Source organism: Carcharhinus amblyrhynchos, chromosome 4, assembly GCF_965287045.1.
Source record: "Carcharhinus amblyrhynchos chromosome 4, sCarAmb.v2.hapA, whole genome shotgun sequence".
Taxonomy (NCBI): domain Eukaryota; kingdom Metazoa; phylum Chordata; class Chondrichthyes; order Carcharhiniformes; family Carcharhinidae; genus Carcharhinus; species Carcharhinus amblyrhynchos.
Window position 1 is genome coordinate 41,977,010 of NC_137327.1, and position 60,948 is coordinate 42,037,957.

Sequence of the window (60,948 nt, forward strand, 5' to 3'; positions counted from 1 at the left end):
GAGGCTTCAGTATACCTTAGGAACTAGATTGATCTTGTGCAAAAATTAGCTTTGCCAATGGTTTGCATTCACACTAAATTATTGAATGAATAGGCTGTGCTGCAAAGAATTATGAATTGGCTGTCTATACTTACGGTTCCTAGAATTTGAGGCTCCGATTCTCCCATCACAACTAGTAACGTTTCTGGTGATTCAAGATAGGAGATTCGTGTCGTTGGCCTTGTACTGGGATTTGTACATGTGCTGGGAACGCAAGCACATCTCTCAGAGTCAGCGAACAGTCGCCGATCAGACCACGATGGAAATCGGCGGGAAGGCAAGTAAGTTATTTGAATCATTTTAAAATGTATTTCAAACAAATTTAATAGGTCATTATCAGGAGTACTTTGTTCTGGTGGGGTTCAGACTAGCTCCCCACATTTGAGGAACTAGCGGGAGATCCTGCCAGAATGAAGGGGAGCTATCAGGGCAAAGGGGCAAAGTGTCCATTCCCAGGGGCACCTTGGCACTGGCAACCAGGCATCTGGCAGTACCAAGGGGGTGGGGCCTGTTGTGGGCAGGGCTTAGAGGCAATCAGTGGGGATGGGAGGGTGGGGGGGTGGGTCCCGCTCCCACCCTGCAGACAGGATTAGTCTGGGATGGAGGGAGGGCAGCAATTGGGGGAGTGGTCCGCCAGGGGAGGGGGGGGCTGCCTCCGGGAGGGGTGGTCTGACCCCAGGGGGGTCAGCCGGAGGGGGGAGGTCTGCCGGGGGAGGAGAGTGGGGGAATCACCACTGCTGGGGAGGGGGCTAATGTCAGGGTGCTCCGGGATGGGACGGAAGGCGAGGGCTGGTCTGGGAATTGCATTTGGGGCCATGATCGGGCTGTGGTGGGGGGGCGGGGGGGTGCGCTGGAGGGGCAGCACTGTGAGGGGGGTCTGGGCTGACCAGTGATTGAGATGGCCAGCAAACAGGAGTTTGACAGTTTAGGACCACTGCGCACGAGCAGAGTTCTAGAACGGTTCAAACTCTGGCACGAATAGGCCCCACCCACTCTGGGTTGTTAATAAGATTCACGACTGGGACGTTGGCAGTGCACAAAGTGCAGAGATTCGGGTGAGAAGCTGAACTGACAAAACAGGACTTAGAACAGTTCTTCCGCCAATTCAGCATTTTTGGGATTATCGTGGCCTGAGTTTCAATGACAAAGGGCTGAATGTTAATGTCCAGGAGTATGTGAGTTTGGAAGCAGGGTGGGTGTTCAAACAGTCAGATTGGCAACACGCTGTCAAGCGGGATCCAACTCCATTCACTCCTGCTTTTAACTGCAGTAATTAGACCGTGTGCGGACAACACCTCTCAGGAGAGACAAGTTGTTAATTTCAAGTGGTCAGATTCTGCAGTTGTAACGAAGGGAAAATTGCCAGCATACACTGTCGTTATTCTGGCAGCCGCACATGCATAATTTAACACAGAAATCCACAAATGATTCCTTGTTCCTTCACAGGGTGTGCTGTTGAAAATCCAGATAGACTGCAACTGGGTTTTAACAGCATTGCAGGAATCAAACTGGTGTTTTCAAGTTTACAAAGAAAGAGACTTTTATACAGGTTTAAAATTTGTAATCACTGAATTACCAAGTTGAGCTTAATTCATAGAAACACTATTCACGGAATCCCTAAAGTGCAGAAGAAGGCCATTTGGCCCATCAAGTCTGCACCAACCACAATCCCACCCAGGCCCTATCTTCATAATTCATTTACTTTGTTAGTCCTCTGACATTTAGAGGCAACTTACTATGGCCAATCAACCTAACCGCACATCTTTGGACGGTGGGAGGAAACCAGAGCACCCAGAGGAAACACACGCAGACACTGGGAGAATGTGCAATCTCCACACAGACAGTGACCAAGGCCGGAATTGAACCCAGGTCTCTGGCGCTGTGAGGCAGCAGTGCTAATCACTGTGCCATGGTGCCGCTTATTCATTTCATGTAGGGCCACTGCCTGTGGATTTTTTGAATTTATATATATGTGGGAACAAACTAGGATATATTAATTGTCCATGGTGCAGATGTACAAAGAACAAAGAACAGTACAGCACAGGAACAGGCCCTTCAGCCCTCCAAGCCTGCACCAATCATGTGTTCCTAACTAGACCATCCATTTGCATCCCTCTATTCCCAGTCTGCTCATGTGGCTATCTAGATAAGCCTTAAATGACCCTAGTGTCATTTAAGACTAGGGTCATTAGTCTCAACCACCTTGCTTGGTAGTGCATTCCAGACCCACACTACCCTCTGTGTAAAATACATCCCCCGCATATCTGTACTGAGCCTTGCCCCCCTTACCTTGGACTTGTGACCCCTAGTGTTTGTCATTTCCGACTGGGGAAAAAGCTTCCAACTTTTCATCCAATCTATGCCCTTCATAATTTTATAAACTTTATTAGGTTTCCCCTCAACTTCCGTCTTTCCAGGGAGAACAACCCTATTTTACTCAATCTCAGCTCATAACTAAGACCCTCCATACCCAGGCAACATCCTGGAAAACCTTTTCTGCACTCTCTCCAAAGCCTCCACATCCTTCTGGTAGTGTGGCGACCAGAACTCTGTATTCCAAACATGGCCTAACCAACATTCTATATAACTGCAACATTATATGCCAGCTTTTATGCTCTATGCCCCTTCCAATAAAGGCAAGCATGCCACAGGCCTTCTTCACTATCTTTTCCACCTATGTCGTCAGCTTTAAGGAATCTGTGGACTTGCACACCCAGATCCCTCTGTATATCTACCCTTGATGGTTCTGCCATTTATTGTATAGTTCCCCCCTGCATTAGATCTACCAAAATGCATCACTTCGCATTTATCTGGATTAAATTCCATCTGCCATTTCTCTGCCCAATTTTTCAGCCTATCTATATCCTGCTGTATTCTCTGACAATGTTCATCACTATTCGCAACTCCAACAATGTTTGTGTCATCCACAGACTTACTAATCAGACCTTCCCATCTTCTACCAAATCATTTATATATATCACAATCAGCAGATGTCCCAGTACAGAGCACTGCAGAAATGTAGAAAATGTTATTCCAATTAATCAACATCCAGATAGACTTAAGCCATGGAAGTTGGCACAGGTTGAAAAGGAGATCGAAAGCATGCATAAGAATGATATAACTAAAGTGAGTTACAGCAATCAGAGCTCACCTAACGTGATGGTACCAAAACTAGATGGCATGCAACATGTATGTGTGGACTATAGAAAGATCAATGCAGTTACTAAGTCAGACTTATATCCTGTTCCTTGAAAGGGAGACTGTATTGAAAAGATGAGACAAGCAAATTTTATTACCCAACTTGATTTACTTGAAGGATACTGGCAAGTATCATTGTCAGAAAGAATGAAGGAAGTTTTGGCTTATATTAAGTCAAATGGTTTGTCTCAGTTTAAAGTCATGCCTATTGATATGAAGAATGCGCCAACAACATTCCAAAGGCTAACCAGCAAGGTCATTTCAGGACTGAAATAATTGTGCAGTATACATAAACAATCTGGTTTTCAGTCAGATGTAGAACGAGCATTAGGGATATTTAAAGGAATTGACTACAAAGGCCGTCTTGGTGGTAAACCTGGCCAAAAGTGGATTTGCAAAAGTCCAAGTCATGTATGTTCTTAAGTTATATATTTGGACAGGAGCAGATGGCTCAATGGAAACAGATGTTGATGGGGAATTCCCAATACCATCTACTGAAAGAGAGGTGCTGAGATTCCCAGACATGGATGGTTTCTGTAGGAAATTTGTGCCAAATTTTAGCAGTGTGTTTGCTCCACTGACTGAACTGCTGAAAAAGCACAGGAAATTTCAATGGACGTCTGAATGTCTGGAGGCATTTGCCAGTCTGAAAACTGTGTTAACCACTGAACCAGTTTTGGCAGCACCAAATTATGCAAAGCTATTCAGGGTGGCCATTAATGCAAGTGAAGTGGGCATTGGTGCTGTACTGTTACAAAAAGATGACAAAAGGATAAAAAGATGCATTGGTTAGTTTTCCAGAACATTAAATATTCATCAAAAGAAATACTTGTTCATCGAGAAGGAGACATTGGGTGAGATTTTCCAGCTGCGCTCGCCACAAGACCGGAACATCCCATACAAAGTCAACGGACCTTTGCATGGTCTGCGTCCCATGTGTTACGCTTCCCATGGCAAGCAGGATGGGAAAATTCAGCCCATTGAGTTTGGTTTTGGCATTGCAACACTTTAACATTAATAGTGCCAGCATATAAATGACCATAATCCAATGATGTTTCTGGAGAAGCTTAAGATAACAATGCAAGACTGTTTAATTGGAGCTTATTGTTACAGCCATTTAATTTGAAGGTTATACATGTGGCAGGAAGAAAGAATGTAATTGCAAATGCTTTATCTTGAGTTTTGGGCCATTACTATCACCTTGGGTTATTAGGAGTCACAAATAGCTGGCTTTTTCCACAGCAGGCTTCAATGGCTGGAATTCTGCCTTAGAAATACAAAAGGTTGGTGTATTTCTCTGGAATTTGATTGTCAGAAGTCACAGAGGGCATTAGCTGTTCTTTGTGACCTCGCTGTTCATCTTTTGAAAAATCGCTTTGCTAGGAGTCATAGCTAGTCATGGAAAGCAGTCTCCACTTTTCAAAAAAAGATCATTTTTATGGATTGCTCCGGGTGATGTAGATATGTACTTATTTTCCATCTCACCTCAACCAAGACAAACTCTACAAATAAACCCTTATAAAATGTCTAAAGATTGACACTAACTTTATCCTTCACCATGTGACTTTCTGGTGTATAACATCTGTGAAGGTGACCATATCCTTAATTTTCTTCACATTGACATTCTTGCAGACTGGAGCAGGTGACACCGGGGTGGCATAGTGGTTAGTACTGCTGCCTCACAGCGCCAGGGACCCAGATTCAATTCTGGCCTTGGGTCACTGTTTGTGTGGAGTTTGCACATTTTCCTCATGTCTGCGTGGATTTCTTCCAGGTGCTCTGTTTTCCTCCCACAGTCCAAAGATGTGCGGGTTAGGTTGATTGGCCATGCTAAATTACCCCTTAGCATCAGGGAAACTAGCTAAGGGAAATGCCTGGGGTTATGGAGATAAGGCCTGGGTGGGACTGTGGCCAGATTCGATGGACCAAATGGCCTCCTTCTGCACTATAATTCTATGACATGCATAACAGAAGCAGATAGCCCAGGTAAGTGGCTCCATCAAGGTAGCAAGTTTCCCCCGATGGTGCAAAATGCCAGTGAATGCAGACACATGGCTTTGCAGCTGCACCCATAGCATCTCCCAACCACCACCACCCTACCCCCGCCTGCTTCTGGTCACCCCTCCCTGTTCCTGTCTGCTTGAGGGTCACTTGCCCCCAGCTCCACGAGAATGAGGCCTCAAATCCAATATTAGATGCATCTTGTGCCTATCCATTCACACACATGCTTGGGCGTGCTTCCACATGCTTATCTATTTGAATCAAAAATATCCATTTTGATCTATTTCAGCAAACTCTGATGTTTCTCATACAAGAATGTAAGGAAGTCAGAAATAGAAGCAAAAGTAGGCCATTTGATCCTCCAAGTCTGCTCCAGCATTCAATAAGACCACAGCTGATCCTTGGCCTCAACACTACTGTCCTGTTAACTCCTCAGACAGGATTTTCCGGCCATGCTCACCCCAAAACCGGAAAATCCCGCCTGAGGTCTACAATTCCCGTGGCGAGCAGGATGGGAAAATTTCCCCCCCTCATATCTGTTGATTCCCTCAGAGTCCAAAGATGTATCAATTCCAGAATTATTGCCTGTTCTATAGTTTGCAAACTGCTTAATCCATCAAATTTTCAATGTTCCACAATAAACTGACATTGCTTGTTAAAAATATAACTTCGTATTGTTCCTTTGGTCCAAAAACCATCACTGCACTGCAGGAGTTCAAGAAAGCTACTGTAATTGAAAGTCATTAGCAAGGTAAATATAAGGGGTGAAGAGAGAACACCCGCAAAACTAATGAAAAAAAATGAACAGTCAGAACTGTGCTTACATGAGCGCTAAACTGGAATTAAATTACTGGCTGAGGTCATGCAGTGTGGGAGTAAAGTTACTTTGCCATGTGGAAAATAAACAAGGTAGCAGAATCAGACAGCACTTCTGAAAACGAAAAGCCACAAATGAGTATGTCTGTAAAAGTCAAGCATGGTGCTCCAGACTATACACAGAAGCTCTGTGTGTGTGATAAATAGCTGAAGACCAACATTACAGGCTATAGGTTAACTCTAACACTGGAATGGACTGGCAGGGAGGCAAACACCCACCTGTTCCTCTTGGCAGGATGCCTGGTGTATTTTGAGGATCGTGCTTTATTAGCATGCCAATGGTGAGCTGCACACTCTGAGTGAGTTCCCTGGGACAGCTCATAGGCTCTGTGCCAGTGGAATGTTGGGTGACATGGAGATCAAATTGGTCAGAGGGGAGAAACACACTATTGATGTGGTTCTTGAAAGAGAACTCCTGCCCCAACGGATAACTCTACTTGCATTTCAATGCTGTTACCTCTCCACTTCTTCTGGATGGACCAAGTTAAAATTGACCCTAACATCTCAGTGAAGGATGCAAATAAACTATCTCTTACCTTAAAAGGACACTTACATGGTCATGCATTTGATAAATCCTGTATTTGTTTAAGAGATAAAATGTGATGCAAATTTGCCAGAAATGTATCATGATGTGATTATCATTACTCCATGAAGGTGGCACCTTTTTAAAAAAATTTATTTATATAACGGCATGGTAGCACAATGGTTAGCACTGCTGCTTTACAGCACCAGGAACCCAGCTCGATTCCAGCCTTGGGTGACTGTGTGGAATTTGCACATTCGCCCCATATCTGGACTGGTTTCCTCCAGGTGCTCCAGTTTCCTCTCACAGTCCAAAGATTTGCAGGTTATGTTGATTGGCCTTCTAAGTTGCCCCTGAATGTCCCAAGATGTGGAGGTTAGGGGATTAGTGGGTTAAATGCTTGGGTTATGGGGGTGGGGGTAGAGGGTGGTGGGCCTAGATAAGATGCTTTTTCAGAGCATCAGTGCAAAATTGATGGGCCAAATGGCCTCCTCCTGCACTGTAGGGATTCCATGATTCAATAACGCCTTATTATCAAATCCGTCATGGATGATCAAAGAACTTCATATGCAATGAATAATCAGAAAAGTGCATCAAACTATCTGGTTCCTCTGACTTTGGTCTCATTTCATGACCTTTCATTTGCCCCCCCCATTGATGACTATGTCTTCAATTATTTAGACCCATGTCTATCATCACGGTGTCTCCTTCCCATTCCCCACTCCTTTAATATCCTCCACCTCTTTCTACTCAGTCATCCTCTTGATTCCTTCTTTGTTCCTCCTTTCATGTTTGTCTGACTTTGGGCCTTATTTTACCTTTTTGATTCTAAGTGTGGGGCGGACTTGAAACTGGGAATGTTTCAGACCCAACTTCTAGACCTGTTCTCCTGCGCCCCCGAACACACTCTGCCTGAAAAAAATATCAGTGATTCCAAATCACACTGCAGAAGCTTGTGGTCGGGGCTTAACTGCCCAAAATCCTGGAGCTCTAGTTGGTGCTTCCAACTGCGTACGTGAAGAAAAAAAATGATAAAATGCTGCTCCCCTGCCACATTGCTCATGGGCTGGATAATGCCTTCCCCTTGCCCGCTCAGACATTGCCCCACCCCCACAACATTACTGACCCCCTTATGGCCCCACCCCCTCCGCCACCCAGATTGATTGCGGGCCCCTCCTCCCCTTTCCCCTGACTGATCACAGGCAGAATGGCAGCGGGATCCCCCTTTCCCCTCACTGATCACAGGCAGAGTGGCAGTGGACCCCATTCTTGCCACCCTCCCCACTGATCTCAAGCAGAGAGCTGTTGGATGCTCGGCACTTACTTCTCACTAGCTGGAGTGCCCAAATCGGACTGTTGTAGAGCATGTCTGTTTAGCATCGATTCCGGATGAGTGAATGCGGTGGTAAAGGGGGAAGTGCCGCTAAGCTTGGACGTGAAGCCCATTAAGTCAATTTAAATTCATGCAAATACATTTAAATGGCCATCACAACCGTTTTGGGCATGGGCCCGATTGCTGCCATTTTCGAGCCTTGGTAAAGGAGGAACTGGCGCAGAGGCGGGCGCAGATAGCACTATTTGCCTAACACCCAACTTTACCAAGCTTTTGCGCCTGAAAACAGGCACAATTTGATGGTAAAATCAGACCTTGTGTCCCTTGTGATGGGATATTTTTCAATGTTTGAAAGGCTAATTGAATGCAAGTTCTTGTGATTGCTGAAAACCACTCTGGGTTTCTGCTTCTGTTATCCATGGGGCCTTGTTAAAAAATGAAGACATGTACATCCAGTGGCTGTGATTCAGAAATGGAATGATAGCCATTTTGGCACATAAGGAGAGCCATTAACCCAAAATGATATTGCAGTCTCTGCCTCAAGAGCATTATGCTCTTGTCAACCCATTTGGCTTCAAAATTCAGCTATTTCGCACCTGGTTTCTCAGTTCTATAAGTGCATGACTCTAAAATTGCATCTGTGGCATGCACGAAAACTTCTAATGTAAGCTACACCAGACACTATTTTTAGTAATGACATAAGCAACATACGTCCAGGGGCATCTACTGGAACTATGCAGAGTCGTTGGATTGTACCATCAATCAGCATAATGTTGACTTGAACCAATTCTGGAGATTAACACATCAGGTAATGGCTTTAACTTCACACAAGTGAGCTGGAGTGGCCTCCCACCAGCGCTATTTAAATGGATTGTCAATAATGTTCAGGTTAGATGTTGATTGATTTGTCCGAATATATCTCCCCAGGGTATTCAGGGAGAAACTTTCCAAGCTGAAGCTCGGCAACAAACAGTGCATTAGGTGTCTCTACTTCACTAATGATGTCCTCAGTGAAATTTGCCACTCACTGTAGCCACAACACAACAGGATGAAGATAGCAGCAGTCAGTGGCAGGCAAGATGACTGTGGCACTTAGCTGCTACCAGCAGGAGTAGAATATTTGCAACTTGCCCCAGTTTTCTGTTGTTTTGCGCAAGTCACAGACTCCGGTCAAAATTTTCCAGCCATTCCCACTGGTGTGATCCTCCATTCACGCCGACAATGACTCCCCCACCCATACCACTGCCACAGGTTTCCTGGCAGCATAGGATGTGAACAATGGAAAAACCCATTGACAACGGCGGGACTGGAAGATCCAGCTGCCAACAAATGGTGGGCCCCGCCGCAAAACACACTGCAGAGGGGGCAGAAAATTCCACATTCTGTATTTCAGGAGGACTGAATACATTTCATTTTCCCTTAGCATCCTACCAGAGAGAAACAGGCAGAGATAGCACAGAACTTTGCCAGATTCGCTGGTTTCACCATTTTGCAGGGTGCCATTTATTGCACACATGTTACCTTGGAAATGTACCATGAGTAAAAGGAGTTCTATTTCCTCAAATATGCAGCTGGTGTGGACCCATACACAGTATATCATACAGGTTAATGCCCAGTACCTGTGCAGCAGTGAAGATGTTTTTAGTCTGCAGCATACTGCCATTCCCTGCCAATCTGAGTCCCCATGGAAAATCAGTGGGTATGAACCAAATGACAAACGCTATCTTTTGAAGAGATTGGGTAAGGCTAGCGCAGTGCAGGAGAATTAAGACAGGCAAAGACAAAAAGAAAATGGAGACTAAGGGAATGTGCAAGGGTGACCAGTTGATGCTTGTGTGCAATATGGCATGGTTTAAGTTATGCATTTGGCTTGGAAAGGTTGTTTTGTGGCACCTTTTGTATTGTGGCAAAGCAAACACAGTGATTGTAAGATGGGTGGTAGAAACGAAACTGGGCTAGTAGTCCAAAGGCCTGAATGAATGTTCCAGAGACATGAGTTCAAATCCCACCAAGGCTGCTTAAGGAATTTAAATGAATTAATAAAAGAATTCTGGGCAAATTGTTAGTCTCACTAATAGTGTTCAGGAAACTACTGGACTGTCATAAAAACCCATCTGGTTCGCTAATGTCTTTTGGGAGGAACTTCTGCTGCTCTTACCTAGCCTAGTCTACGTATGACTCTAGACCTATGCCAGTATTGTTGACTTCTAACTGCTCTCTGAAATGGCCCAGCAAATAACTCACCAGCAGCCTTGCAAAGGCAATTAAGGATGGGCAGTGAATGTCAGCCTTGAACCTATGGATTTGTGTAGGTAAGGTTGCCAGGCAAGGGGGGGGCAAAGATTTCCAGGTCCAGTTAACCAATGAATTCCTAATTCAGCTGGAAGATAGAATGTTATTGGCCAAGGAAAATGATGTGTATTAATATAATTGGATCATCCGGTGAGGGTGGGAGAAACAAAACTTTGAAAAGGTACATCTGTTTTACATATGTAATGTAACATCAGAGAGAAGTTGGAATCCTCTGGCTGTCTCTCTCTCTATGCTTATTGGTCAAATAAAGAATGTATTTAACTGCACAAATCTTTGTATTAACTGGGTTCACCTCATTACATAGAACCAGAGAGAAGCCCACTGGAGAACCCCCTAACAATGGCCAGTCCACCTAACCTGCACACCTTCGGACTATGGGAGGAAACCACCCAAAGGAAACCCACACAGACACGGGGAGAACATACAAACTTCACACAGTCACCAAAGGCCAGAATCGAACCCAGATCTCTGGTGTTTTGAGGCAGTAGTGTTAACCTCTGTATCACCATGTCACCTCGTATTCCGCTAGCTTAGTGAAATGTGTTATATTCAGAGTATTTCAGAATTTACTTCAAGTCTGACAAATTTTAAAAACTGAATGTGAGCATTGCAATGCATGCAAAAGGTACTAACGAAAGAGTTGAACTTTATAGAGTTTGGAAAGGGAGCTAAAAGCAGACTGCAAAACAGGCTAAATATACTTCTGTACAAAACTTCAATTTGCGAACAAGCAGGGTGATCTCAGCCAAATGCAGCCACCCCAAACTCTATTCCAACACTTCAGTTATAAAACACCGCTGGTCCTCCCAGTGTAAACATCTGACAACATAGCTGCTTCAAATTAAACTGCCTCCGCTGAATAATAAGACATTCAGAAAAATCTTTAAGAGTTACAGTAGAGTCTTTATAACATTTCTCTATATGACATTGAGCACAAAAACCTAAGCATACTGGCTGAGAAACTGTCAAGTTCTTTAAATATTTACCCAGCACATACATCAATAATGGTACCTGGAGCTATGTATTTGAAGATCTTTCTTTCCCTTAAATAAAATCTTCACCTCAAAATTTAATCTGATGAAAATCCAAAGTAGTGTACAATTTTGTAGTAGGTACAGATATCCTATGAGGATTATTAAACAAAGAATTATGGATTCAGAGAAAAGAGCTGATGTTTCGAGTCCAGATGACTTGTTTCAAAGCCTTGGTCATGACCCTTGGTCAGCTGGACTCGAAACATCAGCTCTTTTCTCTCCTTGCCAGACCTGCTGAGATTTTCCAGCATTTTTTCTTTTGGTTTCAGATTCCAGCTTCCACAGTAATTTGCTTTTATAATTACAGGTTCATCTGCGGCCTGTTATTCTAATTTTATATCTCTCCAACTTAGATTTGCATATGTTAGGAATATCGTACTGTCCCACATTTAATTGTGTGAATTCTTGTGGGACATCCATTAGAAATCCTAGGATAGTCCCATTGCTCACTGTTTGTGTAAACATTTCCAGCTGTACAATCCTCTGATTTCATTACATTCCTCCAATTCTGTGTTCCTGTGTATCCCCAGTTTTCATTGCTCCCCTATCAACAAATAATGCCTCAAATGTTGAGCTCCTAAATTTTGGCATTGTGGAAAATTGTCCATGTCCTCTATAAAAATAGCAGGACAATTCTAACCCAGACAATTACAACTCCTCATTCTACTCTTGATCATCAGTAAAGTGATGGAAGGAGTCATCAACACAACTAGCAAGTGGAACTAGCTTAAAAATAACATGCTCACTGACACCCAGTCGGGTTCCGTCAGGGTCACTCAGCTGCTGATCTCATTACAGCTTTGTTTCAAACATGGACGAAAGAGTTGAACTCCAGAGACGAGGTGAGTGTGACTGCCCTTAACATCAAGGCAGCAATTGACCAAGTGTGGCATCAAGAAGCCCTAGCAAAGCTGGAATCAATGGAAATCAAGGGGAAACCCCTTCGCTGCTTTGAGTTATACATACAACAAAGGAGGATGGTTGTAGTAGTTGGAGGTCAAGCAGCTTCATTCTAGGATATGACTATAGGGGTTCCTAGGCCCAACCATCTTCAGCTGTTTCATCAATGACCTTCCTCCCATCATAAGGTCAGAAGTGGGGTTGTTCACACAATATCCAACATCATTTGCCACACCTCACATACTGAAGCAGTTTATGTCTGAATGCAGCAAGATGTGGACATATCCAGGCTTGGACTGACAAATGGCAAGTAACATACATGCCACCAAGCAATCACCATCTCCAATAAAGGAGAGTCTACCCATCACCTCTTGACATTCAATGGCATTGCCATCACTGAATCCTCCATTACCAACATCCTGTGCGTTACCACTGACCAGAAACTAAACTGGAGGAATCATATAAATACTATGGCTACAAGAGCAGGTCAGAGGCTAGGAATCCTGCGGTGAGTAACTCCCATTCTAACCCCCCAAAGCCTGCGCACCATCTCCAACACAAAAGTCAAGAGTATGATGGAATACTTTCCCTTAGATTAGTGCAGCTCCAACAACACTCAAGAAGCTTGACACCATCCAGGAAAAAGCAGCCCACTTGCTTGGCACCCTTCCACAAACATTCACTCCCTTCACCGCTGATGCACAGTAGCAGCAGTGTGTACCATGTAAGCATGCACTGCAGGAACTCACCAAGCTTCCTCAGGCAGCAGTTTCCAAACCCACAACTACTACCAGTGAAAAGACCAGGGCAGCAGACAACTGGGAACACCACTACCTGGATGTTTCCTTCCAAGTCCATTACCATTTTGACTTGGAAATATATCACCATCACTTCACCGTTGCTGCGTCAAAATCCTGGAACTCGCTCCCTAACAGCAATGTGGCTGTACCTAGTCTACAGGGACTGCAAAGGTTCAAGACGGTAGCACACCACCAACTTCTCAAGGGCAGTTAGGGATGGGCAAAAATGCTGGCCTTGCCAATGATGTCCACACCTTGTGAATGAATTTTTAAAAATCTTCCCTCAGCCTCTCCACCTCCCTGTCTCCCTCTCTACTCTCTTTCTCTCTCTCTCCCTTCTCCTATAATATGCTCTTTAAAGTCTATTTATTTCACTAAGCTTTGTAAAGCTCTGGTTAGGCCACAACTGGCGTATTGCATCTAGTTGTGATCACCGCAATTTAAAAAGAATGTGAGAGCACTTGGGAGCATGTAGTCATTTCCTGGAAACGATCCCAGGATGAGGGATTTTAGTTCCAAAGTTGCTTAGCTGCTCCTTGAATCAAAGGAGATTGAGAGAAGATTTGACACAATTACGGCAGGTTTAGATGTTAGATAGACAAAAATGATTCCTATTAGCTGGTACGAGGACCTGGAAACACTGATTTAGCATGGACAAGATACGCAGGGGATATGTGAGGGAGAACTTTCTCAGGGCGCAAGTAGTAATAGCCTCAAATTCAGTGTCTACAAGGGTGGAGAAAAGAGGGATTGGTGATTTCAAAAGGTATTTCTGATGGACATTTGGGTGGATAAGACTTACAGTGCTACAGGGATAGAGTGGGACAATAGAACTGATTGGAATACTCTACAAAGAGCTGACATTGCCTCGATGGGCCGACCGGAGTCCCTCTGTGCATAATGTCTTTGACAGTAAGTATTTGATCACTGTCCCACTATCTATTTCTGTAATATGACAGGCAGAATTGTCCTGAATTGTACCAATAAATCAGCATTTTTTCCATTGACTGCAAAGGCAGATTACCGCACTATATCGTCCCAATCCCATCTCATTAATTATGTATTCACTTGAAACCCGCTGGATCACGGGCAGCCTCTGGTTCACCCAGCCTGACATGACTTCACAACTTCATCACTCCAGGTGCCATATTTAAATTGCCATATGCAGAGAGTTTTTAATGCTTGCAGCGCAAGACAGCTCCATTGAAGTGATGGCCCCAAACCAATGAAGAATGCTGCCTTTGTTGAGTGCTTTCTGGCTTCTTTCAACTGTACCTCCCAAATCTATGAGCTCTACCACCTAGATTTGAGGTCTGAGAAGGACAAGGGTGGCTCCTCTGCAAATCACACACCAGCCTGACATTTTCCACTGGTTTTTCACTATCACTGGGTCAAAAACATAAAACTCCCTTCCAAAACAGCACTGTGGGTGCACCCACACCTATTAAACTGCAGAAATTCAAGCTCTCCACCACGTTGTCAATGGGCAATTAGGATTGACAATAAATGATGCCCACTAAAAAAATATGAAGCTTAAACCAAACATTCGGTAGGCAAAATGTGGAGGTATCGGCATTGGGCTAGGGTGGGCACAGTAAGATGTCTCACTACACCAGGTTAAAGTCCAACAGATTTATTCAGTACCATGAGCTTTCAGAGCACTGCCCCTTCCTCAGGTGAGTGACTCACCTGATGAAAGAGCAGCACTCTGAAAGCTCATGATACCAAATAAACCTGTCGGACTTTAAACTGGTGTTGTGAGATTTCTTTCAATAGGCATAGTGATGGCAGATGATAGTAGGAAGAATACCTCAATATAATTGTTCTTGATTTTATAATAGATTTTATAATTGATTTATATTAATATATATAATAATTATATAATAATCAATTATAATAATATAATTGATTTACTATTATTGCCAGTGTGATTGGCAATGTGATGATATGAAGAAATGGACAAAAAAGGTGAAGAATACTCAGTGGACCAGGCACCATCTGTGAAGAAAGACAGAGGTTTCATACTTCAGGTTGAGTAAAGCAACCATTTGCTAATCAAAGTACAGAAGCCTCTTTGAATGAACATATGATCATCATCTTGCAAAGTGTTTTAATGTAATGTGCCTTTAAGATAAACACCAAATAAAATACATTCTGTTTAGAGTTGTGCTTTGAGACTGGTTGGGCAACAGTGGCATTCAAGGTCTGACAATAAAAATTGAACGCTGAGGAAATGACTGCGATTCACAATTGCCTTCAAAATCGGACCGTTGGAGTCTCAGCACTTCAAGTACTGATTTCTTTTTCTTTGATAACTATTCCAGCTTAATTGCGTCTGTCATAAACTGTACAATGCTCAGTCTCCAGTGTCATTAATTGAACCTCTCAATGGTTGCAAAATTTTAATGAGTAATTAAGTCCAAAGTGCCTGTCAGTGAAAATAACAACAAGACAAGTAGAACTATTAGTCTGCGGCAGTGTTTCTCAATGATAATGTACCCCTCTGACTTGTTAAAGGAACTGCATCTCCAGAATTTCAATTGCCAAATGTGGAAGAAAATCTGACCGAAGAAAAAACTGTGGGCTTCTTTAGATTTGTTCCAACATACTAGCAAAATGTCACTCATCTCTCCATCACCGCCTTCCAGCCGACACCCAATTGAACTGTGCATCCCACAGTTTTAATAGAAATCAGACACTTGCTGTATATTTTAATCACTTGCCTCACGTTTTGAAAGATTTGTGAAAGTAATGGTATATTTAGGCACTCTGCATTATATGCAAAATAGTCTAGCACATGAGTTCATTTGATTTTTGTTGACATCTTGTGGCAGAACAATATGCTATCTAGATGGAGATACCGCACAAGTTGGACCTGAACTGTTATTCAAAGCTACTAATTTGAGAAATTGTACTGAGATATAAAGAAGCAAAAAGCATTGCTTGACACTCCAGTGATCCTAATTCATGTGATGGCTCACCCCATTTGACTTAACACGCATCAGAGGAATGGGGTCTTGTGGTCATAGTGGGCAGCATCCCTGCCTCTGAGCCAGAAGCTTTGGGATCAAGTCCCTCCTCAGGGCTTGATGGCCATGGAAGGTGCGTTCATAACGCAGTCAAACAATTGAATGTGTCAGCCGGCAAATCCCTCCAAACGTGCCAATAACTGGCGGTAAGTGAATCATAGAATCATAGAATCACTGCAGTGCAGAAGGAGACCATTCAGCCCATTGGGCCTGTACCGACAATAATTCCACCCAGACCCTAACCCCATAACCCCAAGTATTTCCCCCCTGGACCCCCTGACACTAAGGGGCAATTTAGCATGGCTAAGCCATCTAACCCGCACATATTTGGATTGTGGAAGAAAACTGGAACACTCGAAGGAAACCCACGCGGACACAGGGAGAATGCGTAAACCAGGAGACCCCTAATCAGACAAGCTTCATGTGGAGTGGCACCCCTCAAGCTGTAAGCCCCTGACAACAGATTAGCAACCTGTTCCAGGAATAACTAGCCATGGAAACAGATGAAAGTCTGCCTTAGCCATCATTAAGTTAGAGAATTGGAAAATTAGGGGAAAATTCTATGTTCTGTGAGAATTTTCAAAATTAGGGAAAGTGAAGTATGAAATTTTGCCACTGATTCTCTGCATCGTCTAATCTATGAATAGTTTGTTTATAAATAGTGTATCAGTGTAAGTTCCTCCCACTCAACCTTGATCATTTCAGACATCCACCACATTTAGAGATTCAACTTCATATGTTTTCTGATCTTACCCACCTCAAAACTTGAATGTTGGAAGAGGCTGCACCAAACCTAATGCAAATAAAGTGAATCAGATGTATTTCTCTGGAAGCAATATATCTTGAAAGGTTTCAGCCAGCACAGGGAGAGGTTTCACCAAACTCATCCCAGTCTAAGTGGCTGCCATTGATACACTGTAAAGATGCACAGCAGTCAGACTGGAGATTAGCTGTAGGCTTGTCATAACTGAGTTTATTGACAGCTTCTCCACCGTTTCTCCTTTTTTTCTCTTATTTAATTAAAAACTCTGACAACAGTTCACTGTTAACTTGCTCTCATCCTCACAAGCAGTATAGATATTGGCATAGTCCACGGAGTAGACGGGTCTGAGGGACTTCACCAGGAAACACATCAATCATAAATAAGCAGGGAAAAGTGGAGTATAAGGGAGATTAAAGGGAAGGGCTAACTGCAGGACAGGTTTGCATCCTAGTTCAACTGAAGAAGGAGAAGATTGATACAAACTTGAAAGATGAGTATTTAAACCATTGTAAAAATTGTATCAGTAATTATATCTTTCAGGAACATCCATATAGCAGCCATTCAGGCTCTCTGCTTAAACAACTCTTCCATTTGGTTCAACTGAGAGATTCAATGAATGAGGGTTTCACTTAGATCAGTGAAGTCCAAAGAGGTGATCTTACCTTCTCGTCCCACCAGTTAATGGGCGGGGTGAGCCGGTAAGGTCGTGCAAGAGGTGAAAAGTCATGTTCGTGCCCAATTTTCTGCCTCTCATGATCTTAGTGGGCCCAGATATCCATCCAGATCAGCCTCAGGCATGCGTCTCTTTATAATATTTAAAACCATGTTAATGTGGGTTTAAATATCATTAGGCGATTCTGTCCCAGGCTCACTTAGCGGCCTTGCTGGTGAAGGCCATCATCATCAACGATCAGATGTAGCTCCCATCAACAGGAACCTGTTGTGATGGCCTTTCCTGTAGGACAGGAGGCCATTGAGGCCACCCATGAGGTCAGGGGCAAGGGTACAGTGCCCCTTAGGCAGTTCCAGCCTGGCACTGCCAGACTGCAACTCTGGCACTCCCAACCTGGCACCTTGGCACTGCCCAGCAGGCATCCTGGAACTGCCAGCTTGGCACACAGGCAGTGCCTGCAGGGTATCGGGTAGTATCAAGGGGCCAGGGCCAGGGCCTGAGGGGCATGGGGCCTAAGGAAAGGGGCGTAGTATGGATGGGTGGGGCCTAAGAGAGTGAGTGGGGGGACCCTATACATTCTGAAACTGTTGATTTATTGGGGGACAATCAACTGGCTGAATGAATAATTGGGCTTTGGAGGCGGTGGTGATCAGCCAGATTGGGCTGGGCGGTAATGGCAATTGATCAGGCCAGCTGTGAGGATCAACCAGACCAGAAGGGTGGCGATTGACCAAGTCTCAGGGGGAAGGCAACAATCGGCCAGGGAGGCCAGTGATCACAGAGGGAAGGCGGGTGATACACAGCGGGTGGAGGTGACTGACATCTCTGGTCTGTTGCACAGAGCAAAGAGGTCTGTGCATGCACAATTGTGCTCTCTACTGTCAACTGCCAGATTTCATGTGAGTTTATGCCCAGCCCCCTCCCCCTACTAGCAGGAAACAGATTGTGCTTCATTTTTTGCATGTAGTGGCATAAGCTTAGATTTGTGGCCTTGTCAAAAAAACGGAACTGAAACTCTTCCATTTCCATGCTTGTTTGGGACTTAGAATCTTTCTGGTAATATCCCCCCCACCCCTGCCCCCCACACCCCCCCAACCCCCCGCCAACCCAAGCAAGAGTTTTCTCTCATACAGGTATGACCTATACCAAGTAGAGTCGACTTGCCAACCAATCAGCGCCCTTTTTTTCTGTATTAAAATTGGTTGTTTGAAATGTGCCATTTTGTGTTTGTCTTGATGAATGCAAAATGAAAAGCTTCAGAAACTCATGCAGGCACAGGGAGAATGTGCAAACTCCACACTGATAGTGACCCAAGCCGGGAATCAAAACCTGGTCCCTGGCACTGTGAGGCAGCAGTGCTAACCACTCTGCCACCTTGCCGCCCTCGTGGCACTATCAGCAACCCCATCGATCTTCATGCTACCTGCCAATTTATTAATCAGGCCAACCACATTTTCTTCCAGATCATTTATATATACTCCAAACAACAGAGGTCCCAGCACTAATCCCTGCGGAACACCACTAGCTACAGATACACCCTCCCAATGCTACTTTTTGTCTTCTATTACCAAGATGTGGAGATGCTGGCGTTGGACTGGGGTAAGAACAGTAATAAGTTTCACAACACCAGGTTAAAGTCCAAAGGTTGTATTTGCAGCATAAGCTTTCATAGTGTTGCTTCTTCTTCAGGTGAGTCTAACCTGAAGAAGGAGCGACACTCTGAAAGCTTGTGCTACCAACAAACCTGTTGGACTTTAACATGGTGTTGTGAGACTTCTTACTGTTCTGCCAGTTTTGATTCCATCTAGCCAGCCCACCCCAAATCCCATGTGATTTTAATTTTTGTACCAATCTGCCATGTGGGACTTTGTCAAACACCTTACTAAAGTCCATATAAACTACATTCACAGCCCTTTCCTCATCAATTATCTTTGTCACCTCTTCAAAAAATTCAGTCAAGCTGGTGAGACATGATCTTTCCCATAAAAAACCATGCTGCCTGTCACTAACTACTCCAGCTTCTTCCAAATGTGCATTTATCTTGTCCTTCAGTATCTTCTCCAAAAGTTTCCCCACTACTGATGCCAGGCTCACCGGCCTATAATGTCCTGGATTATCCCCGCATTCTTTCTTAAACAAGGAAACATCATTAGCTGTTCTCCAGTCATCTGGAACTTCGCCGGTGGTCAAAATGGAGGAAAATTAGATGGACCTTTTTAAGGATTTACCTGATAGTCGCTCTTCTGATTCCTTGTCGCCATAGTAGCTATTTTATCTTTAGCTGTGTCTGCCACAAAATTTAGTTAAAGACCTAAATACACTCAAAGGGGTTGCCTTGTTCTTCATCATGGTATCTGCCTCTGATTTTGGTTAGACCAACAGACTATAATAAAGACAAGAAACAGATTGCTAAGGTAATTAATTGTTTTAAGCTGATGTACATGTAGTGTTGAAGGAAATATAATGAAATCACAAATCTCCTCATCAAAACTGAAATTTTGAAATGCAATTCAGCTTGAAAGCTGAGTTGTATATCTATTAATACCATTTGACCCATACTATAGAAGCTGGGAGTACTTATTGTTGAATATACTTCAGAGCAATCTCCTTAACTGACCCATTATAAGTGAGTTAGAGGATTTTGATATCAGACTGAAATATATTTTTTCATTTTTGATCTTTGCTGCCTTGACACGTGTCCAAGGCACACATGACACAGCACAATCTAAATCAATGCCAACACATTTTCATAAAATTCCTACAGTGTGGAAGGATGCCATTCAGTCCATTGAGTCTGCACCAACCACTATCCCATCCAGGTAGTATCTCCGTAGCCTCATGTATTTACCCCGCTAGTCTCTCTGACACTAGGGGGCAATTTACTATGACCAATCAACCTAATTTGCACATCTTTGGAGTGTGGGAGGAATCTGGGATACCTGAAGGAAATCCACACAGACATGGGGAGAACATGCAAACTTCACACAGTCACCCAAGGCCAGAACTGAACCGGGGTCCAAACCACTGTGCCAGTGCTGCCTCATTGTTATCTTTAAAAACATTTGATCACCAGAATAACTATTTTCACCAGGATCATTTAAAATTCTGTCCAAGAATAGCAATTTCTCATTCTGTCACTGAAGTATCCATCTATCAATTAAAAGATTGACAGATATACCTTGTTGTACAACAATTCTGATAACTCTCTGACCAAAGTTTCCAGTGGCAGGGCATACATCGGAAGAGAGGGAAACAGGGGGCCCTATTTTACCATTTTAATTCCAAGTTCTGGATGGAATTTGAAACTGGGAGCATTTCAGATCCAACTTTTAGACCCGTTCTCAGGTACTCCCATGCACATTCTGCCTGAAAAATATCAGCAATTCTGAATCGCGCTGCTGAAGCCTGTGGACGGGGCTTATCGCACCCAAAAATCTGCTGCTCCGATCGGCGCCTCCAACTGCGCATGCATAGAAAAAAAATAGAGAAACGCTCCCCAGTCACATCGTCAAACCTGATAATGCCTCTCCCGTGGCCCCCACGGTCATTGCCCCACCCCCACAACATAACTGATCCCCTTATACCTCCCAGCCCCCACCACCCAGACCAATCGTGGGCCCCTCCCCCCATCCCCCCATGATCATACGCTGAGTGGTAGCAAACCCCCTACTTGATGAAGCTGATAGATGTGACTCTTAGTGTGGGCTATTCAACAGGAATGATTGTGTCACACAGATCATCTAAACAAATGCCATAGTTGGCAAAAGGATAATTGCAGATCTCTCTGCAATGAAATTTAACCTTTTTTTTAAACTCCCATGACATCTGGTAATTGGTTGCACAAATTATTTTTTTGAAAAAACACAGGGTCTCAAGTCATTAACTTTCTGAATGGTATTTCAGAAAGAGAGCAAAGTAATTTGAAATGGCAAGGCAGCAGATCATTAGAGAAGTCTGGGGACCAAAAGGGCATCACAGAATTTGTGGTTGCTGTTTGGGTTTTAAAAAGATTTACTTGAAAGTAATTGTCAGGATTGTTTAAAATGTTATGTATCTAATTATCTCAGGACTGGCACAGAGGCACAGTGGTTAGCATTGCTGTCGCATAGCGCCAGGGGCTCAGATTCAATCTGGCCTCGTGTCACTGTCTGTGCAGAGTTTGCACTTTCTCCCCGTATCTGGGTGGGATTGTGGTCTACACAGACTTGATGGGCCAAATGGCTTCCTTCTGTACTGTTGGGATTCAATAATTTTTAGTTTTTCTTTCTTTTGCCTGTCTTCTCCCTTCCTTCTGAAAATTTTGCAGTCTAATTGAGAAATGCTTCAATAGACATTGACAAGTTTCACTTCCCACCCAGGAAATCATTCTGCATATATGTCAACTTAGACACCAAATGTGGACAAGTTATTCAACTGCATCATAAAAAAGTAAATCATTGGGAATTCTGTGAGCAGCCTTCTACAAGCCCTTTAATGAACATTGCTTCAGTAGCAATGGGCAGAGGTACATAGCATAACTCCACCCAACTGCATCTCTCGATTACAAATGGAAACTAGGAGTTGTACCATTCCAATCTGTACGTTACAAATAGCTCCCTGCTTGAAACAAGTGGACACTCCAGACATTTGCCTGATGGCTATACACAAGATGCTTGTAGCTGGAACACCCAGAGAACCAGACAGTAAGTAACAGAGTGTTAAGTGACCTAATACTTTCTGGGCCATTAATACCCCTTCTACACCCACCTGAGCAACTTAACATTGATCCTAGCAGTTTAACATGTTATTCCGAAGTAAACAAAAACTAAATACATGAACCATCATCTTTGGCTCAATTACAATACTTCCACCATAGGGTCAGATTGTTATGGAATCAAGCCCCAAACGAGAGATTTGCTCATAATTAGCACATTGGAAGCTGCTAAATAAGTATAAGTGCTTTCTTTACTTAAAAACAGTAAATACTGATGGAAAGGTAGAGCTCAAATAGGTTAACACGAGAAAAGAAAGAGTCTAAAGCAGTAATATTTTGCATTACATTACACAGTATGTGAAACATATTTGGCTAGATTTGGCTGGGGAAGGGCATCTTGTGGTATATCCTTTTTAATTAGATGTTTCCTCTCATCTTTCAGCTCAAGATATTTTTGCTCTGTAAATTTCTGGAAATGCAATAATAACATTGGAAGGTGAAGGGAGTAAAAAGTCTATATACTTTACTAGTGAGATTTGATTAAGAAAGGTGTATGTTTATTCAGAGACAAGGTGGATACATAAAGAGAAATAAAAAGAGTGGAAAAGAAGACTGTTTTAAAAAGAGACAGGAATGAAAAGTAATAAAGAAACTTAAATTTTAAGTTTAAATAATCCCGAACAACAATTTTCTACTTGTCGAACTGAGACTCCACAGTTAAAAAATTAAAACTGTTCCATTACTGGGCTAATTCATTTTCCTTTAGGAGACCAATGCAGGAATTTTACCACCTCACCCACCCGAAGCCCGTAAGGTCTGTCAAAACAATGTGGGCAGCTGATAGGAAAGTAAATGTCTCCTTCAATGGGAAGAGTTGTTCCCCATTTATTCTCATGATTTTGAAACACCACTAATCAAATCACCTCTCAACTGTCTCCAAGTAGAACAGCTCGAGGCTCTCCAATCTATTCTCATACCTAAAGCCCCATATTCCTGCAACCTCTTCAATACCTTCACATCTTTCCTCAATCACGGCACTGAGCGTGGTATTCCAACTGAGGCCAGATCAGTGTTCCAAAGTTCTAAAATGGAGAAATTGGAGGGTGACATGGTGGCACAGCAGTTAGCACTGCTGCCTCACAGTGCTAGGGACCCAGATTCAATTCCTGGCTTGGGTCACTGTCTGTGCAGAATCTGCACATTCTCCACATGCCAGCCTGGGTTTCCTCCAGGTGCTCTGGTTTCCTTCCACAGTCTGAAAGATATCCTGGTTAGGTGCCACGGTCTTGCTGAATTCTCCCTCAGTGTACACAGATAGACACCACAGCGTGGTGACTAGAGATTTTTCACAATAACTTCATTGCAGTGTTAACGTAAGCCTACTTGTGACACTGATAAATAAACTTGAAACATAAATTGTTTCCAGTGGTGGAAGGGTTGGTAACTCAAAGGCAAAGATTTGAGGTAATTGGCAACATGAGGAACCTTTTTTTTACATGGCAAATGGCAAATGGTTGTGATTATAATGTATTAACTGATGGAAGCAGATTCACCAATGCCATTCCAACGGGAACTGGGTAAATAATTTAAAGAAAAAATAATTACACACAAAACAGGGGAATGGGATGAACTGAGTAGTTTAGTTGCACACTGTAGTGATAAATGGCCTCCTGTGCTGTATCATTCTATCATTGTATGGTGCTTTATGTCTTGCACAGGCCATGGATAAGGAAGAAGTTGGAGGGGAGGGCCATAGAGGCTGAGGTAGACAAATTTTTAATCAGCCAGGGAATCCAGGGTTGTGGGGATAAGGCAGGTAGCCTGGAGTTGAGGATTTTTTTTTTCATTTGTGGGACATGGATGTCACTGGCTGGCCAACATGTATTGTCCATCCCTACTTGGCCTTGAGAAGGTGGTGGTGAGCTGCCTTCTTGAGTCGATGCCGTCCACATGCTAATATCAGGCCAGTCATGAACTTATGAATATGGAGCCGACTTGATGGGCCGAAGGTCCCACTTATGCTCCTATGCCTTTTGGAGAGGAAAGGTGGTCGTCTCTCTTTAAAGTCCCTCCCAGTAATATAACGGGGGAAATCACCTGCTTGAGTTGGGAGACAACTTCACTTTGATTTCAAATCGTAGCACTATAGTCAAATGGTGTCTATGCCCAAATCTCAGATGTTTTCAATGAAGTGCTGACAAGTGGACCAGTTCGAAACGTGTAGGAAGAAACTCTGAGCGCTATCACTTCTGGAATGCAGCACAAAGGAAGCGCCCCCGGGAAGCATCCCACTTACTCCTTTCAAACCGTCTGAATGAACGTCCCTTGAGTATAGAACATAAACAGCACATCTTCAATGAACGGCAATTGAAACTGATTAGAATTGTGACCCCGATTCTGCAGAGACAGAGTGGGTACCTGCAACACCACCACATCCCCCCCCCCCCCCACCCCGCCAGCATGTGAGTCGGAGGATGCTGGCCAGCGTGAGCCATTCATTGCTGCAACATCTGGCTGCAGAATAGAGTCTTGTCTGGCACCAAAAAAACCCTAAAGACTAGCTGGCGCCTCCAGGGCTTGCGATTGCTCCAGTCATGCAGCAAGTTTACAGCACGCCCTTCAAATTAAAAGTTGTCAAGATTTTTTCTCTCTGTGTTTGATTCTTCGAAAGTGCACATCGCTTTAAAGGGATTTATACCATTAACCATTAAGTTTTGAGTATTCTAACGTGGACGATGCTATCCGCCATATGGCTTGAATTAGTTATTAATCGCTTTCTGCTGACTGTTCTCCCACTGCTGTTTCTCGTGCCTCGCATTCTTTGTTTTTATTTAAAGGAAAATGCATGTCTGTCGTCCCCTTTCACAGACAGAAGGTCGCCCAAAGTGCTCAATTGTTAATGTAGCAAAGGAAATATCTATAGAGAAGGAAAATGTCAATGAAGTGAGTGGAGTCAACCCCTTTTGCAACCAAGAGAGATCCAACATTTGAGTTTGTAAAGTGAAATTCACACCACATTGCAGTGTTGTTTAATGTTCGTGCACACGATTTTAGCCAATGTAGTTGTAGCTATTTCACTGACTTTTTTGGTACATTTACCAAGTAGCTTTATCTCAAAAGCGCCTTCATCTTTCACAACAGTCTGATTTCCACATCTATAAACTTATGGAAGCTTGCGCCCCTGTTGCCAGAGGATGCATTTCCTTCGGTGGGGTTTTTTTTCCCAACTTCCGCCAAGTGCTCTGCCTCAGCAGATTGAACGCGACTGCGCGTTTGGAAAGTACAAAAGGATTTTGGAGTCGACAAGGAGCAAGTTTGACAACAACACATTGTTTACCTGTGCCGGCAAAGCAGAGAAGAAGGGGGAAGAGGAAAAAACCCAGCACTAATGCCTGTGCATTGAAGGACACCAAAGAGACAGACAGCGAGATTTTTTTTACTGATTATATAGGTGCCTTTCTGCTGGGAGAAAATGACTTTCACAACAAGCAGCAACTTTTGTCGCTTAGTCTTAAAAGTAGCCTTGCTGTACATCATCGGGGTCCAGCAGACTCTAGAGGCACCGACTGGCATAGTGGCGTTTCCAGGGGATAACAGCACGAAAACAGACAAGGAAATAGCCACTGTAAGTTGGGTAGTCGTTAACTTTCTAACACCCGAGTGCCTTGCAAATGGCGTTTTATGTTACTGGGCTGATCATTTTCTGCAGCTTCGACTAGCTGCCAAAACGAAGGAAACGAGTATTCCCCCTTCCCCCCAGACAGAGATCAAAGTTTCTTGAAGATGGAAACCACAACGGACCTTGATAACATCTGTTCGTTTTGGCAATGCACGGTCCTTACTAGTAGAGAAAACAACATTAACAGATAAACGGAACCTTATCCCATACTTACAACAAGAGCTAAAGTCTGTAATTTCAACAACTGTGCGGTCAAAACATTAAATATTGTTTTCGTGCGGTTTGACACATTAAATGAAGAAGTTGGAACAGAACAAATGTTGTGTCCCAATCTGCTTAGCGTGTCCGAGGCGTGCAGCGCAAAACAATAATACTCGTCAGTTTCACAACTTGTGTGCTTCAGATAAATAAACATCTATTCAAAGTCACTCAAGTTTGCAGATAGAGTTCTTGCTGTTGAGGGAATGTTGGGAAAAGTCCAACTCCACTCACTTTCCGATTGCAGAGTGAATAGATTGCAAAATTGTTACTTTCTGCAGATTATTTAACATTGGGGAATTTTGGAGTGGCTTTGACATAGTTAACGATGTCAGTCTGAATAGTCCAAGTTTTTTTTTAATTACATAAAAGTCAACCTTGAAGAGAAAGTGTAAGTGAGAATTGTAACCCATTTAAAATGGCCAGTCCCAGTCTTTCCAAAATGTATAGTCATTCTTTACAGTTTGCAATCACACACTGATGCACAGCGTCTGCAACTAACCCAGTAACTAACTCAGTCTCAAATTCCATGCTGTCCTTCCCACGCACTGAACGTATCCACTTGTGTTTTGAATCAGTTATACTTGAATAAATTCTATGGCTGCCCGAAGGAAAGGTGTGACCTTGTGGTGCTATCCGACACGCTGAAGAAGATGCAGAAGTTTTTTGGCTTGCCGCAAACCGGAGAACTGGACAGCGAGACAGTAAACGTGATGAAAAAGCCGCGATGTGGAGTTCCGGACGTGGCCAATTACAACTTCTTCCCACAAAAGCCCAAATGGGAGAATAATCATATCACTTACAGGTAAGCGTCCGTCTGTGGTTTAATGTTTCTGATTGGTAAAGGGTTTGAAATGGGATTGCTTATTCTGAGTTTGCCGTGATCTCTCAATATGCTACAGGGAAACACATTGTTCCTGATAGAATCAGAGAATCCCTATAGTGCAGAAAGAGACCATTCGGCCCATCGAGTCTGCACTGACCTCTCCCCTAACAGAGCATCTTACCCAGGCCAACCCCACCCTCCCTCCCCATGCCTGTAATCCTATTCCACTAATCTCCCTAACCTACACACCAATTGGTGGAGATGCAGGCATTGGACTGGGTGGGCTTTAACCTGGTGTTGTGAGACTTCTTACTGTATACACCAAGTGGCAATTTAGCATGGCTAATCCCCCTAACCTGGACATCTTTGGATTGTGGGAGGAAACTGGAGCACCTGGAAGAAGCCCAAGCAGACACGGAAAGAATGTGCAAACTCCACACAGTCACCCGAGGCTGGAATCGAACCCAGGTTCCTGGCAATGGGAGCAGCCGTGCTAACCATTGCACCACCGTGCTGCCCAAAATCTCCATGAGCCTGATGCGATATGAATATGCAGTCTTCTGATTTCTAGATGCTATTGCCTGTTTATCAGGGTGAGATACTATTTGACTATAATCAAATGTTGGATCAAGCCCAAGATAGGATGCAAGATAAGATATCTTGTCAGCTTGGATCTTGTTGTCTCTCTTGTGGGGACCATGAATTCAATTTGCATTTGGTCTTTTGAACAAGCAAGGAGGTGGATTCAGGTCTGCCCAGTCCACTCTGCACATTGGCTTTGTTATTTTAAAAATGGACTAAAAAGTTTTTAAAAAGAGGTACCCTGAATGAACTAACTTCAAGATGTTTAGTTCACCAGCTCAGTGAATGAGTTGCTGTCATCTCTGGTGCTGAGGAGTATTGGTTTTATTTTTTAAAAAATAGGTCACTTTGTAAGCATGTTATTGTGGTTTACATTGTTGTCCTACATTTCAAACTCTTCATGTCAAGTTCAGCTTTTGCTGATTTTTGCTCCCAGGATTTTGGGATACACTTATGACCTGGACTCAGAGACGGTGGATGATGCTTTTGCCCGAGCTTTTCAGGTGTGGGCTGCCGTCACCCCACTGACATTTACAAGGATCCACGATGGAGAAGCGGACATCATGATCAACTTTGGCCGCTGGGGTAATAATTGCTTTCTTCTGCTCCTCTTGAAACCTGAACTATTCTTGGGGACGATAACTCCCTGCTGGATTATTAATATTGTTGGGTAATGTCTAGAAGGGAGGTTTAATCAATGCTTTTCATTCAAGGGCACTTCAAATGAATGCAGTTTTAATGAGAGCATGTGCCAAACACTTTGGGCAGGATTTTCCAGCTGCGCTCGCCCCAAAACCGGAGATTTTGGGTAGCACAGTGGCGCAATGGTTAGCACTGCTGCTCCCGTCGCCAGGGACCAAAACCGGAAAGTCCCACCCGAGGTCAACTTAGCTTTGCATGGTCCTGTCACATGGCAGTTGGGATTGGAAAATTCCATCCTTTATGTTTGGCAGATATTTTCAACCCACACTTCTCAGAGCAGAATTCTGGTGTGAGCACTGGAATTGCCCCTGGTCAGCTCCACCAACACTACAAATTGCAGGATAACAGGAGATCTTAAAAGAATGGCTGTCAGCACCACTCTGGCTATATAAGTAGCTATATTTGCTGTTGACAACCTTACTGCCAGTCCATCAACACCATTTAATTCTTGATTCCAAATTGTCATAACTCCATTCAAACTCTTTTTACGCAGGTATTTTATAGCACTGTTTTTATGTCTGGTGTGGATATTTTTTGGAGGAGGACTTCAAAATCAAAAGACAATGTCATTTTTATAATAAAAGTAAATTTGTGTATCAATGTGTGAAAATGACAGACAGGAAAAGTCCATTCAGCTTGTTCGCTATAATTGTGCTGCCATGTGGATCCTCGTAGACCCTCCTTACCAACCTGGACCCACGTCATTTCCTGGGAGAGGCAAACAAAGTCTAGAGCAAAGTTCAAGCCAATTAGGAGAGAAACCTGGAAAACTCCTTCCTTGCCCTTTTAGTCAATCTAATATTGATCATATTGACCACGATTTATGTTCCAGGGTCTCCATCTCTTGTTTGCCATTGTCATTCCTTACACATTTTACTTATTCTATGTATTACGGTGGCAGAGGAAAATTGCAAAGAAAAAACTATGTAGCTTGTGAGGTGAAGATGCTGGTGTTGGACTGGGGTGGGCACAGTAAGAAGTCTCACAACACAAAGTTAAAATCCAACAGGTTTATTTGGAATCACGAGCTTTCAGAGCACTGTACTTTCATCAGGTGATCAGGTCACTCACCTGATGAAGGAGCAGCACTCCAAAAGCTTGATTCCAAGGAAACCTGTTGGACTTTAACCTCGTGTTGTCAGATCCCTTACCATGTAGCTTGTGGAACAAACCACCAATGAAGATTTAGTGTGTTCTGATTAGAGACTATGGTAGCAACAAACATAGTAAAATGTTTTATTAAATCTATTCTAAAGGTGAAAGTTGTTACTTTAACTTAAGATAATGATGTATATGGAACATAATCATGCAGTACAATTTTAACTTTGTCAAGAACATGGTGATGGATACCCATTTGATGGGAAGGATGGACTGCTGGCACACGCCTTTGCCCCAGCAAAAGGAATTGGCGGGGATTCTCATTTTGATGATGATGAGTTCTGGACATTAGGTGAAGGACGAGGTACGCTAACATATTTTAAAATATGGTGCGTTCATTTTAGCATCATGTTTGTTGTTCGTATTTGACTTGAATCCAGTCATGAAATGTTAAAGTTTTCAATAGACACCGGCCAGAATTCTCCAGCAGTGAGCGGAGATTTGGCTGAGTACCAAAGTGCAAGTATCCTCACTTGCAGCAGTGATGAGGCATGAATAACCGAGAAATTCCAGTCAGTGTTTTACAGATTGTCTGAGATTACACTGTAATTACTGGCCGTAACAAAACCAGTTATTGGAGATGACTTAATGTTGTTCAGTTTTCAAGCATTGTTTCTTGACCTCCAGCTGCCCTCAAATTCCAAGTCGGATTAACTATACATTTATATGAATTTCGAAGCAGGAGTGGGACACCCGACCCCTCAAGCCTGCTCCATCGTTCAATAAGATCATAACTAATCTGACTGTAACCTCAACCCCACATTCCTACTTGTCCCCAATAACCTTTCAGCCCCTTGTTGATCAAAGATCTATCTGGTCTTAGGGTCTTAAGGGTATTTAAAGATTCTGCTTCCACTGTCTTTTGAGGAAGAAGTTCTAAAGCCTCACAGCCCTCTGAGAGAAAGAATTCTTCTCATCTCTGTCATAAGTTGTCTTATTTTTAAGAAGTGACTCCTAGTTGTAGATTCTCTGACAAGAGGAAACGTCCTCTTCACATCCATCCTGTCAAGACCACCCAGGATCTTAAAGGTCTCGATCATAGAACATAGAACACTACAGCACAAACAGGCCCTTTGGCCCACGAGTTGCGCCGATCACATCAACACCTACCAATCTATAGACCTATCTATAACCCCCAATCCCATTAAATCCCATATACTCATCCAGAAGTCTTTTAAAAGACCCCAGCGAGTTCGCCTCCACCATCGGAATGGAATCGGCAGCCGATTCCATTCACTCACCACCCTCTGAGTGAAAAACTTACCCCTAACATTACTTCTGTACTTGCCTCCCTGCACCTTAAATCTGTGTCCATCTACCATCTGTGATCATCTACCATCTACATATTTAATCCGTACAAAAACAATTACTACAGCTAATATTATTATCTATTATTTGATTAATACAGCACTGGCTAATATTAACCTCATGATACTAAACGTATTACATTTTATAACCAACGTTTTACAATTCAGCAGATTGCAATTGCTGAGTTGAAATTCAGTCAGTCTACATTTGTATTTTACAGTTGTTAAGGCAACATATGGAAATGCAGAAGGTGAATTTTGCAAGTTTCCCTTTCTGTTTAATGGGAAAGAGTACAGGAGCTGCACTACTGAAGGCCGTAGTGATGGCTTCCCCTGGTGTTCCACAACTTATAATTTCGATGAAGATGCAAAATACGGATTCTGTCCTCATGAGTGTAAGTTTTCTGTTTCAACCAATGGTTTCCATCTATTAACACAAAATTTCATTTATATAGGTTCTTTAATGTATAAAATTAGCCATAGTGCTCCTCATTAGAATTACTACAGAGCAGAGGAAGGCCATTCAGCTCATTGAGCCTGTACCAACAACAATTCCACCCAGGCCCGATCCCCATAACATATTTACCCTGCTAATCCCTTGATACTAAGGGACAATTTAGATTGGCCAATCCACCTAAGCTGCACATCTTTGGACTGTGGAAGGAAACTGGAGGAAACCCACGCAGACACGGGGAGAATGTGCAAAATCCACACAGACACTCACCCGAGGCTGAAATTGAATCTGGGTCCCTGGCGCTGTGAGGCAGCAGTGCTGACGACTGTGCCACTTTGCCACCCACACATAGATGCATAGCTAGACAAAAGTAAATGCTGACTAAAAGGAGGAGATTCTATGAAAGGTGATCAAAAACTTTAGTTAAGGTGATTGGGTTTATGGTGGACTTGAAATAAGATGGAGAGGCAGAGAAGTTTAAGAAGTGGCTCCCGTACCTGGGGCCCAGAGAGCAGGAGTTCTGGCTACCAATGGTGGGGTGTAAGAAAGGATGGATGCACAAAAAGCCACAGTTGGAGAAACAGAGAATTGGGCAGATGAGTTGTTAGGCTGGAAGAGATTACTGAGTTAGGGTGGGTTAAGGCCACAATGGAAGTTAAGCACAAGAGTGGAAAAGGTGCAGAACAGGGAATCAATTCTGGGCATAAATTATGAATGAGTAAAGCTATGGGCAGCAGAGAATTCTGGACACGCTTAGCAGATCGAGCAACATCTGTTGTGTGGAGGGAGAAGTAGTGTTAAAGTTTGCAGGCTCTTTCACTATAATCAGGAACTTCTGCTGAAGTACATTTCCACACACCTGTGACACTCTAGTCAATATTGCAAATTGGCTGGCTTCATTCATAATTTACTCCTTAATTATTGAGGCAAGTTGGAACAACTATACTGGCAGCCTTCTGAGATCATCAACCTCAACATCATATATAAAAACAGAAAATGCTGGATAAATTCAGCAGGTCTGGCAGCATCTATGGAGAGAGAAATCAGAGTTAATGTTTTGAATCTGAATGTATTTTGCTTGAACTCAGCCTCTTGATTGAATTTAGAACCTTTAAGGCTCCTTACCAGACTGGGTGGTGCTTTTATCCACTGAAGTATCAGGTTCTAATTCATAAGATTGGACTTTACCACCTCTTTGGGAATGGGCTGGCAGGGGACATCGGCTGGAAAAATGATGCAGGAAGGTGAGGGGTAATGTGCCTGGTGTCTTTCAATGCTTTGCCCTCATACCAGCTGTGAAAAAGGTATAGATGGCTTGCCCACCCTCAGCCCAATTTATAGAGTTGAGGGCCCCTTTGTGCCTTTGCTGGCATATTATCAGCATTTTAAGGAGGGTGCAAGGGGTGTTGATATATCACATGGAAAAACTGCTAGATAAATCTTGGTGGCCTCCCATTAGACTCCAGCACTGAGCCACATTTTTGGGCCCTCTTTGACATAGAGGCCTTTGGCCTTGACAGCACCTCTCTGGCTGTCCTTGTTCCTGACGTTGAGGATACATGGTCATCCTTGGTTTGAGACCTGGCAGTAGTGATGGTGGACCGCCATCCTTAATTGGTTGGGGCAGCAACCCTAGTGGCAACTCTTGATTGGCTGCCACTGACAAGACAGAGCTTCGGGTGCCAGTGACCGCTGAAGTGAGTTCAGCTTTCAGCCCTGGTGGGTTAGTGTATCTCTTCATAAAATCCAGCCCTAGGTTACTAACAATTATGGATCAGTGAATTTAGTGAAATGCACTACATGGTCTTGAATATCACAGAAGTAAATGCTACCAAAACAGAAAGGCACTTTTGACATTAATATGAATATTTTTGGCAGTTGTACCGATGTTTGAATGCTTCGTAGTGACACTCAGCCTACTGCACTGGGGAAGAAAAAAGTGATGCAACTTGTTTTTAGCTGAGAACAGCACTTTCATCAACCTGAACATTTCCATTTATGGTGCTATTATTCTGCTGATGTTTTTATGCTTTTGTCTAGCCCTGTGGACATATGATTTCACTCAGGCCCAGAAGAAGTGTTTTTGTACATTTTGTTGCTGCATATTCATATGAGTCAGCAGCAAGTTAAAATCTATTCTAGCCATAATTGATCTTAAGTTGCAATGTTAACCGACAGGCAAAACCTACAATTCAACCAACTTGCTGCAGCTGGAGCAGAGTAGTGTTCAAAATGAGTCATCGAAACAGATGTTCATATTATTCAACAGCAACGACATAGAAATAAGGCTGTTTTTTTAAAAACTCATTGACGTAGACCATTAAAATAGATTTAAGCACTAACTTCTGCACTGTGTACACAACATATCAAATATGCTATGGTATGGGCGGCACAGTGGCACAATGGTTAGCAGTGCTGCCCCGTTGCTCCAGGGACCCGGTTTGATTCCTAGCTTGGGTCACTGTCTGTGTGGAATTTGCACATTCTCCCTGTGTCTGTGTGGGTTTCCTCCAGTTGCTCCGGTTTCCTCCCACACTCCAAATGTGCGGGTTAGGTGGATTAGCCATGCTAAATTGACCCTAAGTGCCAGGGGGATTAGCAGGGTAAATAAATGGGATTACGGGGATAGGACCTGGGTGGGATTTTTGGTCGGTGCAGACTCGATGGGCTAAATGGCCTCCTTCAGCACCTTAGGGATTCTATGGTTCCATGTTTCTAATATGAATTGAAACAGGAATTAATAGGATATACGTACAGTATCCAGAGCTGGTGGCCATGTTTGGAATAAAGGTGGGAAGAAAACAGTATATGGTCAGTTTATTCTTGTTCTAAATTGGATGTTTCTTCGGCCTCCGATATATATTGAGCTTTGTCACGAGGGGAAACCCATCCCCTTTTTTGTTTGCTGCCTACAATTTATAATTTTGTTTGCCATTTGGCATGAGATGGTTATTGTGGATGACTCTTGTATATACTACATTGAAATATTTGAAGCACAAATGTAATACTGTTTCATTGTGTTAACATTGGCGCTCATTGCTTTATTTCCAGAGACTGTTGCATTTAGTGTTCAGATTTATTGCATAATTAATAATGCTTTCTGTTTTCTATTGACTATTTTAACTGAGCTGTAACTTTCTATTAAAAGGTAATCTAAATAAAAAACAAGGCAGGAATATTCTTCTCCATTTCTGCACAATCTCCTTTGGAACTAAACTGTAGAAAGATAAAAGCTGACCTGTTGTTTTCTCTAAAAGCGAAAGTCTAATAACATCCAAATGTTTTGCTTCCTTCCAGCACTCTTTACGATGGGAGGAAATGGTGGCGGAGAGCCATGCTCATTTCCTTTTACCTTTGAAAACAGACAGTATGATAGTTGCACAACAGAGGGAAGATCAGATGGCTACCGGTGGTGTAGCACAACCAGTAATTATGACACAGACAGAAAATATGGGTTCTGTCCAGACTCAGGTATGAACAATTTAAGTGTGATACATAATTTAAAAGTGGGTTTCACCATTTGTGTAAGAGTCTTCATTTTTTTTTAACCATGTCATTCCTTGAAAGCACAATGTCCAATAATGTGATCCCAGGCAGCCCTGTAGCACTGCCACACATTGGGCATTGACTCACTGTATTATGGGGATGCCAAAATCTGAAGTCTGTGGAATTCCTGCTGCATGCATTGCTAGGTGAAGAGAAATACCTTAAGCATTGAAAACCTCAAGGCCAGTTTTGTATTAGTTGTCTGAGAATTGAGGCATTAACTTCACCCATAGTGCCAGGGACCCGGGTTTAATTCCAGCCTTGGGTGACTATCTACGTGGAGTTTGCATATTCTCCCTATGTCTGCGTGGGTTTTTTCCAGGTGCTCCAGTTTCCTCCCACAGTCCAAATATGTGGGGTGGGCCTGATGGGGAGGAAAGGTGTTGCTATGTCACATGGAAAGACTGCTAGGTAAATCTTGGTGGTCTCCCATTAGACTCCAGGGCTGAGCCATATTTCTGGGCCCTCATTGGCATTAGGTTAGGTTAACTCACCAAGCTAAATTGCTCGTTTATGACGGGAGATTAACAGGGTAAATATGTGGGTTTATGGGGATTGGGCCTGGGTGGGATTGTTTTCAGTGAAGGCTCAATGGGCCAAATTGCCTCCTTCAGCATTATATGATTCTATAATTCAATCGAGGGACAGTTTCCATAACGCAAGAGCAGCAACTGAACAGTTCATGGGCTAAGAAAATGTTTAAAATTGATCTTGAAAAGAAGGGTTCTGGAATTTAGAGCAGGTCAATGATCCTACCCTCCCCTATCCACTGTAATGCCTCCATGTTCAGAATCGCTGCAGGTCTTTTCTCCTGAGGAGTTAAGAGTCAGGACTTGAGCATTTGTACATCGGTTTCCTATCGGCCTGCGCAGCTTCTTAATATGAGCAATAATAAAACAGCTTATGTTGGACTGAGGATTGAAGTACCCAGACATCGATGTGTGGACAGAGGATATTCTGCTTCATTGCATTTAAATCCAACTGGCTATTTTTGCTACTACATTTGATGGGCTGTGCAGTTAATGTTATAATATAACAATTTTCCACAGTGCCCAGGAATAAATGGAGGATATTGAAAGATCAGCAGTTTGCAAAATGCTCCCTTTATGATGATGCACTGAGTTTAGACTGAAGTATACTAAGATGCATCTTATACTGAGATTTCAAATGATGCCACGCATTACTGTAACTTGCCTCCTTGTTTGGGCCACAGCTGAGAGAACACTCATTCAAACTGACACTTCTTTCCTTGCCATTCAGCGTTGTTCTTTAATATAGGGTGCCCTTAACATAAAAAGAAGCTTCTCCTCTCTGCCAGATGCACCGCAACAGAACAGGCAAACTGTGTCAGAGAATGGCACAGTTCTGTTCCCTTGTCCGTTTCCAGTCATGCCCCCTCACCCCCAACTGCAGGCCAATTTTAAGGATGGCCACTAGTCCTTTGACAGCTGCCATCACCAACTAACCTACCTCTGAGCCTGGAGTTCACTCAGGCTGAGATGCTGAGCACTAAGGATGCTAAATATTTAATAAAGTGTAAGGCCAACATTGCTGACAATCACATTCCAGAATGGGTACAACTTGTGACTGTTGACAGTTTATGGATTGATCTTGAGAAGAACAATCATACTCGCCAAGCACTGCATTTCTCTTTACCTTCCTAGTGCAGTAGCAATAGGGAATAAACCAATTGAATCGAGTCAGATCTATGGTGGTTTGTATCTGTTTTCAAGATACTTCTGTTATGCAACATAACAAATTCTGTTCCTTTCTGTTGCATTTACCATTGGCAAAAAACACTTTGTTTTAAAAAAAGAAACCAACTTGTGCAAAATGATCAACTCCAGAATGATTACCAGCACTGCACTTTCATATAACTGTTATACAAGGTGCCTGGAGTATTGTGCACAGTTTTAGTCCCCTTAGTTAAGGAAAGATGTAGCAGCATTGGAGGCAGTCCAGAGGAGGCTCACTCAATTGATTCCAGAAATGAGGGGTATGTTATATTAAGAGAGATTGAACACCTTAGGCCTATACTCTCTGGAATTTAGAAAAAAATGAGGGAGATCGAATTGAGGTATACAAGATGATAAAAGGTATAGATAAAGTAGACATAAAGCAGTTGCTTCCTCATGTAGGGCATTCTAGAATAAGGGGTCATAGTTCTGGATAAGGGATAGCAAATTTAAAATAGAGTTGAGGAGTAACTATTCCTTCCAAAGGGCTGTGAATCTGTGGAATTCACTGTCCCCAAAGTGTGTTGGATGTTGGGACAGTGAGTAAATTTAAGGAGGACTTCAACAGACTTTTAATTGGTAATGGGTTGAACGGTTATGGGGAGAAGATAGGGAAATGGGGAAGAGGGGCATATCAGCCATGATTGAATGGCTGAGCAAACTTGATGGGCCGAATGGCCTAATTCTGCTCCTTTATCTTATGAATTGTTCAGCATCCAAAAGTGCACCACATTCTAAAAAGGATGGTCCTCCACTCGTGAAAACATATCAGTATCCGTCAGGAACCATGCTGCCCATGATATTTCAGAATGGGATGAGGGAAAAATTATGTGACAAGATTAATGTTAACAACATGAACACAATGAGCATTTCTGCACCGTGCTGTGATTACTCTGAATCAAGCAAGCTCTACAACTGATTGAAAGATCATAATTTTCATCGTCCCGTGGAGACGAGGTTGGAGATAGGGAGGCTGAGAAAATAATGGGTGGGGGAGCCTTGTCATGACAGCTTGCCAAATGATTTGCACTTCCAGTGGATTTTGCCAGAGGTGGGCTAGAAGCTGGGTTGGCTGCCTGTTCCACAGTGCAGTGTTATGATGCACGCTCACAGACTTGGTCAGAAACACAAAAGGTATTAACAGTAAAAACTGTGCAGAGAGTTCGGCCTCACAGCTGGCCTAGCACAGCCCGCCAACTGTCCCAGAGCAATCCACCAACAATCCCCAATCCCTATATGTCTTTTACATGCCTTCTCAATGTCTTCTGCAAAGAGAGGACTTCACATCCTTGTTTGATTACCCTTATTGGGCCCCTAAGTCAGGTGACCTTTTTCTGCTTTGTTACCCTTAAAGGGACAGTCACCACAGGCGGGTAACCAACTGAAGAACTTAGAGGCCATGCTGCGATGGTACTTGTATTTTCAACCTGTCAAAGTGGAAACACCCTGGTCAACCACTTGAGTGAGACAGTTGCCAGCTTAATTGAGGCAGCTATAGGGTAGAAGGCTAGATGGCCATCAGAGCCAGAAGCACCTTGCTGCAATGACAGCCAGTATGAAAAGGCGCATTGTTTCCATCACTACCCCCGGGGGGCGGGGGGGGGGCGGGAGGGTGCCTTTTCACCCCAGTGGAGCAGTTGGTTTCAGGCCTCTTAGAACTTCGCAAGCTGGCAACCCAATCACACTCCCCTGTCTTTTCCTGTGGGACTGCCAGTCTCTCACACATCACTGTGGACCCTCTGATCAGGCCACCAGCCTCAGGTCCTCCATGCAGTCCTTAATAGGGCAATGAGGTTGGAGGAGGCATTTAGGAGATACTTTTCTGGAAGATTGAACAAGTAAGCACATTGATAACAGGGCCCTCATAAAGACCTAATATTGGATCTTGACATCCACTGGAAAATTCAGCTCAGAGTATCTGATGACAAAAAATGTGGGGTAGAGTCTCCTTTCATAAACTTTAAATAAACCAACCTGATTTTTTGTTCCAATAGTGGATCAACTAATAACTATAGTTCAGGTTACAGGCTAACATTTTAACCGCATTCACAGAGCATTACACCTTTTAGTGTTTTAGTTAACACAGGTGTACATTTTTATAATTGTGTGGCAAATTTCAATGAATGGACCTTTACCAAATGTATTTTTTTACAGCAGTACTCCAAAAGCTATCACCTCTCTAACTGAATATTTTTCCTAGTATCTAGGTTATTGGTGTGTAATTTTTTTTAAAAAATGGTGATTATCTGTCTGATTTCTTCATTTCAGCAATGTCAACAACTGGTGGAAACTCAAATGGTGAACCTTGTGTATTTCCGTTCACTTTTCTTGGTTCAACATATGATTCCTGCACGACTAGCGGACGTACTGATGGCCAGCTGTGGTGTGCGACCACTGGAAATTATGACACAGACAACAAGTGGGGATTCTGCCCCGACAGTGGTAAATTGTAGATGGAAGTTGAATAATAGTCGGACATTTCCAATGCTCACAACAATATGGGAAGTCATGGATTTGGTTGAGGGGGGGTGGTGTTGGTGGGCTGCAGTGCAGTGGGTGGCCTTCTGAGTCAGAAACTCCCACCCCCAGACTTGAAGGTAAAGGAAGTTATCTACATAATTCTGCCAAACCTGTAATTTTTTCCAACATATGCCAATATCAGGCAGTGAAGGCAGGAGAGGTTTCTGGTCAACCATGTGATGGAAAGAAAGTTAAAGCCCCTACTTTCACTTATCCGTAATTCCAGGGTGCAACATGCATGTGAAAGTGCACGGTGCTTCCTGAGTGATGTGCAACTCATCTTTGCTCAAAACCATAAACATCGTTAGGAAACGTTAAAAGCTGTTTTTATATTTGAAGAAATTCACACTTTTTGAAAATGGAAGTAGAATCCTCTGAATTTCCTGTCTGGAGGAGTGCCAATTAATTCCTAATTTGTGTCAGGGGAACTAGTTAGAGTAAATGCATTGAGTTATGAGGATAGGGCCTGGATGGGATTGTGGTCAGTGCAGACTCGATGGGCCAAATGGGCTTCTTCTGCACTGTGAGTTCTATGGTTCTATGAATTAGGTGTCTGCTTCTTCAAGCAGACGGTCATCCATTGAACAGTCTTTCCAGAGCTTTGTTGCTGGTCTCTCGAACCTTTATAATTAAAAAGTTTAGGAGAAGTGATGTGTCTGATGTGACGCCCAGTGAAGAGTTTCCTCTTTGAATGACCAAGCAACGTAAAGTTGGGCCAAACTTGTAAGAAACGTTTTGTATTCTGCCACGTGAAAGGTGAAACTACTTGTAGCTGAGTGGGTGGTTGACTTTATTTGATTTGCAATGCAATGTCCAGAAAATCATAGAAGTAGCAAGTGGAAAATGTTGACTTCTTCATAATTACTGTGAAATGAAACAATGAAACTGTCCAACTCATGAGTGAGAGAGTAAGAGGGGTAGCATGACCTACACACAGACTAGTGTAGTAATGGCCTGAGGTCTGTCTGATGTTACTCTGGCAATTCTATGAGAGCGCTAGATACTTGAAAGATTGTGCAGTAAAGGGTGCTGCTCAGAGAAATGATCTTTACACAACCCGAGCCTTAGGAAAGTAAACTACTGTCTCTAAAGCACTTTGAAGTGGCTTGAGACCATGAAAAGTGTCACATATACAGACCTTCTTTCCAGAGGGGCTGTCAGTTAGCTGATCTCAACCACACCAATGTTTGGCCTCCACACCCCTAGAGCTCTCAGAATTTCCATTCCACCCTTCTTCAGTTGTTAGCACCGTTGCCTCACAGCGCAAGGAACCCGGCTTTAATTCCAGCCTCAGGTCACTATCTGTGTGGAGTTTGCACATTCTCCCCATGTCTGCATGGGTTTCCTCCGGGCGCTCTGGTTTTCCCCCCATAGTCCAAAGATGTGCGGGCTAGGTTGATTGACAATGCTAAATTGACCCTAGTGTCAGGGCAATTAGCAGGGTAAATATGTGGGGTTACAGGAATAGGTCCTGGGCGGAATTGTGGTCGGGCAAACTCAATGGGATGAATGGCTTCCTTCTGCACTGTAGGGATTCCGTAAAGGTATCCCACTTGAATTTTGAATGAAGATAGGAGGTCAGTTGTAAAACACTCTTCATTATATGGGGAGTGCAAGCATCCCTCCAATTCTTAACTATTTTTGAAATAAGTCGCAAGTCAATGGATCAATTTAGAGTGATGTCTGATAGCAATGGCTTCAAATGCACAGAAGAAAATGACAACGGAATAGGAATTATGGGGCTTGAGTTACACTATTTGGAGTTGGTACATGGGCAAATGAGTTATACTGTCCTAGCCAACAGAGTTAGTATGGTCCACCAAATGACTCATCATTGAAGACTGACCCTTGACAAAATTCAACTGCAGAAGCTGGCTTGGCAATTACTACTTAAAAAAAACAAGCAAGTCTAGTAGCTGGACAAATAAAGAAGGCAAGTGCAATCTTGGCCTTTATTGCAAGGAGAGTGGAGCATAAAAGTAGGGAAGCCTTGCTACAAGTCTGCAGCGCAATAGGTTGAGACCTCACCTGGAGCATTGTGTACAGCTTTAGGCTGCTTATTTAGTGAGGGATTGGAAGTAATTTAGAGAAGGTTGACTATGGAGTGGTTATCTAATGAGTCTGTGCACAATCAGGACCCTGACCTTCTCGTTGCTTGCCATTTTAACACACCATCCTGCTGCCATGCTCACATGGCCTGCTGCAATGTTCTAGTGAAGCTCAACACAAACTGGAGGAATAGCATCTTATCTTCCGGCTGGGCACTTTACAGCCTTCCAGCCTCAACATCAACTTCAACAACTTCAGATGATTTGCTCTACCCCATCTCAGCCCCTTCGTTTTCGGTTTATTTTATCTTTTACTGTTCTCTACCTTTTATTTCTTCATTGGCTTCATTTTCCTTCCATCCACTCTTTCCCCCTGCTTTATCCCCCTTTCCTTACCTTTTCTCCTCCTTGCTTCCCCTTTTCTAAATTTTACCTCTCTCCCACCCATCCCCCCCATCTTCATCTGTCTCAGCTTACCCTCTGATTTCAGTTTCTCTGCTGTTTGGTCATTCACATCCATTATCTTCTCTATGGGTTGCCATTAGCAGCCTTTTCCCCTGGTTTCTGTGGTTATAACTCATCTTTCATTCCCTCACTCTGCAGTATGCCTTTTAGCTTTGACAGATGGTCATCTGGACTCCAAACATCAGCTCTTTTCACTCCTTACAGATGCTGCCAGACCTGCTGAGATTTTCCAGCATTTTCTCTTTAGGTGTCCAGTGAGAAATAGTTGAGCAGAGTAGGCCTATACTTATTGGAATTTAGAAGAGCAAGAGATGATCTTGTTGAAACAGATTCTAATGGAATTTGACAGAGCAGGTGCTGAGAGAATGTTCTTTCTCTCATAAACTAGGCAGCACAGTTTCAGAATAAAAGGTGTCCCATTTAACTCAGAGGTGAGGGGCAATTCTATCTCGAAGAGAGTTATTCTGTTCCCCAATGAACAGAGCAGGCTAGGCCATTAAATATATTCAAGGCTGAGTTAGACAGAGTTCACATCTAAAAGGAAGTCAGGAATTTTGAGAGACAGGCAGGAAAGTGAAGTTAAAGTCACATTCAGATCAGCCACGATCTTACTGAATGGCAGAGCAAGCTTGCCCGAATGGCCCATTCCTGCTCCTATTTCTTATAATTGCATGGGTCACATTTAGGGTGAATACAGATTCCGTGGAGCCCCTATGCATTCGCTTGGACACTCACAGATGAGGCTGAGTCCCACTGCATCTAGTTCCCAGCCTAAATCCTAGGTATTTTCCTGCACACTGGGCAAACTTGTTCCAGAAATGGACCTGACAGGCAAATAGATGGTCATGGCCAATGTATCGACAGGTGTGGGTTTTGTGCATATCTACAGCTGAAAAGCATTTATAGTCATCATATGGACATGGGAAGATCTGATGTGTCTTTCCTCTAAGGAATTTTGCAAAAAGGTGATTTTTCTTCTTGACTCTTGCAGGTTACAGTCTTTTCCTTGTTGCTGCCCATGAGTTTGGTCATGCACTTGGTTTGGAGCATTCCCAAGACCCTGGAGCACTCATGGCCCCAATCTACACCTACAGCAGAAACTTCAGACTCCCACAAGATGATATTCTCGGCATTCAGAAGCTTTATGGTACAGCAACAGCAGATTAAATTAATAATAGGAATGCTAAAGTTTGTTTGGTATGCTGCAATCCCAATAGAGCTTAAACTCCTGCAGCTATTAAGGACATAGTCACTAACTTGACTCCAAGCCATAGTGATGTTCTAAGGAGATATGTCATGAGAGGAGTGGTTAAGAATAGATTTGACACCTCACATTTTGATGATGTGAAACGCACAGTGTCAAGCAGTTTCCTTTCTTGCAGTTTTACTACTGCTCTCCTTCAGAAAACTAATTCTGGAATGCAGTTTGCAGTATTGTGAGGAAATAGCTGCACTAAGCTCTGAACCAATACACAGGGGCTAGCCTGGTTCTCGATCCAAAGGAACAGTGTTTGTTTTCACATGTATGTTGACAACGCGCAGCTGTACCTCGCCACCACATCTATAAGCACAGCTAAGATGGGAAAGCTGCCACACTGTTGAGTTATATATCGTTATGATATAATATTCAACTGATTCATTAACATGGGTGGCACAGTGGTTAGCACTGCTGACTCACAATGCCAGGGACCTGGATTCAATTCCAGCCTGCGTGGCGACTGCACATTTCCGTCGTGTCTGTGTGGGTTTCCTCCCAGTGATCCAGTTTCCTCCCACAGTCCAAAGATGTGCACGTTAATTTGATTGCCAAGTTGCCCCTTTGTGTGGCAAGATGTGTGGGTTGGGGGTGGTTAGCGGGGTAAATACCTGGAGTTACGGGGTTAAGGCCTGGGTGAAATGCTCTGTTGGAGATTCGGTGCAGACTCGATGGGCCGAATGGCATGCTTTGGCACTGTAGGATCCGATGATCGATGATGTCATCTTACTGAAACAATGGGCAGGATTTTACAGCTCCACTTGAGCGAGACTGAAAATTCCCACCCGAGGTCAACTGACATTTCCGTTGTCTGCCCCTTGCCTGCTCCGATTCCGTGATGGGCGAGGTGGTAGAATTCCGGCGATAATCATTGCTTTGTTGAAGGAGCTGAAAAATCAACAATATTATTGTTGACCTAACCTTTGTTTTTTTTGTATCCTATCAACTGAAAATAAATCTTGTATATTCTGGGTTCACTTCAGGAGTACCAACTGATAGACCCTTGCCACCGACACAGGGCCCAGTCACTCCTATGGATCTTTGTGCAGAGACCTTGGTCTTTGACGCAATTACAATAATCAGAGGAGAGGTTTTCTTCTTTAAAAATCGGTAAGGACTTTTTCCATTTTATTTCTAAGTTTCTGATTGCATGAATCAATAGGAGTAAAAAAATAAATAAGGGCCAGGATTCTCCCAAAATAATTCTAAGTCCCCAATTCGCATGAGAACAGGAGTAACTCTCTTGCTGGTTTTTCAGCAGGGTTTTCAGAACGAATCTCTGATACTCTGCATCACAGAGTACCCTAGCATGATTCACTGTGGAAATCAGGGGGCATGGCCTATTCCTACTGGAGAGGCTGGCAGCATAGTACTGAGTGGGCCATTGTGCCTGCACCAATCTGTCACACTGAAATCGGTGCATGTGCAGTGGCCCCATGCTGCCGGCCTCTTGATCACTGGCCAACATTGCAATCCCTTATCACTGCCCCTCCAACTCCACACACCTCCCCCCCCCCCCCACCGCCCCCCATCCACCACCACCAAATCGCTGGTGTCCTGGGCCTCCCCCGGCCAGTGTCTATGTCTCCCCCTCACCCAGCCAGCCTCAGTCTTCCCTACCCACCCTCCCCCCGCCCCCCCCAGCCCAATGGCCAACCATGATCACCGCCCTCCCTCTCCCTGCCCACAATCCCAATGCAGAGGGGCAGCAGGACCCCTCCACTCCCACTGATCATCTCCGATAAGAAGAAGAACAAAGAACAAAATCGGCCCGGGAAACAGGCCCTTCGGCCCAACGAGCCCGCGCCGCCATCTCAACACCACCAGACCCCCTCTCCACCCACGACCCCTGTCTAATGTTTTATGGCCATCCAGATTGAGGGAACCTGATTTAGGGACAATTTATTCCTGCCAATCAGCCTAACAGCACACCTTTGGGGTGTGGGAGGAAACCGGAGCACCCGGAGAAAACCCACGCAAGCACAGGGAGAATGCGCAAACTCCCACAGACACCGGCCCAAATCCATGTGTCTGCACAGCAATCAGCGATAGTCACTGAGCTGTCGTCTTGCCCAGTATCTGGTCCAGTTTAGGCACACACTAATGGCATGAAGCACTAGGCCAATCTCGAACAACCAAGAGCAGCCCCAGTACGACCCATCACGTGTATGCCCCTCATTGGACACGAGGCGGACCGACTTAAAACCTGTGAATGAAAAGAGAAAGAACATTATTATCATACCATATCCATTTACCTTACCAGGGACGCCCCAATGCTAATGACCCTTATTTAAAATAATCTCCTATATCCACCCATCTCCAACCCAGTCATGTGCCTGTCTAAGTTACTCTTAAATGACTCTAGCGTGTTTGCCTCCACCACCTTACTTGGCAGAGCATTCCATACCCCCACTACCCTCTGTGTGATAGGTCCTCTCCCATCAGGCCCCACCCCCTTGGCACCACCCAATGCCCAATGAGCAGTGCCAAGGGGCCCCTTGGGCATTGTCAGTTTGCCTGTTAAGTAGTGCCAGGGGCCAGGCTGGTACTGCCCAAGGAGCACTCCTCTTACCTACGACCTCCTGGAAGGGCCTGTATGGCCTTTATTTCTTCCAGGGTCGGCTGCCTATTGCCCGTTCAATCCTGAGTCTGTTGATCATATTAAAATGAGGATTATAATACAGAAATCAGCTCCACAGTGATTTCTAGCATGGAGCTGATGACACTACAAATCTTTGCCTGGGAGATTAGCCGAGGCTGTGGTGCCCAACGGGAAGCCCACGAAATGGCCTCCGCTGATGTCTCCTGGCCCGTTGCACTATGGGGCAGCACAGCTGGCTTGGAGAATTGCCCCCCAGGGTGTTAAATGGCCTCTTCATTCTCTGTTCACTACCACACAGAGGCAAGCTTCCCTCCCTTGAGATTTCCAGAGTGCTTTGAACTAATCTAAGCTCAGAAACTACAACTGGATGAGCATCTGTGTTATTCCTGTTTTTCATTTCTGATAGAGATAGTGTAAAATTTGATGTATGAGGTGTTGCCTTCATTGTGAGAGAGGTCAAGACAATAATTTGGAATTAGTTGGACTGTAAGCTGCTCAGAACTTGATTGCTTTGTACTTCATAAGCAGTGAAACCTCACTTCCTGTTCTGATATTCAGCACAGCTCAAAGTCAAACTGATTGGAGGAGCCAATGAGGCTACTCCATCGTGCACTACGTCATATCTGATATGTGGCTGAACTGACAGCACTTTTACAGAATTATGACTAAGGTAGCAGCAAAAGAATTGCTAGTGATTAAAACAGAATGGCTGCCCATGCCACATTACAGAAACAGTTCTTAACAAAGTCATGAATGCCATCCCCTTTCACTATGACACACAATCTCTGCTCATCCTTCTTGGCCTGCTTGCAGCCTTTTACATGGTTAACCACAGCCTCCCCTCTAATGCCTGTCCATCACTGTCCAACAGGCTGGCACCTCACTCACCTGCTCCATTTTTACTTATCCAGTCTTAGCCAGAGAATCACATGCACCATCTTCTCTTCTCACTCCCACTCTCCTTCCTCCTTCAAGATGTTACTCAAAACCTGCCTTTTAGACCAAGCTTTTGGTTATCTCCTTTTCTAATATCTCCTTTTGTAGCTACGTGTCAACGATTGAAAATGTTCTTGTGAAGTTCTCTGGGATGGTTATTAATTGAAGGCAGTATATAAATGTTGCAGCTAGGTAACAGCTTTCGGTACCAACCCAAAAAGTCTGTATGGAATGCTAGTGTGAAGAGTGCACCTAAGGCATTCCAAAAATCCTCATCCCTATTTACATTCTTGGAGATCTTAATAATGCTGATTCAAACACTATGCACGGCTGTGCAATTTATTATTATGCATGGGAATTGGGAAGTACTCAGAATGCAGCTTACTGCCCATGCTGACGGGAAAGCACCAAATCTGCAGCCATATAGTTTAGTTAAGTTTACTTATTCGTGTCACAAGTAGGCTTACATTAACACTGCAATGAAGTTACTGTGAAAATCCCCCAGTCGTTACACTCTGGCGCCTGTTCAGGTACACAGAGGGGGAATTTAGCACAGCCAATGCACCTAACTAGCACGTCTTTCCGACTGTGGGAGGAAAGCTGAGCACCCAAAGGAAACCCACGCAGACACAGGGAGAACATGCGTGTTCCACACAGGCAGTGACACAAGCTAGGAATTGAACCGGGACCCTGGCACTGTGAGGCAGCAGTGCTAACCACTGTGCTGCCCTTGTGGCACATGTGGCCTCTACTCATCACCCCACAGTTTAATAATAAACCCAAATCCAAAGGCCTGTTTTCTTAGCTTATACCTGAAATTGAAGACATACTGTAATGCAGATTGAAACATTGACGTTTTGGTAATGCTTTATAATCCCTGCTAGATTTCAACATTCAGGATCGAAAGTTCTATTGCAAGCTTAGTTGTTCAGTAAGTTTGTGGAAAAGAACAGATTGGAAATTGCCTGACCTTGATAGGTTGTAAAGGGATCTATAATCATCCTGGAAATTTTACCAAGGAAAACCAGTCCCAAATCTCAGGAATTCAGACACCTACCATCATGATTTCTTTTTTCTCCATGTCTGCCTAACTTTCTAATAGGCACTGAAGGCAAAACAAAGCAAATTCTTTTTAAGGGGAGCAATTTTATTTTAAATCATTAAATGCAGATTTACAACAACAACTTATATTTATACAGCACCTTTAATGCAATGCATCGCAAGGTTCATCACAGGAGCATTACAAAACGAAACATGAGCCACATAGCAGATTGTCACAGTAACTTCACTGCAGTGTTAATGTAAGCCTACTTGTGACACTAATAAATAAACTTTAAACATAAGAAGATAATAAGTCGGATGACAAAAAGCTTGGCCAAAGAATTAGGTTTGAGGTGTGCCTTAAAGGAGGAAAATGAGTGTATTCCAGAACTCCGTGCCCAGCCAATTGAAGACATAGCCTCCAACGGTAGAGCAATTAAAACTGTGGATGCACAAGAAGCCAGAAATAGAGGAGCGCAGTTCTGGAATACACTCTGAGGATTGTGAGCCAGAGAGGATTCCAGAGAGAGGGAGGGGCAAGGCCAAAGGGGGATTTGAAAACAAGGATACAAATTTTAAAATCAGAAAACTGCATGACTAGGACAAAATGTAGGTCAAAGAGCACAGGGCTGATGGGGAACAGGATGTTTTGCAAATGAAGATACAGACAGCAGAGTTTAGGATGACATTGAGTTTACAGAGGGTAGAATGTTGGACAATCAAAAGAGCTTTGCAATAATTGAGTTAAGAGGTAACAACAGCATGGATGAGTGTTCCAGCAGCAGATGAACTTAGACAATATTACTAAAAATAATTGATAGAAATTTCCACTCATGCAGTAGTACATGAATAAGCAATCTGATAATTTTGCAACAGTGGAAGAATCAAGAGAGATGCTGGCAAGGTAGAGCAATCACTGCACCTTCTGATGTTGTCTCTGAGGGGCAATAAGTAGGTGAGAAATAAGAAGGGACCGAGGATTGATCTTTGGGGGGGACACCTGAGGTTTTGATGCATGAGCAGGAAGATAATCCATTGCAAGTGATTCTCTGGCTATGATTAGATAAATAAGAATGGAACCAAGTGAAAGCAGTCTCAGCCAGCTGAATAACACTGGAGGAGTGATGGAAGATGACAGAGGAATGTAGTCAACCGTGTGAAGCAGCTTAAGGAGGGAACTTTTACCTTTGTCACACTCATACAGGATGTAATTCGTGACTTTGATAAGAGCTGTTTCGATTCTGATTGGAGGGATTCAAACATGGGGATCTGCATTGGAACAGACTTGCGAGATGGCAATATGTTCAAGAAACTTGGAAAGGAAAGAGAGGCTGGAGATCCAGGGTAGCAAGGATAGTAGGATGAAAAGCTTATTTTTTTGAGGAGTGGTTGATGCCGGAGGTTTAAAGGAGAAAGGGACAACAGCTGAAGAGAGAGAACAGTCGCAAGCAAATGTCTTCAGTGAATTAATGAGTTAAACTTGAAACTTAACAGAGACAATAACTCTAGTACAAATAATCTCTTACCATTGACATGATAACTGTTGTTCTAAAATATTTGCATATTCTAATATAATTTTCCTTATTAACATTACTTATGTCTTACAATGTTGTAATCAGTTTGTTCTATTTTAATCAATTATCTTCATTATAAATTCATTATTACTTCATTTCTTTATCACTGCTTTGGACAAGTTTGGTCAACTGCAGTCTTTTGTTTGTAATTAGCTCACTTACATTAAATTGGTAGAACCACTAGCTTAAAGATGAGCATGGTATCCTCCCAAAGAAGTCAAATCGTTTTTTGCGTATCTTTTTATTGAATGTGCTGGAACATCTTGTTAAATGTTTTACAAAAACACTGTTTTGTTTTAAATGAGCAATCACTGGCAGACATAGAGGATCATGAGCCTCTGCTGTGTATATTCACTTTGCTTATAGTGATTAGAAGCAGATGTGCTGGTGAATAAATCCTTTGTACATTCCTTAAAATCTTTGGTGCTGTTTAGATTCATTTGGAGAACCACAAATCCCCGGAACAAACCCACGGGACCTTTGCTAGTAGCTGCATACTGGAGTGAACTGCCTGACAAAGTTGATGCTGTCTATCAGGACCCTATACGTGAAAGGGCTGTGTTCTTCGCAGGTATCAATTTCGATATTCATTACTATGATTTAGGGATGAATTTCCCAGCTCATTCTGCCAGCGGGATCTTCTGTTCCTGCTGACGACAAAACCCCTTGCCCTCACCCCTTACCTCCTCCTGCCTCTGCAGCAGGTTCCCCAGCAGTGGAGAGTGCAAAATGCTGTAACATCAGCGGGACTGGAAAATCCCACTAGTGGCAATGGCTGGCAAATTTCATCGCCTGAAAACACACTGCAGGAGGGCAGGGAATCTAGTCAATGTCACACAATGCAAATGTTATTTTGTCAAAAACAACTTCCGAACACAGATCCAAATCCTGGTCCATTTTTGGATAAATTTCTAAAAATGTACAGACATGTTGATTAAAATGATATGTTCCATCACATAGTTTACCTTGTAAGACTATTTGTTGCTTCCAAAAGCAAAACAGTAATTGATTATCTAAGTGGTAAACAATGCACAGCAATCATGCTAACAATATTTTTGTAAAACTGCTAGACAAATCCTGAGCCAAGCATTTTTTTGGAGGAAGTGAAAGGAAATTTCAAAAGGAAACAATTTCTGCAGTTTGACCTATCATTGCTATTGGGTCACACATGGAAACAATAATGATCAAGAATGATGTTAAATATGAAATGGAATAACACAGTAATATTGTATGAAGCAATAGCCTGGGATTAAATCGTAAATCACATTTCCTCACTAATGTTAGATAAATCTACTTATCAATCTTTTAGCCAGAACTTGAATCCAGCTGTTATGAGATGAAAATGTAACTTTCCTCAGATTCACTGTGGCTGATAATTGACGTCTTTTGCAGAGCATATGTATGCTATCACTAAGAATATTTAATCAGTGTACTTTACTAGTAAACAATGGTTCTCTTTATTCAGGAGATCAATACTGGGTTTATACTGCCAGTGACCTGGAGAATGGCTATCCCAAGAAAATCTCCACACTTGGGCTACCAAGTGACTTGCCACGTGTTGATGCCGTTTTTAACTGGAAGAAAAACAAGAAGACTTACATCTTTGCTGGTGATAAGTTTTGGAGGTAGGTTGAAACTCCAAACTGTTAATCCGAGAAATGTTTATTTTCAGTTCATGGTTTGAGTAGTATAATTAATTTTAGTTTTTTGATGTGCAAATTTTGAAGCCTCAGATTTCACAAGCTACAAGATGATTTCTATTCTTGAATTGGCAATGTCACGTTACTTACAAGAAATACAGTAACATTTCTTCATAACATGGAATGGAGAATTCATTTCATTAAAGGGTTTGTGTTTCAAACTTACAGATACAATGAAGTGAAGAAGAAAATGGATGCAGGATTCCCTAAGTTGATTGCAGATTCCTGGAATGGCATCCCGGATAACTTGGATTGTGCCCTTGAGTCGCTTAGAACTGGTAAGCCTTGAAATAGAGTGAAGGCAGAGAATATCACTGGTACAAAACACAGAAAGCCAAACAACACTGCACTTGATATAATGGAATTTGTAATCTGTTAGGCATATTTCTTATTTTTTCTTTAATTCATTGGCCAGCATTTATTGCCCATCCCTGAATGCATTGTTCGGAGTGCATTTAAGAGTAAGTTACAATTCTGGAGTTATATGTAAGCCAGACCAGGTACGAACAGCAGACTTCCACCCCTAAAGCACGTTAGTGAACCAGGTGTGAGCTTTTTTTGACAATCAGCAATCATCATTAGATTCTTAATTCCAGATTTTTATTGAATTCAAGTTTCACTATGTGCCACGGTGAGATTCAAACCCGGATCCCTAGAGCATTACTCTGGATTCTGGAATGTAGTCCAATGACAATACCATTATGCCAACATCTTCTATATGTACCCAAGACCTAAGTCATTGTAATGATTTGACATATGTCAACATTTGTTTCAGGATTTTAAAAATGAATCGTAAAAGCATGTTCCAAATTAATGCACCCCCCCAAACAAATGGTTGAAGTCGACCTGCAGCCGAATAATTCCTGAATAAACTCTTAACCATTGATACTGAGAAGAGATGAGGCATCTCCCAACTACTATTCCCTATCAACACTCCCACCTCAAATCCTCAGCCCACTACCCCAATCTCCTCCAAGGGGAAGAGTGATTATACTCTCAAACATCTAACTGGCTAATTCAAAGAAGCTGAAACAGGTTCAAAAACTAAGTCCCTCCACCCCCCTGCTGCCTACCCTACCCCTGCCTTTTGCCCAACAGAAAATTTGGGCAAAAATCCATGAAAATGGAGGAAAATTTCTAAATGCTTGGTTTTGATTACGTGTTGAATTTGTTTCATTATTTTTCTTTCTGCGTAGAACACACCTATTTTTTCAAGGATTGGTACTACCTTAAAATGGAAGACCAAAGCTTGAAGATTATCAAAGTAGGAAATGTGAAAACTGACTGGCTCGGTTGTTAGAATAAACATGTTTTTATCATTTCTCTTATTTTCCTCCAAATAGTCAAATGTCTTTGCTGTAAGTTATTGTTAAAATGACAAGTGCAACGTTGTCTCATGGTTGTAAAGTCAAGCGTGGAAATTTACACTGAGACCAAATACAACAGTATTATATCCAGCTTTGCTATTGAAACAATATTTTTAGGTCACTATTTTCATTATTCTGTGAGAACTAAGGTAAAATGGTGAAGGCACAGGTTGCCTAAAGCGTTGATTTGTGTAGTGTGATGGAATTATAATGAAAAACCATTATTTAAATATTTGAAAATGCTTTCAGTACTTGACTGATATAATTGTTTTAACACAAGGCATATTCATATAAACGTGAATTTTTCTTTTAAAATACAAGAAATGCTTTAAACAAATCTAAAGTGATATCAAAACATTGTAATAATCAAGACACGGAAATAATCAGCTATCAAAAACAGGCCATCGTAATTACTTTTTTAGAACCAATATATGATAGGTAGCTGAAAACAACCTAAAATCAGGTTATTTGTACAAACTGATTTTTTTCTGAACAATGCCATTTAGTTGAAGCTTCTGCAATGCCCAGATATGATTAAAAAGTTGACAGCTCGCACGAAACACTGGTGTTTCCATTTCTTATTTGACAGTAAACTACAAAGAGATTGTGATATTTTGAAGCATTCTTATACTAATTTTGTTATTTTTCATAAATTTCATATTCAATAAAGTTGTCTTACTGAGTTTGGAGTCCAATCTTTGTGATTATTTAGCAGGGAAACGACCTGGGTTTGATTCCTGGCTCAGTTCCAGGAGTTTGTACGTTCTCCACATGTCTGCATGGGTTTCCTCCAGGTGCTCCGGTTTTCTCCCACAGTCTGTAAGATGTGTGCATTGGTCTGATTGGCCATGCTAAATTGCCCCTTAGTGTCAGGGAGATTAGCAGGGTAAATATGCGTAGCTATGGCGATAGGACCTGGGTGGGATTGTTGTCAATGCAAGCTTGATGGGCCGAATGGTCTCCTTATGCAGTGTAGAGATTCTATGAAAGAACAGTGAATAAACTATTGAGTTTAGGTACAAACTATTTAACTTGTACCACACAGTCAGTATGAACATGTTAATTACATAAATCCTTGTCTGGAACAAGACGTTTTGATGACGTTAATAACATAGATTGAGAAACCTATTTAAAAACAGAAGGAGGAGAGGTTAACAGTGTTAAAATGTGATAACTTCATATTATGAATGTATAGTCTTAATATAAGTTCCAATTTGCAAACATAAATTACTTCAACCATGTTTGGTTGAATTTGCTGATGACACCAAAATTGGTGGAAAGGCAAATTGTGCGGAGGGTGGTGAGAGTCTACAGAAGGATTTAGATAGGCTGGGCGAATGGGCCAGGAAATGGCAAATGGAATTTAATGTTGGCAAGTGCCAGGTGGTCCACTTTGGTAGGAATAATGGTAGGAAGGATTATTACTTACGTGGAGAAAAACTGCAGCAGGCGACGGTGCAGAGGGACCTCGGGGTCCTTGTGCATGAGTCGCAAAAACCCAGCTTGCAGGTGCAGCAGGTGGTCAGGAAGGCGAATGGGATGCTGGCTTTCGTCGCGAGGGGGATTGAATATAAAAGTAGGGAGGTCTTGCCGCGGCTGTATAGGGCATTGGTGAGGCCGCAGCTGGAGTACTGTGTGCAGTTTTGAGTGCCGTACTTACGCAAGGATATTTTGGCCTTGGAGGGAGTGCAGAGGAGGTTTACTAGGCTGATGCCAGAGTTGAGGGGGTTGAGCTATGAGGAGAGGCTGAATAAATTAGGCTTGTACTCGTTAGAGTTTAGAAGAATGAGGGGAGATCTCATTGAGACGTATAAGATGATGAATGGGATGGATAGGATAGAGGTGGAGAGACTCTTCCCGCTCAGAAAGGATAGTAGGACTAGGGGGCACAGCCTCAAGATAAAGGGGGGGTGGTTTAGAACGGAGTTGAGGAGGAACTTCTTCACTCAAAGGGTGGTGAATCTCTGGAATTCTCTGCCCATTGAAGTGGTGGAGGCTACCTCGCTAAATATTTTTAAGACGCGGGTTGATGGGATTTTGATAAGAGAGGGGATTAAGGGTTATGGGGAGAGGGCGGGAATGTGGAACTGAGCCAAGACAGATCAGCCATGATCTTATTGAATGGCGGGGCAGGCTCGAAGGGCTAGTTGGCCTACTCCTGCTCCTATTTCTTATGTTCTTATGTTGGGATGTTCAGTAACATTCCCTTGTATAACTTTACACATCAAATACAGAACTCAAATTTAAGTCTTATTATGGTTAAAAGTCTAACTGCACAAAGCCAACAATTTCCTGCAATTGTAATATTGTAGCTAATGCTTTTAGTTACGTTGCTGTGCATCCTGGTTCTCCAGTGGTGAATTTGTACCAAACATTTACTGGAGAATGAATGAAAATGTGCCACAACTAAATAGTGGTGAATCAGAAACTGTGTCGCTAGTGGCAACTTCTGGGTCAATGACAGTAGAATCAAAGAATCCCTACAGTGTAGAAAGAGGCCATTCAGCTCATAGACTCTGCACCGACTCTCAACAGAGCATCTTACCCAGGCTCTATCCCCATCACCCCATCCATTTACCTTGTTAAACTCCCTAACCTACACATCTTGGGATAATAAAACACAATTTAGCATTGCCAATCCACCTAATCTGCACATATTTGGATTGTAGAAGGAAACCAGAGACAACCCACGCAGACATAGAGTGAATGTGCAATCTCCATATAGACATAAGGCTGGAATCGAACCCGGGTCCCTGGCCCTGTGAGGCAGCAGTGCTAACTACTGTGTCGTTGTGGGGATGAGCTTTTAGATTATTTTATTGCCTTTTAGCTAAAAAATGACTCGTCAGCATGACAATCTCAAATTTCTTAAACAATGTTTACAATGCATGTAGATTTGACTTTACAAGGGACATGCATGTAATCCAACTGAAGAATCTTGGATTATGCCTAATAGTGTTTGTAACAGGCCAACAGGAGATTCTGCAGGACGATTACATTGCCAAGGTATTTCTAGTTGAAAGGATCTGTGGTTATTTTTGTAAAGCAGAAAGTGAATTCCAATATTCCAGCTTGCACCAGAAACTAACTAACTCAAGAAAAATGCTGAATTTGTGACTTAGCTTAATAAATATGAGAATTTGACTTCATGGTTGCTAGTTAATCAAAATCTTTAGCATGACTAACTTGTAGTGCTCTCTTTATCAACTTGTTTTAGGAATAAAGTTATAAGCTGATTATTCTGTCAGTGCCATTTATGGTTTATTGTTGTCATATATAACTGGCTTACCAGTGCAATAATACTACACTTAATTTCTTAGGGCACAATGATGACTTATGTTTCAAAGCCCACTTGTCCATTAGCCCGATGGTCTAAGTAGCAACAACAATCAAAAAAGCATTAGTTCAGCAGATTCCCAATTACCATTGATTTTAATGGAGCAAAGTTATTATCGTTTCAGTATTTCAATATTTCAGTGTGGGAAATGGAGGAGTGTCAAAGATTCCAGGAAACGATGATATGAAATCATGGCAAATCATTTCCCTGGGCCTTTAAAGCAGACCCTGCAACATAGCTGCACTATTTCAGTGGTGCTGTCAGACAATTTCGGGCCAACGCTGAATCCTTGCTCAGTTTGAAAGATGGACAGTATTACAGGCATTCGCAAGTCACCATAATCAAGTTCATTTCAACATTTATTCCAATACTGTGGGATGGAGATGGCTCAGTGGTATTATCGCTGGACTATTAATCCAGAAACTCAGCTACCATTCTGGGGACCTGGGTTCGAACCCTACCATGGCAGGTGGTGGAATTTGAATTCCATAAAAAATATCTGGAATTAAGAATCTACTGATGATCATTGTCAAAGAAACCCATCTGGTTCACCAATGTCCTTTAGGGAAGGAAACCTGCCGTCTTTACCTGGTATGGCCTATATGTGACTCCAGAGTCACAACGATGTGGTTGACTCTCAATTGCTCTCTGAAATGGCTTAGCAAGCCACTCAGTTTCAAGGGTGATCTAGGGATAGGCAATAAATGATGGCCAGCCAGAGACATCCATGTCCCACAAATGAATTTTAAAAAGTTATTACATGTTGCTGAGGTTCATTCTAACTAAATAAGCAGAAGACCATGAGCTCTGGGAAGGACCCATCAACTTATGGGCAGGAAAGTAAAATTGTAATGACATGGTGGCATGATACATCACATGTTCTATGATTTTTCCACCCAGTTCATGTCCTGACCTTTGTGAACGGGCTTCCAGACTTGTTGGGCCAGATAGAGAATGTGGAAGAGAAATTGAAGGGAGAAACTGACAACGTTGCAATATCTGCTGAAACATTTCTGAGTTGGCCTTCATGTTCTTGTTAATGTTTCACCATTGACATCTTCCCATTGGAAAATTCTATCTGCTTTTTCTTTTTGGAAGCAGCAGAGAGCAATGGGAGATTGTCATGCAGGTCAACCAAACAGAATGTGCACGGTATCTGCTCACCTATTCAAAATCTACAGGCAGGGGTGTGTATGCCTGCCCCTGTCTGAGAAATCATGCCTTCAAAAGCATTTTCTTTATGGCGGCACAGTGGTTAGCACTGCTGCCTCATTGCGCCAGGGCTGGAGTTCAATTGTGGCCTTGGGTCACAGTCTGTGTCTGAGTGAGTTTCCTCTGGGTGCTCCGGTTTCCTTCCACACTCCAAAGATGGGCATGTTAGGCTTATTGGCCATGCTAAATTGCCCCTTGGGGGACTAGCAGGGTAAATATGTGCAGTTACGGGGATAGGACCTGAGTGGGATAATTGCCAGTGCTGGCTTTATGAGTCGAATGGCCTCCTTCCGCATTGTAGGGATTCTATGTCCTCAGAGAGCTAAGCAGGATCCAGAGGCAAAACTAAAGAAATCATGATTGAGTTACTGAACAACTTTGCCTCTCCTCCATCACAGATATTGCAACCTAAGTGGCTGCAATACTCGTAACTGAACTTAATGTCTAAACCAGTAGATAACTCCTACTATTAATGGATACATACAACCAGAGAATCAAAAACATTCACAACAGAGGGCATTCAACCCATCATGTCAGTGTCAGTTTTTCATTAGAGCAATTCAAAATTCATTTTAATGCTCTGCTCTCTCCATTGATCTATTTATTTGATTCATCCATTTCATGGCTCAATTACCCCTCTGCACATTGAATGTTTTTCAACATCTGTCCTTACTCAGTTAGTGACAGATTTATATCAATGACCTTTTATTACCGATTTCCCAATTGAAATAAATGGTCTTATTTAAACACTTTATAAAGACAGCACAGTGACCTGGGTTCAATTCCAGCCTTGGCTGACTGTGTGGATTTTGTGTGTTTAGGTTTCCTCCTACACTCCAAAGATGTGCAGGTTAGGGTGATTGACCATGCTGAATTGCCCCTTGGTGTCGCTGGATTAGCAGAGTTATTACATGGGTTACGGTGATAGAGGTTGGATGGAAATGTCATCGGTGCACACTCGATGGGCTGTGTGGCCTCCTTCTGCACTGTAGGGATTCTACGATTCAAAAATTTCAAAATCCTCAAAAGACTTCTCAATCTTTTCCGTTCAATGTAAATAATCCCAGTATCTCAAGACCCAATCTCTAGTATAATCCTGGTGAGTTTATGCTGTAATTTTGCTTTGGTTTTTATGTCTTTCTGTAACTGGATCTTGAAAGTTACACACAGGACTGTAAATATTCTAACTATGGTCTGGTCACATTGCCTTGTATCATTATGTTTTTGGTTTCGTACTCTATACATCTATTTATAAAGCACAAGATAGTCTATATAGATTAAGTAAAATTCCTGCTCCTCAAAAAAAGCTACTTTTCCATTAGCTTAAGCTTTAACATCAGCAAGTACCCTTTTCCCCACTATCCTACAAGATAGCAAACATTAAGCAGCTATCCAATCCACAATACCAATGATTGCAGCAATTATTTGGTAATGCATCACCTGGTTTCGTTACATAGGCACCTTATCTGGCTTATGACTGCATGGCCTTGTTTGCACACTTCTGTTTCAATGCTGCCTAAGTGTCTGGACCCTGAAACATAGATGGCTGCTCCAAATCTTTTTTGTTCTTTTGTGGGATGTGGGCGTCACCACCAAGGCTGACGCTTGCTACTGATCCCAAATCATCCTTGAGAAGGTGAGGGGCAGTATCTTTCTTGACCCGCTGCAGTTCATCTGGTATCTGCAGCAGTTTATTAAAACCGAGTGCTTTGCTAAACCATTATAGAGGGGAGTTTGGAGTCAAACATATTGCTGTGGGCCTGGAGTCACATGTAGGCCACATTAAATAAGGACAGCAGATTTCCTTCAGGACATGAGTGAACTGGATGCATTTTTCTGATGATTGATAAAGGTTTTGTGGCACCATTACTGAGATTAGTTTTCAGTTCCATATTTATTATTCAAATTTTAATTCTACCAGCTGCTATGCTGGGATTTGAGCCTGTGTCAACAGAACATTAACCTGGGCCTCTGAATTACTGAATCACTACACCATCTCCCCTCAGCCTCACGGGGCTGAAATTAATCCTCCATTGAAAGTTGCTGGGGCAACAAGGTGTCACAGTGGTTAGCACTGCCACCTCACAGTGCCAGGGACCTGGGTTCGATTCCCGGCGTGGGTCACTGTCTGTGTGAAGTTTGTATGTTCTCTCCATGTTTGGGTGACTTTTGTCTGGGTGTTCCAGTTTCCTCCCACAGTCTGAAAGACATGCTGGTTAGGTGCATTAGCCATGCTAAATTCTCCCTCTGTACCTGAACAGGCCCCAGGTGTGGCGACTAGGGGATTTTCGCAGTAACTTCATTGCAGTGTTAATGTAAGCCTACTTGTGACACTAATAAATATGCTTAAACAATAGTCATGTTCCTGTCCAAGTTGAAACCTCCTGGATGGATCGCCCACGCTGCCATGAAGGAGAGTTATCTCATTAGCATGTGCACTAATTACTCTAATGTAGCTGTAACAGAACACTGATTGCCAGCAATCAGCAGAAAAACCAACTGAAGGAAGCTTGAGAGATAATGAATGGAATATCCCACCCTAATCCCTGATATCATCAACTTCACCTGACATACTCCTGTTGAATAGCGCTTTCTCCAGCACTGCGTTGATGTGAAACCATCTCACTGCTATCTCAGCCATCTGCTGCACATCTTGGGAAAGGCAGTACATAACCACAATAGAATCATAGAATCCCTACAGTGCAGAAGGAGGCCCTTCGGCCCATTGAGTCTACACTGACCACAATCCCACCCAGCCCTATTCCCATAACCCCACATATTTACCCTGTTAATCCCCTGACACTAGGATCAATTTAGCATGGCTAATCAACCTAACCCACATATCTTTGAACTGTGGGAGGAAACCAGAGCACCCGGATGAAACCCATGGAGACACAGGGAGAACATGCAAACTCCACACTGACAGAGGCCAGAATTGAAATGGGTCCCTGGCACTGTGAGGCAGCAGTGCTGACTGCTGTGCCACAATGCTGTCCCATGTTTAAACACAGAAAATGCTGGATAAAATCAGCAGGTCTGGCTACATCTGTGATGAGAAGCAGAGATAACCTTTCGAGTCCAAATGATCCTTCTGCAGAAACAATGACTAGAATTCTCCGCACTCACACACCCTGCTACTGCTGCCAGGAGAATTTGGCGCACAGCCAAATTTTCATTCACTGTAGCAGAACTGGGATTCCCGGCAGCGAGTAAGGTCGGGGAATTCCAGTCATTATTTTTGACTCTGCCAATCTCCTTTATTTCATGTCAGGATCCCTGAAATCAGCATCTTTGTGCTCAATAGTCAGGGGTTTGCATTTATCAAACCTCTTCAAGGTGAACGTCTGCATTGCCATCCTGTGAATTTGACTGCCTGCTCTTCACCTAAACCATTTGGACTCATATTCCTCCTTTCTCTGACTCTGAGAGGGTGGATGAGTGAGTACCTGTATTGCCAAAGATTAGAGTGTAACTGTAATCACTTGACCATCTTCATCCTTTACTTCTGATACTGTTTGCTTGACAGCCTCTGAAGGGGAAAATAACTATTGTTAACTTCGGGCAGTAGAACCAGTATTCTGTCTGAAGCTGCTACTTAGTGGATTTTTTAATGAAGAGCTGCATATTGCCACATCTTCCAATTTGACCCTTACTGCTGCTTGAGATGGCTTCTTTCCAGATATTCTAGTGATGGCATTGCTTCTCCACTTGACCGCTCGCAATAAGACCTCGGCCTTAGATATGCCGCTCATTTGTTTCCTCAAATCGCAGCTGCCAACGTAGTGCCAATCTGGAAATGCCAACCTGAAAGTGCCAACCTGTACCAAGGGGCATTGCCAAGGAGCAGTACCAGAGGGAGACCCTCATTGGAGACCCTGGGGGGCAGAGGGGGGTTCGATTTATGTATGGTGAGGGAGGAGAATGATCAGTGAAAAGGGAACTTGCAGGCACAGGGGAGAAGTGGGCAGTGAGGAGAGGGAATGATGGTGATAACTTTGGGGAGGGGGGAAGGAGAGAGCCCCCGATGACTGTGCAGGGTGGGACTGGCAGGAGCGATTTTTAATTCTGACACTGATCCATGTGTCCTTTAAAGATGATGCCCCACTCTCTGTGGTGCTGATTTTGCTGGTTTTGTCAGCCCTTGCTCCACCAGAGTGCCAATGTAAACCGTAACCATTCATTCCTTTCATTCTGAGAGGCTCAAAGAGATGGATTGGAAACTGGACTGTGCAGCTGGAGTGCTATACACCCATTTTCACTCTGAGCCTGACACGAAATCTGGTAAGGATCCACCCTTAGACTAGCAGACCAGTTCTCTTGATTCACAGAGACTAGCATCTTGAGGCAAAAGAAAAGAGATGAGTCTACCTAAGCCAATCGTCATAGGGGCAAGCTTCCTCATGAGTTTAGAAACTGGTAAGAGTGGTCTTGGCTGAATCTCTCAGCATTTTCCCAGCAGCAATGACAT

The 60,948-nt window shown here is 43.0% G+C and overlaps 1 protein-coding gene across 1 annotated transcript; it reads left to right on the forward strand.

Moving 5' to 3' along the window:
- Nucleotides 1-25,416: 25,416 nt before the first annotated feature.
- On the forward strand, nucleotides 25,417-52,614 carry mmp2 (matrix metallopeptidase 2). The gene is made up of 13 exons (XM_080187020.1): nucleotides 25,417-25,800; nucleotides 26,691-26,917; nucleotides 27,957-28,105; nucleotides 29,556-29,684; nucleotides 30,909-31,082; nucleotides 34,439-34,612; nucleotides 38,692-38,865; nucleotides 42,448-42,603; nucleotides 43,695-43,821; nucleotides 49,299-49,435; nucleotides 50,330-50,489; nucleotides 50,733-50,842; nucleotides 51,761-52,614. The coding sequence occupies exons 1-13, from the start codon at nucleotides 25,648-25,650 to the stop codon at nucleotides 51,862-51,864; spliced, it is 1,974 nt and encodes a 657-aa protein (XP_080043146.1). The 5' UTR covers nucleotides 25,417-25,647; the 3' UTR covers nucleotides 51,865-52,614.
- The last annotated feature ends 8,334 nt before the right edge of the window (nucleotides 52,615-60,948 follow it).

Excerpts from the sequence above, each read along its gene's own strand:
- mmp2 (XM_080187020.1), top strand. The coding sequence starts at position 25,648 with ATGACTTTCACAACAAGCAGCAACTTTTGTCGCTTAGTCTTAAAAGTA. Across the intron at positions 34,613-38,691 it reads TGGGTTCTGTCCAGACTCAG|CAATGTCAACAACTGGTGGA; the intron begins GTATGAACAATT and ends TCTTCATTTCAG. Across the intron at positions 43,822-49,298 it reads GTTTTCTTCTTTAAAAATCG|ATTCATTTGGAGAACCACAA; the intron begins GTAAGGACTTTT and ends GGTGCTGTTTAG.